This window comes from Parambassis ranga, chromosome 21 (assembly GCF_900634625.1).
Source record: "Parambassis ranga chromosome 21, fParRan2.1, whole genome shotgun sequence".
NCBI lineage: Eukaryota > Metazoa > Chordata > Actinopteri > Ambassidae > Parambassis > Parambassis ranga.
The window spans coordinates 12694141-12746057 of record NC_041041.1 but is presented as its reverse complement, the minus strand read 5'-3'; the positions used below and the strand labels follow the sequence as shown (position 1 = coordinate 12746057).

At 40.0% G+C, this 51917-nt stretch overlaps 2 protein-coding genes across 7 annotated transcripts; both read right to left on the bottom strand.

Annotated features, from left to right (window-relative positions):
• Positions 1 to 522: 522 nt before the first annotated feature.
• Positions 523 to 14695, bottom strand: LOC114426371 (WD repeat, SAM and U-box domain-containing protein 1-like). 3 transcript variants are annotated; one of them, XM_028393739.1, is made up of 11 exons: positions 14156 to 14695; positions 13327 to 13514; positions 12745 to 12831; positions 11479 to 11572; positions 11132 to 11165; positions 10095 to 10135; positions 9639 to 9745; positions 9091 to 9117; positions 6277 to 6453; positions 1661 to 1795; positions 523 to 1580 (listed from the first exon to the last, which is right to left on the bottom strand). In XM_028393739.1, exons 1-11 carry the CDS (start codon positions 14551 to 14553, stop codon positions 1429 to 1431), a joined length of 1440 nt encoding a protein of 479 aa, XP_028249540.1. In that variant the 5' UTR covers positions 14554 to 14695; the 3' UTR covers positions 523 to 1428. The 3 variants fall into 3 exon arrangements, with proteins under 3 accessions (XP_028249540.1, XP_028249541.1, XP_028249542.1); XM_028393740.1 differs by lacking the exon at positions 9091 to 9117 and having other exon boundaries at positions 6277 to 6485; positions 9635 to 9745; XM_028393741.1 differs by lacking the exon at positions 9091 to 9117.
• Positions 14696 to 15507: 812 nt separating this feature from the next.
• On the bottom strand, positions 15508 to 47661 carry LOC114426526 (bromodomain adjacent to zinc finger domain protein 2B-like). 4 transcript variants are annotated; one of them, XM_028393998.1, is made up of 38 exons: positions 47512 to 47661; positions 32899 to 33036; positions 31705 to 31890; positions 31288 to 31419; positions 31020 to 31186; positions 30722 to 30934; positions 29808 to 30449; positions 28583 to 28641; positions 28050 to 28483; positions 27632 to 27922; positions 26942 to 27002; positions 26038 to 26146; positions 25819 to 25920; positions 25492 to 25702; positions 25175 to 25267; positions 25036 to 25097; positions 24692 to 24757; positions 23800 to 23865; positions 23437 to 23481; positions 23298 to 23324; positions 22647 to 22712; positions 22197 to 22337; positions 21575 to 21823; positions 20725 to 20948; positions 20213 to 20287; positions 19875 to 20109; positions 19723 to 19785; positions 19497 to 19641; positions 18833 to 19419; positions 18345 to 18621; positions 18061 to 18216; positions 17785 to 17939; positions 17497 to 17702; positions 17258 to 17393; positions 16844 to 16990; positions 16464 to 16750; positions 15990 to 16133; positions 15508 to 15908 (listed from the first exon to the last, which is right to left on the bottom strand). In XM_028393998.1, exons 2-38 carry the CDS (start codon positions 33032 to 33034, stop codon positions 15761 to 15763), a joined length of 6543 nt encoding a protein of 2180 aa, XP_028249799.1. In that variant the 5' UTR covers positions 33035 to 33036; positions 47512 to 47661; the 3' UTR covers positions 15508 to 15760. The 4 variants fall into 4 exon arrangements, with proteins under 4 accessions (XP_028249799.1, XP_028249801.1, XP_028249800.1 ...); XM_028394000.1 differs by having other exon boundaries at positions 17258 to 17390; XM_028393999.1 differs by having other exon boundaries at positions 28050 to 28480.
• Positions 47662 to 51917: the final 4256 nt, after the last annotated feature.

The window sequence follows — 51917 nt, the reverse complement described above, 5'->3', positions numbered from 1 at the left end:
ACACAGATCATTTTATTTCCTACAAGTACAAAAGCAACATTGTGTTTCTGTTCAGTTTTTCATATTGATCCAATAATTAATGTAATCCACCGATTAACAATATGCCTATGATGTATGAGAGGACAGTTATTGGATATTGAAGGAGTACCACCATGTTGCACTAACCTCCACAATCATGAAGTGCTTTGAGCACCTAGTCAGGACACACATCTGCTCCTCTCTTCCTGGACTCTTTCCAGTTTTTTTTACAGGACAGACTGGTCTACAGACGATGACATCGCCCTGACACTGCACACCACCCTCTCCCACCTGGAGCTGAAGGACACATGTGAGAATGTTGTTTGTTGACAACACTATAGTGCCTATGGAGATCATCCAAGTTCTCAGGATCCAGGGACTGTACTCATCCGTTTGTAACTGGATTCTGAGCTTTCTGAGGGACAGAAGAAACCGCCATCATGAAATCAAAAACAAGAGGCTGAGGCTCGCAGCTTCATAACAAGGTAAACCTTTATTGGCAGGGTTTCTAACGGTACCCGTTGAACCTCCCGTGTTCCGCTGACGTGTGTTCACAGTGAGAAATAAGTCAATGGTGGGTGAACTGAGCAGAGAGCCAAAACAGCCATGGTAGTAGTCTGTGTGGTCAGGATGCATGTCCTCATGAAGCCAGTGTTTTGGTGGCTTTGCAATGGAAAGGTGTCTTATTCTATGTTAAAGGAAATGTGAATGGTATGTTAAAGCACAGCATGCAGTAGTAAGCTGCTGTAGTTGGATCAGGAGGTGTCTCTTAGCACACACACACACATTACAGTCATTCTGTTTATTTACCGGGCTCTGTGCAGGTATGTTGGCCAAATTCAAAGGTTACCGGCACGAGTATCCTGCTTATTCTAGTGAGTCAAAGCTGTGTAAGGACTGAATAAAGGGTTATTCTTGGTCTTAGAAAGTGACACTGTGTAACTAACCTGTTCTTCTGTTTACAATCTGAGAACAGATCTGCTCATTTCAGTGAAAACACAGACATGACTGCTGATCTTATGTTGTCACCTGTCTGCCAGGATTAAATTAAATTAAATTAAGATTGCAGATTCTCCAGTGATTCAGAGCTATCGTTCACGCCAGCGTTCAAAGCATGGCTTCAGCTGTAGATATTAAAGTTTTTTTTAACCAGTTTCCCATTGGATAAAACTACTGAAAATCCTGACTAACCTTGTGTACATGTGTCAATCAAACCTCTATTTTTGCTTTCCTTTGTAAAGCCGAAAGTTGCAGTTACAAAAAATGTAATGAGTGTAAAATCACACTTCGAATATTTTATCAGGTGTAACTGAGGGCCTCCTGAGTAAAACAATAATCATTTCATGACACTTGTTATTAAATGAGCAATTACTATTCAGTGGAGTACATGTTGAAAGGAGCTGCTGCTGCCTACTGGCTTGACTTCAATCGTGTTATTGCCATCTTCAGAAACCTGTTGGGGGTGAGCATTGTCGTCTGCAGAGGCAGGTTGGTCATGGGACTGGTTTTATTCTTTCCTCGAATCCAGCTCTCTATAGACTCTCGCTCATAGGAGTATCCATCTGTAAAGGTGACACAGGGATGAAGAACTTCTGGCAAAAAAGCCGTTTGCGACATCGGTGATGTTTATGTGTGAACTAACCTGCAGCAATGACTGGATCCTTCATCAGCTCTCTGGTGATTGGACACAGGAACTCATCTGGGGTTTCTGAATCACTCTGCGCTGCCTTCAGGGCCTCAATTTTCCTCAGGAGACGACCGCGGAGGCCCACAGACTCTGGGAAACCAAGACGCTGCTCTGTATTCCGGTCACTCTGTGCACTGCAGGTTGTTTTAACGGTGGATTTAGGGACACAAAGATTTGTCCCAACATTTAAATTCTCGATTTTATCACTAAAATAACATCCAGACTTTGTCCTCTTTGAGATAAAATGACTGCAAGAATCAATTAATCGGTGCTGTTATGAGACCCGTGTGTGAGACGACGGCTTCACAACTGAGTCAAGGTGAGACCTAAACCGATACAGCTGAAAAGAGGACCGTCACTCTGCACGTAGCTGCATGTCTCAGCACACTGACAGCACCCGTTCAATGTGTCATCAGCTGCAAATTTTACCTGCAGCTGAAATGGAGGGACGACCTACTACAGCCAAACTGCACTGACATTTTCCTGGTCTGTTCTCAAGTCCTAAAACAATTCCCACAACTGACATGTACACAGAAGTCTGTGTCCCAACCCAGTCATCCCGCTCACAAAAATGACAGACAGACAACCTGGCCATCTACAGGATGTAAAAGTCTTACCATAACCAGCTGACCTTCTTCAATTGCTTCATGGACCAGGTGTGACACTCACATGACTCTACAGCTCCTCAACACAGCGAGCTGTGCTTCTCTGTTCTGAAAACATCCACCACAGACAGCATAAAGGACATCTGCGCTACAGGAGCTCATCTGTAGGATCAGCTGCTGGTTTACTTGTTGGACTCCACTGTTTTAGAGATGTTGTCACCCATTTTTTCTGTATTTAGTCAAAACATATATAGCCCATCAAACCAGCAGTGTGAATGAAATCAAACTCTCAGCATCACATGAACGTGTTCACATGTTCTCAGAGGCTTCCTGCTATACATCAGGACATGCTGGAGCCACGTTCTGAGGGCAGAGAACAATCAGCCTCCAGCAAACTGAAGAGATCCTCACAATCAGCTACTGTCTGCAGGGAACCAGATACCGCACTTACTGCTGCAAATGAAATATTGTGAGTGGGTCTTAATTTTGCACTCATTCATAGAGCAGGAAGTAGAGGCGGAGGGAGGAAAGCACTTGAGTGTGCATCACAAAGACTGGCATGAAGCTGAAAATGCTGCATTAAGGTAAAAACCTGTCAGAAGAAGCACAGCGTTCAAGATGAAACTCTCCGATTCAACCAATAAACGACTGATGGGAAGGCTGCTCTAAATAGGGTAACGTATGTTTAAAGATTTCCATAATCTTTTTCATAAGGACACAACCATCGGTGCCATACTGTCCACTTTACATTTAGATTGATAATTTGATGCAAGGCCACAATAATTTCTGTCTCTGCAGAAATACGCTGAATTATATATCGAAGAGGAACTTTTTTCCTTCTTCTTCTCTTACTCACAGATTCATGAATATTTCATCAAGCAAAGTGAAATCTAATTTGCTCTGTGTGTGAGTGTGTGTGTGTCCTGTCTACACACATTTACACAAACGGAATGCATGGAAAAAGGATAGTTGTTGGTTGCACAGTGCAGAAAGGACAGGAAATGTGGCAATCTGCCGTTTCCTCTGTGGTAATGATGAGAGCTGTCCTTCCATACTAAACACATAGAGAAGACATAAGACATGCTGTGCATTGCTGAGTAGCAAGCAGGAGAACGTTGTTTTCTCCTTTCTCCTGCTGTCCAATTATACTAAACACCAACAACATCCAAAAGGGCGTTCCTCTGTGATTAACAGTTGGATTGTGATGCATCTAGTATTCTGGCATTCATGTGAGCCATCAACTGTTTGGATAGACTGTACTGAAGACACTGCGCTCCACAGACAGAAAACAGCAGTCTGTATGCAGAATGAAACAATCTGAAAAATGTGTCATCTTAACAGAGAATAAGTAGCTCTAAAGACACAAGTCTGTAGTCAACATTTTCATATGATAACCACATTGAAGTCACAGCTAAATTGTTATCAGCCGTTGACTAACTCATTAAAAACACATTTCAATAATTTACATTATGTTTGGTATGATTTTAAAGGACATTCTTTCATTCAAGCTCTTTTGTATATACTTTTAACAACTACAGAGGACACTGGAGCCTCAAGTGGGCAGAATTATACTGCAGAATTATAGAGAAATGGAAGGTTGAATTTGCACTAAAATTCAAATTTTTGAGAAATGTTGCATTTTCTAAAAATTCACTGGCAAATCCATAACAGCTGCAGCAGATATTTCACTGAATTATTGTTAAAGCAGGTCTCCTCTGTCACCACAGTCAGTTTCTTGAAAAAATACTGCAGAGTTATGGAGAAATGGAAGGTTGAATTGGCACTAAAATTCGGATTTTTGAGAAATTTTGTATTTTTTTAAAAATTCATTATGAAAAGTCCATAAAAGCTGCAGCAGCTATTTAACTGTATTATTGTTAAAGAAGGTCCCCTCTATCACCACAGTGAATTTCATGTAAAAATACTGCAGAGTTATGGAGAAATGGAAGGTTGAATTGGCACTAAAATTCGATTTTTTTGAGAAATTTTGCATTTTTTAAAAAATTCACTTTGAAAAGTCCATAAAAGCTGCAGCAGCTATTTAACTGTATTATTGTTAAAGAAGGTCTTCTCTATCACCACAGTGAATTTCATGTAAAAATACTGCAGAGTTATGGAGAAATGGAAGGTTGAATTGGCACTAAAATTCGGATTTTTGAGAAATTTTGCATTTTTTTAAAAATTCATTATGAAAAGTCCATAACAGCTGCAGCAGCTATTTAACTGTATTATTATTAAAGAATGTCTACTCTATCACCACAGTGAATTTCATGTAAAAATACTGCAGAGTTATGGAGAAATGGAAGGTTGAATTGGCACTAAAATTCAAATTTTTGAGAAATGTTGCATTTTTAAAAATTCACTTTGAAAAATCCAAAAAAGCTGCAGCAGCTATTTAACTGTATAATGGTTAAAGAAGGTCTCCTCTATCACCACAGTGAATTTCATGTAAAAATACTGCAGAGTTATGGAGAAATGGAAGGTTGAATTGGCACTAAAATTCAAATTTTTGAGAAATGTTGCATTTTTAAAAATTCACTTTGAAAAATCCAAAACAGCTGCAGCAGCTATTTAACTGTATAATGGTTAAAGACGGTCTACTCTATCACCACAGTGAGATTCATGAAAAAATACAGCAGAGTTATGGAGAAATGGAAGGTTGAATTTGCACTAAAAGTCAATTTTTTGAGAAATTTTGCATTTTTTTAAAAATTCATTATGTAAAGTCCATAAAAGCTGCAGCAGCTATTTAACTGTATAATGGTTAAAGACGGTCTACTCTATCACCACAGTGAGATTCATGAAAAAATACAGCAGAGTTATGGAGAAATGGAAGGTTGAATTTGCACTAAAAGTCAATTTTTTGAGAAATTTTGCATTTTTTAAAAAATTCATTATGTAAAGTCCATAAAAGCTGCAGCAGCTATTTAACTGTATAATGGTTAAAGAATGTCTACTCTATCACCACAGTGAGATTCATGAAAAAACACTGCAGAGTTATGGAGAAATGGAAGGTTGAACTGGCACTAAAAATCGATTTTTTGAGAAATTTTGCATTTTTTTAAAAATTCACTGACAAATACATAAAAGCTGATGTGATGATACTAACCATAACACTACAAATGATTGAAAAAAATGTACTTAACCAATACCAAGATATGCACAAGTGTCAAAAATGCATTTTTTTCCATTGGGGGAGGGTGACTTTAATAGCTCATAAGAATAATTTAGCTGTGACTTCAATGGGGTTATCATACCAAAATGTTGACTACAAACATGTAGCTTTTCAAAAAGTATAAGCAACCTTTGCCACCTCTAGTGGTACCAACATCTCTTCTGGCCCATGGACTAAGGGAACAAAATGTTCGCTTAGCATAAAAACAGTGGGTGAAACAGAGACAGTGTAACAAAGTCCACCCCTGAAAATGCTAAGGATCATTTTAACATTAAGTTTACTGAATCACTTTTCTTTCCACATACCCATTGGAATCTGCAGAAACACTCCCTGGGGTTAAAGCAATCCAGGTTTAGAACCACTGCAAGAAACTGATGCTGATATTTGGACATTTTTTGCTTTTGCACTGTGCTGCAGCTGCTTGCTGACTACGGTTTTCAGACTTTCCACACTGCGACCTTGGACGACCCTGTGTGGACTAATCTTATTGTCAGAGGGATTATCATTGTTGGTAAGGTAAAGGTCGTCCTGCGGGGTACTGTCCGCACAGCATGATTTGTGATTGTATAAGCAGACAGAAATGCTGTAGCAGGTTGCATCAGATCATATTTGGGAGGAAAAAACAGATCAGAGCATCGATGAAAGCAGCTTATATCACGCTTTCCAATCCTTTCTTGTCATGTTTTAGGATCAGAGAGTAAATCCCCACAAAAACACTGAATCCCAATGCGTCTGTATGTGTGTGTGTGTTGTACAGTAATGTACGTGACTGCTTTATATTCCATCCTCACCAATTCCCAGCTCGGTGGCTGTTTCCTTCTTCAGCTGGATAAGCTCTGCTCCATCGATGTTGTTGGCTTTAAAGACACTGATGAGTTCCTCTAGTCCTTCCTCACACAGCCAAGTCTGCACGTCCTCCTCTGACCAATCAGCAAGCAGCAGCCTGGAGTGACCCGGCAGCTTCCTTCCTGTAAAAACACACACAACAGGAAGGGAGGAAGTGTTTCGCCATTATGCCTCCATCTCCTGCAATACAACAGATCCGCTGTAATCAAACAGAAAAGACACAATCGCTCTGTAATAATATATATATATATATATATATATACAATAACATGGAAGTGCAGACTACTCTTATGTGCGACCAGACACATGGAAAAACATGACTTAAACCAAGTCTTGATTCTACAGCAATCCCAGCACACAAACCTGACCTTGTTTGGAAGAGTGTGATCTATCCAAAGGAAAGAAAATTAAACCCTGGGTCATGTTATTTCAGACCGTGCCGGCATGAAGCTCATCAGCCTCTTCACAACACTGTGTGAGCAAGTGGCCATCATTTATCACACAAGGAGGACACAAACTGGCCTGCTTTGCATTGGCCTTGTTAATGATACCTCACAGCAGCCTCATAGCTCCCCATCGCCCATCATTAGCCTTGTGAAATATCACTCTCAAGACAGGGAGGAGCGGCTCATCAGCACCACCTGTTGGTTTCCACACCCCTCACCTTTCACGTGTTGAGTGGTCACAGTAGGACCGAACAATGACATCAAGTGTCCAATGTAAGCCATGACAGTAACCCAGCATGCAGAGAAGCAGACTACTGACAGGACCCGCCATTCTTCTGTAAGCTAATGGCTACCTTTGCAAAAACTTAGTCCAACTAACAAAAACAAATCATTTTGCAGTGTACTTTCATTAATGGAATGGAAGATACACCAGTACACTTAACATCCATCACTTAACACATTTTTTTCAATAATAATATTTCATTTTGAAGATGTGAACACATTAAAGTGCATAACTGTGCACAAATTACGATTGCAATGTATTCAAAAGTGTATAACTTTCTAAAAAAGTAAAGTAATAAACTTGGAGCTGCACATCCAGGTCAAAGGTTCCATGATCAATATCTCCAAAAAAAAGGCAAATGGCAAAGCAGTGGTACGAGGTAAGAGACCAGTGTTTACATATTCAGTGTGCTGAATTAAAGGGTTCACGTCCACTCTGCACAAGTGCAAGCAGACAGAGTAAAACCATCACCACCTCCTCCTCCTCTTCCTCATCCTCCTCCCACTCCTCCTCTCAGCAGCTCTGGCTGATAGCGTCTGGAGTCTCCCAGTCTGGGAGGCTGAGTCATGGAAACACTGTGCCAAAAGCATGAAAACCTCAGCGCTGCTCTGCAGTCTGGGACAGCTCACACTGCACTGTTTGATTACTCGGACAGATGCACGTATGAAGCGCTTTTCATCATCTCCCCATTCTTTACAGCTTAAAGGATAATGCTGCTGGTAGTCCATTTTTCTTATTGTCGACAAATCCCATGAAAAGGCCAAAACCAACAATGAATTGATTCCACTAATAAGTTTTGCCTGTGTAGTCTGATCCTGACGACATGTTTCTCTGTGCAGCAGAGTCCAACAACCATAAAAACATCTAGCACTGGATGACACGCTGCTTCATTTCCATAAACACTGGCACTGAGTTTACGCTCAGTCAGTCCCATATAAACCAGCCTGCTGCTGCACTTTTTGACTAATTCACAGCTAAAAATAGTTACATGAAGGCAGAGCCAATAATAACTCAGCTTGTTAGGTCATCTGGAAACCTACTATCATCCACATACACTGACAAATAAAGGAACAGTTTCTTCCAAAATTAAACACTCACATTTTGTCCAGTAGTGTTTTGATGTGAGACACAAAAATCCTGACCTGGTCACTAAGAAAATCCAGACTTTGCTGCTGTGAGGGTTTGCATGTAGGATCTATTTTGTAGCACAGGCAGCAACATTCACCCATGATGACAGGCAGTTTGGGTGTAAATGTGTCAGTAATCTGACTCTACACTTTCTCTACAGCATCAGACCACACAGGACAACCTTTGCTTTCTATGTGTCTCACATTGTCTTTTGCACCCATGGCCCTGCTCTTTGGACCACTTTTAAGTACTAACCGCTTAGACAAGGACCCAAACTGTAAAAACAGGTCTTCCTGCTGTAAAGTCACCCAGGTGGTCAGATGAATAACCTGACCTCGTCATGGCGTGGACCACAAACATCACACTGAGCGCCATCAAATTATATTTCAGTCGTTAAATTGCCAATGCAGAATATCGCAATGTCTGTTTCCGTTGCCTAGCAACCTTGACAGCTGCAGTTGATTTAATTAAAATGCCTCCAACCTTGCAGTGACTGCAGGGATGAACCCACCTGTTGCATCCTCACAGGCTGCAGGCTGGTGAATGGAGACTCAGCTGATAGTGTTCACATCACCTGTCTGTGATTTAATGTTGTGGCTGATCGGGGGACACCATTGTTTTTTTATAGACCATTTTGAGGGAAAGGGTAAGAACGATCTGAGAGATTGATCATTAAATAATTAAATACTGAATGATCCTCTTCAGCCACCCAGCTGCAGCCTGGATCATACAACACAATAAACAACTGTGCAAAGAAAACCATCATCCTAACCAAAAAAAGATCACAAATGGCTTAAACACCTGTGCTGGACATTGACACATCAGCCACCACCTGAAGGGTTTCAAATAAAACCACATTGTTTTGAGGTCAGCTGTAAAAAAGGAATGATGCATTCATTTACCTTGGCACGGTGTCTCCTTTGATTCTGCTGCAGAGAAACATAAAAGAGAATAAGTTTAATGTGTGAAAAGAGAAAACTAGATTAAAGAGAAAGAGAGATGTAGAGGCAGATCTTCATGGAGATGGAATTTGCTTTGTCAACATCAACCTGAATAGCAGCGTACAGGGGAGCTGCGCTGATGAGGCTTCACGGCCTCCAGATGTCTGACGGTTTCACCTTTTCATTTACAATTCCAAAGATTTTCTTTCATGTTGGGTTTTTTTAGGAGCATTAGCCTCCATAACAACAGCTCTCAGAGGCTCAGTGGTAGTTTGAACTGCAGCACTAATAAACATCAATCACAATTCCTCCACTAGACACTGCAGCCAGACGGCAATATACATGTAATAGGAGCTCTTCTGCCTGGACACCTCCCAAAACACTCTTTTGGGAGAGGCTTTGGCGATGCAAAAGGCGTCTGGGTTTTGTAGAGCTGCTAACAGACTGTTTTTAAAAAAGAATTGGAGTGATTGTGCATTTGTTTAAACAATTCTCTGCTGAGCATTTACCAGCGCTGCAGTCTCCATCACCTATTCTCCACACGTTTACCGATCTGTCCATGGAGCCGGTTGCAATCCAGGGGAAGGCGGGAGACAGAGCGACAGCAGTCACATACCTGCGGGGAGGAGGAGGAGGAATACGAAGTGTGTGCATGACAGAGTGAAACTGGCACAGGAAAAGAAGGGCCCTAAAAGTCAGCTACCGACCCTTAAATACAAAAAAAAGTCTCAGATCAGGCAGCATCTTAAATCCTTTCATGCACTTCAAAGAGCCCTGCTGGTTCCTACCTGTGGTGCCACATCAATGTCTGTGTAGAAAGCAGGGCTGGAGAATATGCTATTGCATCAGTGCACCTAGTGCTTCTGGGAAAAAACTAATCAAGCAGAAATCACACGTTTTCATCTAAACCACCTGATGGCAGCTGCAGAGATTGCAGCACAGCGGCGGGAGGTCGGGTCATTTACCTGTCGTGTTGTTTCAGAGTGTGCAGCAGCGTGCCCAGCTTCTGTGAATGAAGCACAGGCAGGCAGGAATGTTTGACGTCTGTGTCTCATACACACTGAATTATTACCTAGGAATCATCTCTGCCACAGCAGCACATTCTGTTGGCTCTGTGTTATTTTTATTATTTTAATGAACTTTACACAGAGAATGAGAAGTTCACGGCCTGGGCGATAGGAGGAGCCAAAGCTCATTTATTTTTCAACAGTTCAACAGAATATGAATAGGGCAGGTGTTGGAGGAGGTTAAATCCAAGTTCCTGTAAGGCTCCTGTGGACTGAAGTGTCATCCTGGTGGAAGAGCTCTCCTCTTGTCAGCTTCTACTTTTCTGATCAAAGTGTTATTCATCCAAGGAAAACACTCAGGACATGCCACAAAATGTCAGATTGAGACTGAGACACAACATGTGAAGGGACTTCTCATCAGGACCCTTTGGAGCTTGTTGTGAATACGTGCAGGAACACATTGTCATGGGTCTGTCAGTGTTCCCTCTGCGGGAACAGGAGTCATCTTCCAGGCTCTCTTGGCCATGTTTGAATTCTTCACCACGCTGTAAGCAGCATCCTCCACACATTTTATAACTGAGGTAAGAACACAGCTACTTATTTCCAACTCTTTGCTGAATCACTGATGATCTGCACTGCTTACGCATGTAATGAGAGCTGTATAAATAACAAACTTATCAGGCACCTCTTGTGTGCCTCCTTAAAATCTGACAACACTGAGAAACGGTTTAACATAAATGTCTGAGGTCTAGATGGCTGACAACGTTTCACAGCTTAATGCAGATAAGACTGAGGGCCTTATCACAGCTCCCCAGACAGCTCAATCTCTGGCTTTCCTTTCTTCAACTCTGCAGTCTCATTTTGATGTTCCGGTGTACACAGACACCTCAATCAGGAAATCAAATCACTGCCTTGTATGTTACTCTTTGGTAGGTTTTATCACAACAGCAGGTATTAGCCTACAAGTTTATTTTTAGATGCTGTGCTTTACTTACCGCATCGTATACTGCAGCTGTTTTATCCAACGAGCTGTGGAGTAATGAGAGCAAATAAAGTCACTTCATTTGCAGAATACATATGCATACGTTAACATTATAGAAAGATACAGGATAAACAGCTCAGTTTAACCTTAAATATGTCTGAATCTAAGCCAGGAGGAGCAGAAGGACTCAACAGAAGCTATGAAATAACAACATGCTCCTCCTGTGGCTGAGAGAACAGCAGGGTCCATGCTCAGCAGTGGCATCTGCTGCTTACCCAGAAAATAAATGAGAAAATAATCTCACAGCAAAATAATACAAAAAAGAATTCCTGATGATGAAGTAGGATGTGCGTCTCTTACCCAGAGACGACCATGTCTCCATCAGAGGAGAATGCACAGGACAGAACAGGAGCTGACTGACTGGTGAGAGTGTGAAGCAGCTTCATGACAATAGCTGAGGGACAACACACAAACACACAAGATCAGGAGAGTGAAACTGTGTGTGTGTAACTTTGATCAGTCGTGTTTATATAATCAGAATAGGCATTTAATTAAGCCTCCCTCTTCGCCATTAAAACATATTTATGTAGAGAAAGTTGAAATCTGACAAATGTTAAAGCATCAGTGAAAAAAACCTCTCCTGGTGGTGAGAGTAATTGCACAAACACTGTCCACATGCCTGCAGGTGAACAGGAGGAAAGTGCACCAGGTCCACTTTCATTGTGCAGCAGACTTCAATGGTTGAATTTGGGTGTTTGAGAAAGTGAACGCACATCATCCGTTTAAATCTAACTCTCACACCTGAGAGATCAAACTTCAGTAAACAAGTGTGATAATATGAGCTGCCAGTTAAACACAGAATCAGAACATCGTCTTTGATACTAAGCTCTGAAAATATACATGTAAAAAAATATAACATGCAAAACAAGCAGCAATTCCAACTTGAAAACTGGCACAGCTACGCTTGATTCTCTCTCTTAATTTAAAAAAAAAAAAAAAACACTGGAAGATGGATTCAGTCACGCCATCTTGCCCAGTCCAGGTTATTGATCATTTCACAAAGGTGAACCTGTTGCAAGCTCCTTCACATCTGATGGAGATGAAAGGAGGACAGATGTTGTTCTGTGTCCTTCTACAAGCTGCTGATAAAATAAATAAATGTTGAAAAATCTCCACAGACTCAGGTCACCATGTGGGACACATCACATCCTCCCTAGAAACGTCTGTTACCACGGCAACACATCACAAGAACTAACAACATTCTCACACACATACACAGCAGGAATATACAGCGTGGCCTGCTCCACAGCCTATGGACACAGAATACTCCGGTTGTGCTGCTGGTGGTACAAATGTCACAGTGGATGCATGCACCTGATTTTCTTCCAAACACACATGCTCACACACGCACCATACACACAGATGGTCCCCTGCTGCTGCCGTATTTCAGCAGAAATGTCTTAAAGTGATGCATTATTAATGAGGCAGTCTGCAGGTGATTTCTTCCACACACTAATACAATTTTTCTATTCTATAAAGACTTCAAGGTTGAAGCAGTCAGCAGACTCTCTCTCCCTCCCTCTCTGATGCAGCATTCAGTGAAAGTGAGTGGAGGGTTTGGCCTACCTGCTCCTTCATGCTGGGAAACAATCCATATTTTCAGCAGGCTGTCTTGTCCACAGGAGGCCAGTCGAAACTCTACACAGCAGCCGTCTGCAGAACAAAGAAAGTCACTTCCTCTTCTAAGTGCTCACGCTCTGCTGAGTGCCACAGCAAACGAAGACAGATATCATCTGATGTTTGTCAAGTCTAACAAGCATCTTTGATTTGAAAATAGGCACGCTATTATTACTTTTTCATGTGTTCTGGGATAAATTTATGGTAATAAAGAGAATTTAAAAAAATCTAAAGCGGTAGTTCAAACCAAAAAGTTGTAAAAGGACAGAATAACCCAGATTGTTTCGTTTTAAACAAGATTCTTTAAGTTGTCAGAAGTATTGTCCTGTTTAAGCCTTCCATCCATCCATTGTCTGAACACACATTCTCCAGTACAGGGCTGCAGAGGGCTGGGCCCCTGTCATTAGAATACTCATCAAATGTGTCAAACCTCAGCAGACTAAACCCAAACTATCTGCTAGAGCCACATAAATCACAAGTGATCGAAGAATGTAACAGAAACTGTGATTTGAATGGTTCTTTAAAGCTTACCAACTATAAACTGCGGTGCAAAGCTGCAGCAGGTGACTCCCAGGTCGTGGGCGTCCTTCTCAGCATGCAGGAGCCTGACGTCCACGTCCCAGAGTTTGAGGTCTCCATGGGTGCAGCCACTCACAAACATCTGGCTGCACGGAGAGAAGCAGCACGCCGCCACGCTGGCCTCGCTCACTGCACTGCATCTGTGACAGGAGAGTGTTTGCACAACATGAGTTTAAACTTGCAAGGCAATGAGATTCATTCAAAACACCTGTGAGAGTCTGAAGAGCGCAGCAGGCCTCAGGGTCTTTGTGACGTATGAGACACATGAAACAGAGGACTGAAGAACTCATTATGTAAAATGAGTGTTTTTTTTCCTATTAGCTTATTTAATGTGAATCATTGATTGGGTTGCTCGGGGGTTTATCTGTGCACTTTGATCTTCATTAGTCTCATTTGTCATCGACAGAACAGCCAGCAGACTTAAAGCATCCTGAAATGACTCTAATCTGTCTTTATAAAATCAGTGCAGTGGATCTGTGTCCACTGAAGCAGCCTGTGAACCCCCAGAGACAGTCACTAAGGAAAGTGCTGAATGTAGGAGCCCAGAACAAACCCGCCAATCAAAATCCACAAACACAGGAATCAGACGAGAAACAGCTGTGTGATGACTCCACCTGCTGATGGAGGCTGTGACGAGTTGCAGCAAACTAAATTAACTTTATAATTAAATACGTTTTTAGTCATTTGGTCACATGAAATGAATGCTAATGAAAACTACAGATTATTTTTGATTAGAAATACTAACTGTACAGTAGTGCTGACGGCTGCGGTCACTGTGTACCTGCGCAGTGTCTTGGAGGTGAAGTCCCACAGGGCCACGGTGCCGTCGCTGGCCCCTGCCAGCAGCAGGGAGGAGTCTGGCGCCAGTGCGCAGACTCTGAGCGGACTGCGCCCCGGGTGCTGCAGCGAGGCCGTCAGTTCTCCTGTCTCGGGGCTCCACACCATGACGGAACCGTCCGTGGAGCAGGTGAACAGGAAGCTGCCGCAGGAGCTGAAACAGCAGCAGTGAACCCCGTAACCGTGACCCGTCAGAGGGGAGAAGGGGAGCTCCGAGAAGTCCGCCGTGTCATAAACACGGAGGGTTTTATCACCTGAGCAGGTCGCCAGGAGGTGCGGAGAGAAGGCGCAGCAGCTGACCTCGTCTGTGTGATGCCGAAGAGTGCAAATTAGAGACACCATTTTGTGTGACAGGTGTTTTTTTTGTTGGTGAACTTCGCTCACAAGGTGGCGCGCAGTGACCAAGTATTTCTGTGGGAGCAGCGAGGACCTGGAGGGAGAGCTGAAAGAACAAACCCACACAGCTGCTGCCGGTGTGCTGAAGGTTCCTGCACTTTCTCCTCCAGCTCACATATAAACTGTTTTATCTTTGACAGCTGTCATGTGACGTCTAGTTGTGCTGTTACGCAATGTTCAAAGTCGAATGCTGTCATGTCAAAGCTCATTTCATTAGAATTATATATATTTGTTTTTATATATAATTTTTTTATTTATTTTATTTTGATGCATGATGCGTCTGCCCTCTACAGGTTAAACTCTTGTACTGCAACTGAATGTTCCCTAATTAACCACATTAATTAGCAGATGTCCATACCTGTACCATCCTGTCTTTTTTTCTCCCATCCAAACCTTTCTGAAACATGTTGCTGGCATTAAATTCACAACAATGCCTCAAGTTAAATCTGTGCAGAGAAGCATAAACAGCTGGATGCTGTTATTTTGGAAAACAGATTTATTTTATCCATTCACACACCCACTGTTTAAAAATAATATAACTACAAAAGTGGCTACTTGTTTCACAATATTCATAATAATTTCAGTTACTTCAAGTCTTTAGGTGTGCAGAGACGGTGGACTGTGACAGTGTCTGAATCGCAGCTGGACTTTGTCTCACGTCAGACTGATGACCTTCTGAGCGAGGGAAACACTCGGTATACGCAGCACATTAGTTCAGCTTGTGTAAAGGTTTCCTTCAGTACAATCTGCAGGACACTGCAAGTACACACTATGCATGTAATAAATAAGACTGAATGGTGAGTTAACACTAATTGCTTGTTTACATTTTACACAGATACAGATAGACAGCTGTCCTGCTGCATTAACAAAGCTGTAAACATTTTTTTTTCATAGCCCCAAAAAAATCTTTAGTTTTTTCTTACAAAAGACTGAAACATAAATAAATACACAAACACACAAAGCTAATAACAGTACTGATGATATCAATGATGCATACTAATTAGATTTGGACAGTCAGGGTGCTTTAATGAAGAAAACAGTGTTGCACTTGAGTCCATCAAGTGTTGTGTCTCACATCAGTGTTACATACAGTATTAGTGTGAACTGTCAAAAGAAGATGTCCAACCTCAAAGATCAAATCTGAAAGAGACAGTCACTGCAGCAGCTCAGTCCATCGTCTGTCGAAGAACCTCCTCATGTTGTGACCGGCTCGTCCGATTTCTGAGTTGTCCTCATTAAATTTTTCACAGTTGTCAAAAACTAGATTCATGTCAATGATGAACATCTCCAAATTTAAGTACCTGTAATCATTAAAAAATATTTTAGCTCCACTTGATAAGCAACAAAAACACACATCAGCAAACTGTGTTGGTAACACATACTGGTTGTTGCTGAGCTTTTCCTTGATGGTAGAGAAGTCCATGGGCCTCTTGATGACTTTTCTGTATCCAGGCACAGCTTTGAGGTTGACCGGTGTGAGGAAGGGCCAAGCATCCCGGTGGGCCTCCAACTCTGCCAGCAGCACCCTAAAACAAACAAAAAACGATCAGTGATCAGTGCGACAAACCTGCTTCCACTTTACTCTGTGCATCAACTACATGAAGTGTGCAGACAAGCAACATCAACAATTTGCTTGGCTTAGCTCACAGTGGCTACAAATGACCATCAGTAAGTTCAAAGTCTATGGTTCTATATCTTTGTCAGTTTGTACACCGATTGGCTGATTAAAAACAAATTCTAAACCATCAGAGGGTTTTGGATTTCAGTGGATTAAAATGCTGATTTGATTGTCAGAGATTTGTGGCTCCACAAAGATAACTGTTCTGGATTACAGGGAAAGATGATCTTCCACATACCAGCACATCTCCAGTCCATTTCTGTCTTCCTTGGGCGTTCTGGGCTTTTTTGCACAGGAGACAGCGCTGTCATTCTTGGTCTGAGAGCTGGGCGGGCTGTTGTCTGCTTTCCTCTTTTTGAACTCCTTGGTAGCTTTCTTTGGCATGCTGTTACTGCTGGCATCCTCCTCATTGATGAGCTCTCCTACAGCAGATGGCTTACTATTTTGTTTTACCTCGCTGCACCTCTTGCCTCCACCAGCTGTTCGGCTCTGTGGCTTCCTACTCTGAGGGGACAGACCGCTTTCCTGAATGACAAAACCCACACAAAATTGCATTGGACAATAAGAACACAGCACCATAAGTCTATATACTGCATATGCAATGGTTTATTGATTTACCTTTGTTACACAAGCAGGACAAAACCAGTCTCCGTCAGGTACTGTGGTGATTTTCGGTTTATGGCAGTAAGTGTGGCACCCTTTGTCACAGCCATCACATAGTAAGAGAAGCTCCTCGTTATCACCCTTTTCACATAGCTGGCAGTGCTGAAACAAAAAGCAACAGAAAATCAGTATTCTGCTCTGTCTGTACTTGCAGATCTACTATTCTACCCTTGATTATTTTTAAGAGATGTTTATGAGGTTTAAATTAATTCAACAAACCTAATATTAATACATGTATTTTCAAACTAAATGACAAGTCCTAATGAATGGGGACATCTGTACTGTAAGCTATAAAAATGTCATTATTATATATGGGTAATATAATGCTGTAAATAAGGCTATGATCAAGAGAAATGACCAGATACTAACCACTTTCATGATGGCTCGCTCCCAGGAAATGGATTCCTGCAGCTGCTGAATGAGGAGTGACAGCTGAGCTGAGCTGCAGACCTGACCCAGGGCTTTATGCCACAGTCTCATCCCGGGTGCCGCCTCCTCCTCACTGCTTTAAGGACACGGAAAGTGAGATTAGCTGTCCATGTCAGTACATTTTCCACAGACACATGTAAAGTGACAAAATGTTGTATTTTAAAGTTCCTTTTGGGTACCTTCGCTCAATGTTCCTCTCCAGCTCAGCCAGCCTGGTGACTGCTATATCAAGAGGATTGTTGGACCGTCGGACCACTGAGCCTGGAAGCTCCTCCTGGCTGGTTTCTCTCTGACATTTGTTGACCTGAGCCGAGGAGGAGAACGGTTTGTGCTCATGGTAGACCAGATTGGTACTGTTTGACTGCGGCTTAGGATGCATCCAACCCTAGACACCCAAGACATCACAACATGAGGACACACAAGAAAAAATTACATAGCTCGATGTTGGAAGAGTAGGATGTCTGTACCTTGACCTGCAGGCCGGCAGAGATAATTTTCCTTTCCAGAGCTTCCACTTGCCGCAGCAGAGAAATGTCCACCTCCATGGCCTGCTCCTCTACATGCCAGCTCTCCACTGTCTCCTTGCTGACCTCCTGCTTCTCCATCTCTGCAACATCAGTCACTGCCACCACAGATAAATGAAATCCAAACAAAAATTAAATGTATTCATATATTCAGATATGCCTCTTTTTTATTATTGCATGTCTGATGACCTAAAGAGAACAGAGGAGATGTGAACCCACCTTTTTTGCTGCTGTCACAAAGCTGGATCATGTGCTCCATATGTCTCTGGATCTGTTTCTGTAACACCCGCTCTCTGATGCCTCTGCCATTGAGGGTCTTGACCAGACTGTGCAGGCTCTCTGTGTCTGACACCATCCACCAGCCATGCAGCATCTCTGCCACAACATGCATGCATGGATTTCATAAATGCTGTCACATACATTCAGCACTAGCAGAAAGTTTTTTGACAATCGTCACAGAAGTGTGGGTATATTTCTGCATACTGGCAACTTGCCACTCTTACCCTCAGGGATAGGCTGAGGGCATGGATAATCCTGGGTCTTGGCTACTTCCACAGCAGGGAATGATGCACAAGTGGGCTTGTCACTTGGGGGCTCTGGGGTCTCGCTCTTGTTGACAGAGAGAAGGAGGCCCTTGTTTCCATTACCCTCTGCATGCTGGGAGGCTTGTTCCAGCATGGGGGGTAGAGAGGTGCCAGAGGAGGGCAAGCTGGGACTCGTCCCCAAGCTGAACACGTCACACAGTGTCTGTCTGCTTTGGTGAATGCCAGACTTTCCTTGCTGAGAGGAAAAATATGTAAATAATGATCATATGACAATATTATTCCACTACTGCATAATGTATAATTAATTATTATTGTAATAGCTGCCAGGAATTGTTGAGTTTCTCAAATATTTGTAAAAAAAATGGATATGTAATAGGTAATGACCATTGCAGAACATCTCAGTGCTTGTAAACATATTGGAGATAACACTATTGCTATCCACCAACCTGAAGGACAAGTGACTGCACTGTGCAGATCCCAGCAGTAGCTGCAGCCAGAGAATTAGGGGAGAGCAAGGACGGGGATTTGGTCCTGATGGGAGACAAAGCTGGAGGGCTGGAGCCTGAGGTCACAGAGGAGACTTCGCATGGAGAGCGAGGAAAAAGGCTGAACCACTGGTTCCTTTTTTCATTCAGTATCTTAGACATCTGCTCGTAATGAAGGATGGACGGAAGGCTGCAGGTCATCCAGTGACTGCTAAGCAGAGATAGTTCTGAAGTATCTGTTTTATCCACCAGTCCCTGCTGAGCAGCCTGTGAGGTAGGATATGAGGGGTAAGATCTGGTGGTAGGTATTTCAGTAGAAGGGCAAGGGGAGCCCTGAGCCGCTTTGGCTAGTTCGAGGAGTTTGCTAAGCTTAGATAAGGAGCCAGGTTTTTGGAGGAAGAGATTGTCCCTTTGGCACTCAGGTATGGTAGAATCACCTGCTGTGCTTTGAGCAGGGCTAGAGACTATTGGTTTCTTGGTTTCATCCTGATGCTCCTCTTTCACCTTGATCACTTGTCTGTTCTTCTCCTTCTCAGCCTCTTCATAGCCTGAATTCATGAAAATAGCTGTCAGCTGTGGCACACTGGACAAAAAATATATAATGAACAGAACATTTAGTTTGTACCTTCACTACTCTCCATGCCTTCAACAAAGATGCCACCACATTTAGGAAGGACCCAGTAACGTCTCCTGTAGCGGTCCTGGCCGATCATCACTGAACGCAGTGAGTGAGATGAGTCAAACAGCTTCTGTCTGATTTGACTCTGGTGCTAAAGAGACAGAAAATATGTGTACTATATATCCATTCATGAACAAATCATGGGCAAAAAATAGTCTCAGTGTGGATTTACCTTATATGTTTTCTCAATCTGTTTCTCCAGTTCATCAATGCTGGCTGAGTCGATGCTGTTGTCCTAATAGAAGAGAAAAGTTGACATCTGTTGACATACTATAACACCGATTTAGCCAGTGGTTGCGGTAAAGAACTCGTGCTGCCACTGACCTCCTCTTCACATATCTCTGCTTTCTTCCCTTTCTTTCCCTCTGATTCTTCCTCCTCCTCATCATCGTCGTCTCCCTGGTCTTCACTGTCATCATCCTCCTCCTCTTCTTCCTCGCTGTCCCCTTCTTTCCTCTTAGATTTGTTTTTGACGGCAGGGACGACAAAGGTGTGGCCGTCTTCTCCTCCCACACTACTGTCTCTCTTTCCCGTCTTTTTGGCATGGATGTTCCTCAGTCTTTGAAACCAAAATTGTCAAGCTTTTAAGCATGCATTTATGCACTTTTTAATCATCATTCACCAACATAAAATGTCTTCAGTTATACACTGTGTATACTCACTTGCGGAGCTTTCCCTCGACAGCCCACTTATCCTTCCTCAGGGTGGTCATGTAATCTATGTTTCTCTCGATCTCACTGGTAAAACATCATACAATATCATAACTATTACCCTTTATACAATACTAAAGCAGCAAGTTATTATAATGAGTTGCAGTGTGAACTGTATTTCAAAGTGATACGCTAATGAAAAATTGATGACTTGTTTGATGCAACCCTGGGAAACCATCAATCAGGCCAAGATGTCACATCCCTTACTTCTGTCATTCCTATTAAAGCTGAAGCCTCCATCAACAAAAAAAGCTGCTGTTTTGGCTTTCAGTGCACTAAAAATGTCTTTCACAAACCAATAGCATAAAATTATAAAATTTGACAGGAAATGATCAAAGCCATGAAATGTTTTCAATTTCTTCACTGCTACAAAATGTCAGTTTCTGAAGAGTGTACTAACTTTAACTGTTAAATAAAGTGGACAAAATGTTAATTTGAGTTTTAGAAGGAGTCACATTACTCACATGATCACAGGCTTACTGCAGCAGAGTTCATTAACCAGGAATGCTAGCATTAAGGCCTTCTGTGATGGACTGTGAGCCTGGAACGCTTTGGTTCTGAGACTGATGGCCAGAGCAGCCACTTCTGTCTGTTCACTGTGAGCCTCCATGTAGATCTGTAGGATTTCTGAGACATTGTCTCGGTTGATCTGCACGTTGGTCAAGTGGTCCCCCAAGATGGTTTTGCTCTAGAGTAAACAGTGTCACAGAAGCAGTTAATTTCCCACTTATGTAGTTGAACTTTGAGCAAACAGACACAATAGGTTTGGGGAAGAGACCTTGCTTTTAAAGCCATTATCTCATCCTGATGCTAAGCTGTTAAGTATCCCCCAAGGTGTGTCACATCCCAGATGTACGGATTACTATAATACATGTGCAGCGTTTAGTTGTTTATTTGATGTCCTATTGTGTATATCTTAGACAGCCTCATAATCTTATGAGAGAAATTACGTAAAACAACATACAACTATGATTATGACCCAGAACACAGTGAGGAATGGCTTTGGGGGATAAATTAAAATTATGGTTGGAAATGTGCAACATCTCTCATTTGGATTCCCAGAGCTGGAGCTTTTTGGAGTTTTAACACAGCACACCAAAGAACAAACAGCTGGGATCATGTTAAGGGGAAAGCCAACATTTCCTTATTTATATATGAATATGGTCCCTGCTCTTAGGTCTCTCTTAATTATCTTAGATGGCATATAAGTAAATACATTTTATGGGCACACATTATCTGCTGTGTCTATAAGTATGTGTGTATAATTAGTGGTACAGCAAGCATTTACAATCCAACATCTGAACAAACACTCACCCTGTGACCTGCTGGTATACCAGGATCACACACAGCTGCAGAGAGCATGCTCACCAACAGGTCCTGCACTTTGCCCATACTGCTCCCTGCACTGAGCAACCCCTCTTGAAGGTCACTAATGGTAAGAATGTTTGAATCCAAGCACAGGACTTTACCAAAGCTGTGCAGAAACTGCAGCACCACCAGGCAATCAGAGAAGGTGTTTCCCGGTAAGACGAGACCAGGAATACGGGACAACTGTGGGAGTGGCTGCAGAGAATACATGATTTTAAAACATTTATAAAACAGCAATACAATGTTATACTCCCAATTTCCCAAAGATGTTAATTAATTTTTTTTATTAATTAAGTAAATCTCTTTATGTTTTTTTTGTGCAGGGATTACTTTAATAAACTCTTTAATAAAAGAAAGATTTTGAATCCAAGCCCTAAATTATTTCATTAGTAATACTTGGTTGGTGTAATGACACTAGAAGCCACTTGGTGGCAGTGTTGTGACCTACACCTGTTTCCTTAAATTCCAGATGCTATTTAGTACCCTCACTAAAACACAGGACAGGACATGGACAGTGACATACATGAGCTCTCATTTCTACCAACAGCCGCACAGTGAGTGTCAATACCTTATGATCTGCTAAACACATGTCCTCATTTGGCTTCTTTAGCTCCTTTGCCTTTTTCAGTTCTTGTCGTCTGAGCTCTAATTTCCTCTCCTTGTTTAGGCGCTTCTCATCCTTCTTTTCCTTCTTTAGACGCTCTTTTTCCTACAAAAAAAGAGCAAGCTACATTTAAATAATGCATTATCAAAGCTGCTGCAAACATAATAAGCCCTGCAGAATCTCCCCATCTCCACTGAGTAATTGCTTGTACTTATTTTCATATTAGTTTTGATTTTACAACTTCTTAACCCTATGTTTATATGTATTTGGCAGTAGGTTTTGACATACATGTAGCATGTAAACTCCAACTCCAACCACATTCATTTCAATTTATTCAAACATGTTTCCATGACATGACTGAGGAGAGAAATCATAGAGGCAGAATAAGAGAGGATAAAGATGACCGGTACCCACCTCTGCCTTCTTACGGGCCTCCACAGCCTTCATGAGTATGATGTGCTGCCTGCGTCTTTCTCTCTCCTGGCAGGGCACAGACACACACAGGCATAGGTTTTTGTAAATTCTAGTTGTACTCCATTATTTTTGGACAGATTATTTTTGGACACTGTGGTTTGAATGTAAGGACATATATAATGGTTAAATAAGCAAACAATCAAGAAAAACATATGGCAGGGTGGTGATGCAGACACAAAATCACACGCAAATCAAGTTAAACAGCCAATATCAGCTATAAAAAGCAGGTATGTGTTACAGCAACAAGCAAAGCACTGAATGCATCTTCAGTCAACTGATAAAAACATGAAACACTATGCGACTATGATGATATACTGTATATGTTTACACAAACATTTATTAAAGGATTTTGAACAGGTAAATGTAAGAACAAACAGGACACCAGGTGTCCTTTATACTGTTAGATGCCTTTTGAAATAATATTTATGCAGAGTCAAAGCTTTTCTGATCAGATAATGGATGCAGTGCACTGTTCTGGAAAAGCCATGCAAAGGGATGTTGTATGCTTACAGCCAATGCTACATTTTGGTGATGGCGACCATTTATCACAACACGTTCACGATGTGTACAGAAAAACAGACATACTCATACCATATCTAGTCTATGCCTCTCCAACTCCTGGTAGGAAGAGTTGGTAAATATTAAGAAATGGAAAATCACATTTAAACCATTAATTGCATTATTTCTGAAAGGAGAAACTGTAAAAATGATAAACTGATAAAACACCTACCTGGTGCTTCAGCATGACCGCCTGCAGTCTTCGGATCTCCTTCTCCTTTACAGACAAAATTTGTAACCCAAATCAAATCCACACAAACACATATTGCTTAAACTTTGCTATACCTCCAACTCTCTAAGCTGGGCTGGTTGATCTGATGTGAAAATAAAATTAATAATAAAACACTAAAAAACAATAAAAACACTTTATTTAAAGACAGGATTCAAGGAGATGATCCAACCTCAAGGTAAATGTCTGACAATAAGGACAAAAGACATTACACTACAAGCTCTGGGACATAGTATAGCTGTTAAACAGAATAACTGACTGAAGCAACAGTGACCAAAACAATCTAACAAATCAAACATTAATCACCTTGTTTCGTTTCTCAGCTTCCAGTATTTTGGCATTGGCCACTTCTTGTTTTCTCTTTCTTTTTGCCTGTGCATGCAAAACAGAACTTAAAGTCACAACAACAGACAAAAAACAAATATCTGCATCACAGCACAGCTTAGAGAATTAGCATTTAATTGGGGCAGACATCTTAGCCCCGATACAATATATATTTTTAGCTGCAATGACAGCTATACAGTTACTGAAAACAGGGAACAAGGGGGATCATTTTAAACGTATAAAGTACAAATAAATATTAATAACATCCACTGTACTTCATAAATCTTGCATGCATTTGCAAGCATGTCATTTTCTGATTGATTATACAAAGTGCTGGTGCTTAACTGATAATATTATATCTAACTTACTGAAATCTTAAGCAATGATCTAATTAATTCCTCCCATTAACACTGAAAGGTACAATAGCTGCAGCTAATATGAAACACTAGCAAGCAGCCAGAGTAAATTAAGAGAATTTCTATCAGTAATTATAGCCCCAATAAAATCCTGTTAAGAGCCACTTGCCAAGCGTGTCAACTGGAATTTGATTTATAAAGGCTAAAATACTTCACAGCTTATATTAGTGTGGGAATGCAAAATAGGTATTTCACCTAACTGTGGTAAACTCTGAGCCACCTCTTGCTTAATGAAATACTGTATTTTGTATTAAAGCTCCAGCATGGTCTGGGGAGATTTTCATATTCAATGGCACTTTTGCAAAAAACCAATTAAGCATTAGTCACATGCACTGACTAAAAAGTGGGGCCACATAATGTAGGAATAGCCTTTGGTTGTTTTTTTTTTTTTTTTAAATCCTATCAACAGCAGAAAGGAAGTGTTTTAGAATGTTTCTGCAATAACTTTCAGGACGAACCTCAAGAATTTGCTGTGCACGGAGTTCTTTCTCCATACGAATTTGCTGAATGCGCTTGATCTTCTCCTAGTAAAAGGATGAGGGCAAGATCAAATGAATTAACTGTTAAGTCATGCATGTTATAGAGTGGTGGCGGGGAGCAGGATGTGGGTCTATGCAGATGAGGAAGCATTTTGAAGAACAGCAACTTTCTTGTACAGTTTCAAACCAATTCAAATGTACTTAAAACATTTTTCACCTTGGAGTGCACACACACACAGTCAGTATGAATACAGCAGCTGCAGATAGTTACAAAAGCACGGCATGGAAAATGAAACAATGCATTTTAAGGGAAATATCCTCACTTGTTGTTTAACAATCTTCATCTGCTCCCTCTTTTTCCGCCTCTCCTCAGCAGCCATTATTGCTATAAAACACAAAGATTAGGCTTACACACAGATAAGCATCCAGTGTAAAAGACGGGAGTAGAAAGCAGCAGTTTACCTCGTTGCTTCTTTGCCTCTTTGGCTGCTTGTGCCATGGCCTGTTTCTCCAGTTTTCTCATCATTTTGATCTGGGCTGCCTGCCGTGCTATTTCTGCAGTATGATGAAATATAAAATGTGAAATATGAAATCACAGACTAAAAACTAAAAACTGACAGATACTCCTCAGATTAGCCCTCTACATTGGCTCTAGAGATAAAGCAAAAGAGCAGTAGAGCACTAACAGTAGAAGCAAAAGAGAAAGTCTCTCAAAACAATTGTGTATGAAATGTAATTTTTAAGTCTGTCCATTTAAGAAGTTGAAGTGAGTCTCGAACCTTGAGCCTCCAGTTTACGTAGAAGCTTGGCATCATTGATATCTTGGAAGCTATTTTCACCAACATTTGGGGGATGAGACTTCCATTGTATGGCCCCAAAGCCATTAGCTGTTGGCTGGTACTCAGACTTAGTTCGACGGCTACGCCTTCCATCCATTGCTATGATAGTAGGAGCAATGTCATCCTCAGTCAGTAGGAACCACTGTAGACCCTGGATAACATAAAGTAGGTGGAAGAGGGATTAGTACAAATAAAAGAAACTAAACCAGGCTTAACTTTGGTCTCTATTTCAATGGTTGATAGGAGATCATGTCCAAATTAATTTACCTCTGGTCCTTCTCTGGCTTCATAGAAGTCACCAACTTTTATTTTTGTACTAAAGCTGAAATTATCCCGAGATATTTCAGTTATCCCATTCCTGACTAAATACTGCAGACAAAAGAATAATGCATATTAATTAAAGCATAGGAAAGAGTCTATTTTAAATAACTGGCAATCATCAAATTACTTACTTTTAAAGAATAAAGGTACACATTATTGATTTACCTTCACTACATCAGGATACTGACGCAGCTTCTTTCCACATGGGGCAAAGTAAGCCACCTCCCCCTGAAGACGACCTGCTACAGTCCTCACACGGGTCTCTCTGTGCCACCTAAATGTAAAGACAATATTTTAAACATCTCTTTATTGTATGTGTTTGTGGCCTTCGCCATCCACTGTAATCATGTCCCATGAGCACCACTAGCACAGCTACGGCTTATAGAAAAGTCGGCTGAAACACAGTGGCCTCTGCTTCCTGTGGAACTGGTGATGAAAAACATCCCTAAAAGATGAAAGGCTGTGCTTAGCCGAGGCTGCAAAATTTGTGGCCAGGGATTTGCTAATGTTGCATGTCTGTGTTGAGGCTGGATGCAATTAACCCCTTGTGTGGAACGGCTGGGCCTCATTTAATTTCCTGCCCACAATGACCTACAACTCACAGTCCCCTAAAATGATGTTGCTCGTAGTCTACTCCAACACTGATGTTAATGTAGCTGTTGTTACAGTGTTAATCCTGGAAAAACTGGACAAATAACTAGACATAAGGTGTTTGTGGCACATTTATGTTTCTTCTTGGGATGGCTGTGCAAGGACCAACAGGCTACATGAAAGTGAAACGAACCTGAAGTATCACAAACAATAGTCTGTTGCTTGTGACAAAATCTGCATATATAATTATATTTGCCATTAAAACTTGCCTTTGGCTGCTCCACAATGAAAAGCTAGCTGCAGATGATGCTTTTGAAAAGGTCACAGCCATCAGTGAGCTGACATTTTACTTCAACATAAACTGCCTAAACACCAGTGATACAGCAAATATGAAAGTAAGAGCAAAATGTGACAAGCTCACACTGTTAAGCTTTTATCAAGTTTCTTTATGTTATAAAGTGCAGGCAGAATATCTCACCCAAACTCAAGAGGCAATCGCAGAACTCGTTCATCCGTTACCCTCCTCCTCTTCCCTGACCCTAAAAAACAGAAGAAATGACTCAGCGCTTTTCTCACCTCCAGTGGATCCTGAGGAAATTCACAAATCTGCTGTGTTTACAGGAGTGTCTGCTGAATAAAAAGGTGGTGTCCATATTCCTACAAAGCTAAAAACTTATCCAAATGGAGACCTGTTTGGTACCTGTAGGTTTCTATAAACAGTATACATATGGGCAATAATTACAACATATTAGACGAAAGATCAGACAAATACCTATAAAAGCAATTTTGCTATATCTGAAAATAAATAAATAATTAAATCAAATAGAACAAGCCTCAGTCTTATTTAGATGTTTAAAAATGTTTCTTCAAGGTTATCAATATTTTTTTTTTATCTTTACAGTCATCTTGTGGTCATTTAGCCCCCCCTTCTCATTTCCTCAAATAATAGTGCTAAACTACACGTCAGCCAGTACATATTATCTGTCAGCATAACTCAATCATTCTGCTATTATCAAAACAATGATGATATTATAATAATATCTGAAAAACTTGTTTTAGCTAAGAAATATTGACAAGTGTATTTTACAGAAATGCCATGCTTTCCTGAAACCAGACCACAGATCAAAGTTTCCTCTTACATTGTTATTTGCAGCTTGACATTTGTTACCTGGCATTGTAGCCAAAGTGAAGGATGAGGACAGAGTGTTGTTTTTACTCAATGTCCCAGTGCTGGTGGTGGAAGTGAGTAAACCCCTGGGCAGACTTGGAGGCTTGGTAATCTGCAGGTCAAGCGGGGAGCAGTTGGCTGGGAGGTTTGAGGAGCACTTGTACATAGACACTGATGCTTCAGCAGGTTTTAGAAGAGTCCTTTCTGCATTGCTATCTGCTCCTGTCTTGATGTACTCCGTGATACCATCATCTGAACCATTGGATTCGCTCTCTAGATTGCTCTCTGAATCTACAGGGGATTCCAGAGATAGCTGTATTAATCCATGTACATCATAGCCATACCAAGAAGAAACATCAGCCTACAGATAAAGTTTTAACAATGACAACTTTATTAACTTAAGAAAAGTTAAACTAACCTGAAAAGCTGCTCCCAGAGTCTTCATCCTCAATATCATCATCATCATCATCACCATCATCATCTTCGTCATCTTCATCATAGTCATCTCCTAAAGAGTCATCCGAGTCCTTGCTGCTGTGGATGTCAGATTCACTGCCTCTGGCCAAGACAGGACAGGATGAGTTGGTTTTAGTGAAGCTCTCTCTTCCATGCACAGTCTTGGCAGTCTTTCTTGCTCTGGGAGCAGAACAATTAAGTGGGTAAGCAGAGCTGCCCAACATCTCCTTGGCAGTGCTCAGGTTGATAGGCATGGGGGTAGGAGGGCTGGTAGATGCCAAAAGTGGCTTGCTGTTGAGGGTGCTGCTCTGGCTGCGAGGTTTAGTGATGAGTGCCAAAGGAGCATCCTGACCCGCTCTGTTAGGGTGAAGGCTCAGGAACGGGCTGCAGTCACTGCTGATTGGGAGACTGTAATTACTTATTGTGTAATTAGATGGTGTCAGCAATAATAACCAGGAAGCTTGTAAAATTTTTGAATTTTTTTTTTTTAACCACCTTTGGCTCTTAGGTCGCAGGTTGAAAGGCTCCTGCACAGAATCCTTGGACTGGAGGGCCTTCATAAATAAAAATGAAAAACAGAAAAAGTACATGTAGTTTACATGTTATTACTGTGGGCTGTAATTGAATGAATTTAAGGTGTAATAAGTGTCAGGGACAATGAAGAACAGACTCAAGCCTGTCAACAACCATGAAGAAAAGGGGGCTGCTGTGGAAAATATTTTCAAATTGTTTGGCTTACTGCCATCACAAGACATTAGCTGTCATCCTGTATTTGTTGTCATTGTCAAACTCTGGCATTCAAAAGGCACTATTTAATGTACTACCATCATGTGAATTAAAACCCTCTTGTTACAGATTGCCACATTTTTCCTCCTCTCTTAGAAAAGTGACAATAACAGTCCTGTGAAAGAGGCCGGTTTCTCTCTCTTGATAACAAACATCCCAAAGCATAACAGAGCTAATTGCTTGTCAGTTTTGTGAAGTATTCCCTGAGGAGCTCTAGTCATGTGATGGTCAGATGCCCATGAAGTAGACTATAATAGAAGCCCTGAGTATGAGGGTTTGTTTTCTATTAAAAATAACAGAATGGTTTATTCAATTTATGACAGAAACAATAATAGACAATGAATAATACAATTAATTAATAAAAATTAACAATAAAATAATTGAAGAGCTGAAGAATTGTTTTAGGCTTTAAGTGTTTTTGCAGAAGAAAAGCATATAGAGAAGTTGACCATTGACATGTATAGTATAAAATCATAAATACGGTTATCCTGTTTGACAATTTCTGTATAGATTTTTGAGTTATGGACACAATGACTAATGTAACCATCAAATTACTTAATTAGTTCTACATTTCAAGTTTCAGGCAAAGTAGAAAAAAAACTGTTTTGGTTTGTGACAATTTTCATTCACAAGAATTTGAGCAGTGGGTGAGTTCAAGTGAATGTTTGTGCCAATTCTGAGGAAATTTTAAAGGTTTCTTAATGAATGTTTATAATGAGTAAAGGGCAAAGATGTTTTGTAGGGTTACTCTGACCATGATTCTAGTAGTTTACTGTTGTAAACTTGTAAGAGGGAATATCTCTACAAGAACAGAACAGCTGTGACAAACAGACAATGCTAAAACAATAGGTCTCCAGCCATGACTCTGGTATGGAGCCATACTTATACAAGAAAATCCATTATAAAGCAAAAATGTGAATAAAAACTAACTCACCTGTTTCAATTTAAAAGTGTCCATGTGTAATGAGCTTTCATGTGGAGGGTTTACACTGGTCTCTGGTGCATGCTTTTCAGAAAGCATCTGTAATCTGGGTTTACGCAAGGGATTTTTTGAGGCTGACAGCAGTGGTGGTTTGGGTAAAGAAGAGTGTGAAAGAGGTTTGAGAGAATGTGGAGATGAGGGTTTAGGTAAAGAACATACAGGGATTGATTTCTTTGGGGAGCACAGAGCAAGAGGTTTAGGAGAGGAGGAGACAGAGCTATGTTTTAGTGAGGATGAAGGAGTAAAGCGCTTTGCCATTGTTAAATTGGGTAGGTGTTTTGAAGAGTTAGAAAAGGACATGAGGTTGGGTGAGGACCTGGAGGGCAGGGGGCAGGATTCCCTGTGAGACTGTGTTAAGGGGCTGTTGCTGACTGACAGTCCTGTGGCCTGTATGACACTAATGTGCTGCTGGCCCTGATCCTCTGCTTTCCTGGGGCTGTGCAGAAACAGTGCTATGGACTGAGGCAGGCCAGCAGGATGAGAACAGGACTGGAGGTGATAAGAGGAAGTCAAAGGAACAGCATCTTTAGTTGCGTTTCCAGTGGCAGTGCAAGGTCTCTTCTTTTTACTCTTGGAAGTGTTCTGTGTCAGCCGCTGAGTGGGAGGATGAGGAAAACAGGGAGAAGACAGAATGTCATGTCAGCTCCTACTGAGAAAGCCTCACAGTGGCAGCTCTGTCAGCTAGCACATACATCCAGTTTGCCACCCACCACTGAGGCTACTTTGACAAACCAACTAACAGAGAGCAGTTTTAAACTTTTTTGTCTCGCACAACACACAAGTCATTGTTATTCTAATCTGATCTTAACTGATTATTCTGCTGAATATATAAACATATAAACTGGCCTTTTGATAGACACACTTACTTTGGCTTTCCTTTTAGCTGGACTCTCACATTCAGAATCAGAGTCCTCACTGTCACTGTTCTGATCATTCTCATCTTCTTCATTGTCTTCCTCTTCCTCCTCCATGTCATCAGGGTCACTGCTGCTTTCTTCTACATCACTGGAGCTCTCTGACAAGGATCCCGATTGGCTGCCACACATGCCAGACATTTCTGGAGGTCTTTTGTTGAGTTTCTTAAAATATACAAAAATCACAGTTCTTGATTAGGTACAATAGGAGAGAAGCATAAACATAAAAACTGCTTGAACCAATATTTACCCTTTCTTTTGTTTTCTTAATAGTCTTTTGATGTAACTGTCCTAGCTCATGGCTGCTCATCTGACAGTTGGTTTTCTCTTTATTTCCCTTTGCAGGAAATGAACTGTTGTTCACAGTAGGAGAGGTAGCACTCCTGCTATTCAATGTTCCATTAACACCTACAGAAACTGGCATTGTACATTTCATTAGATGGATACTTACAAGAACAAACAATATGAGTCAAACACATTAAACGGACAATAAGGAATGAGTTACAGCAACATTTTACCTGGGGTACGTGACTGCAAATCAACAGAATCATGGCTTTTTAAAGAAGAGACAAACAAAGGATGCAAGCCTAAAAGAGGACAAAAGAAGGCTGCCGATCCTCTAGTGTGAGCCTCAGATGGCCGCCACCAATCTGACAGAGATAATAAGACACTGAAGAGTTAGCAGTCGCTCTGCTAACAAACTAGAAGCATGATCTAACTCAACGAGTGTAACACAAATTTCAATATGAGATTTTGAGTTTATATTTATTGATTTAAATTTCTGTCATTTTTTATTGGACCTACAATATTGTCATCTAATATGCACAGAATTTACATGAAATGCAATGTGTAAAATTTACCATAATCGTTACTTTAAAATAAAGGACAAACCTAATTTTACACTCTAAAAATAAATGCACTTGAAACTTTCTTACCTGGGAATGCTCCAAACTGTGAGTGAGTACCCAGGGCAGACAAACCCAGACTTCCTAGGCCTCCAAACTCAGAGCAACCGGACCCTGATTTGTGGAGGCCGAAGGCAGGATGACTGCCTAAGTTAAAATCATTGGAGCTGCCAGATATTTCTGAACGTTCATTCCTGAACATCTGCAGTGAAGGACCTGGAGAACAAAGGACACAGTTTTTCACCTTTTAGCTTTTTAACTCTTGCTCCTGCATTTGAGGGTATTGTATGACAATAAGCTTATATAGTGGCAGCAGCTACTAAGCTTATGAAATCGAAAAGTTTGATAGTAATTCTGTTCAGTGTGTTGCCATCACCAGGCATGAGATAAGAAATCTTTGAAAGAACTCAATTTACTTGATACTTATAACAGCAATATGACGACAGGGGTGCCAGCATCCTTACAGTCCAAAATAAATTATCTGTGAAATTTCTGTGCACATTTGAACATGAATAATTTATGAGTCTCTGTGTTCCTGATTGTGATAGCATGACAAAAAAAACAAAAAACAAACAAAAAAAAACACACTTCTTTTAGGGACATCTTATCATGAAGAGGGAAAAAAAATAATTACAAACCACGGTATGTAAATTTGCACCTTGTTTTGTGGTCAGGGGTAATCTGACAGCTTATGCATCATCGCCGCTCAATGCATAATGGCTTCGGCCACAATTAGTATTCAGAGAAAACAAGAGATGTTGGTGGCTTCATGCACAGTGTGAGCCTGACAGACATGTCAAATCACACACGATAAACCACAACTAAAGGTTGTCAAAAGAAATCCACAAGGGCATACACAGCTTTTTAATTGTTGGCATTCATTAATTCAACAGCCTTTTCATTTCTATCAAAATTGTGTGTAACATGTTGAGACTGGTGGAAGGCATCTTAAGCCCCTTTTGATTTTCTGTTTTCGTAGAATTTATAGCTCCTCTAAAGATTCACAAGGTAATGTGGAGCAGCTACTTCCACACAAACATTACTGTTTGTAAAGCTGGGTTTATTAATGGGTTTATTAATAACTATTGAAATGCAGGCTATTTTAATGTGACCTAAATGTGTGCTAAATAATTTAACATACTGAAATTAAAATAATTAACAGTTAAGCACAATTGATCTTGCATCTTGACTTTGCACACATGTAAGTCGTTCCTTCTTACTTACCTTCAGGACTAGTGGTTGGACTGTGCTTGGTGGGGACTGTCTGCGATGGAGCAGGGGAGGAGCTGGTTGAAGAGGAGGCCATGTGAAGGGATGACAGGGCTGGTGATGAGGATGTCAGCTGCTCTCCAGACTCCATATCTGTCAGACACAATTCAGTCAACACTTAAAGATTCAAGGAAAAGAGAAAAGGAAAGACAGCCACATCCCTCTGAGACTCCTTCAATATGTCTGAATCACAGAATCATTTTATATATAACAATATATAACAACATGTTATAACAATACTGGTTTTCCATCAGACTTTTAAAATAATCAAAAAGGTGCTTCAATTTCAGGACCTTAATGACGATTATGTTCTTCCAGCGCTTACTTTGGTCGTAAGGAGAACAATGACTAAACGATTGTCGGCTGAGTGGAATTCTTTCCAATATCTGCTGGAGGAGACTTCACTGTTGTAATGTTTTCCTATCTTACTGTGGAGTCGGGAGGCAGCTTCTCCAGTCGGAGTTCATTCTTCTGATACGAGCAAACATTAAGTCTGTGTGTGTGTGTGGGGGGGGGGGGGGTTCTGTATAGTGTTTCAAATTCATGCTCCATGTGCCCCTTTTTCACTTTGAGCACCTCCCGTCCAAACGTCTCTGCATGTCCCTGGCAACAACCAACATTCCACGCTTCACACCTAATGCATGACGCGTATGTATGCACGGCACTATATTCTACAGCTGTAGCCGGCGTTGTGGCCTCGACGCGCTTTCTTTCGGCTTTCTTCGTACTCCGGCTTATGGTGACAGATGTTGAACCTCTGTTAGGAACGTGCTGCTCCGCATCATTTAACTGATTACCACTGCCTTCCGCCAGTATTGTGCTTGCCGGTGATGGCGAGAGTACGTCGAACACAAAAATGCGTCATCATGACGAGGCACTAATCGCTGGTATCGATAAGTGGCAAATATTAATCGGTGACAGTGTTTCTGACGATTAATTGCACACGGTATGATTTTGCACAAGCCTAAATCATTGGCAGTCTAAAACAATAATTAGAAGAGTATTGCTGTTTTTTGCCACAAGCAAAAACAAAGCTGAAACAACAGCAAGCCAGACTCTTAGACACAAGACATGTATCATAAAGCACTGCACTGATGACAACACATTTATATTAACAGGTCCTCATGGATCACTTAATGAGAGAGCCAGCCTGAACAGAAGATGTAATCCTTTAGGCTCCTAGGAATACATTTACCTTCTTCAAAATTTACATACAAAGCAAATTATGTAGATGAATATGTGAGAGGTGTAATAGTTCCCTCCATTTTCTCTGATGACTCTCAGACCACCATAATCCTACTTGCACTACGCCTTTATCAGTACAGTGTTTACTGGATTTTCCATGAAAACCTCTCTAACACATGCTACCAGATTGTGATATACAGCCTGCCTTTGTTATGGTATTTTACATTACACCACTAATTTCCTGATCTCCCTGGTGATTCTCTTCTGCTCAAGAAAACAGGCGCATCTGATTAATTCGAGTAGACAATGCCATCCTCTGAATATCAACTATGATCTTTCAGTACAAACTGCAGTGATGAGACATAAATGACACAAAAGCTGCCATGCCTGACTGGGAAAGAACCCTGTTCCCCACAGTAGTGTGAGATGGAGTTTGTGCAAAACAAAGATGCTTTTGTATTTAAAATGCATCATGGATTATGATGTTTTAGTTTTCATTTTGCCCCTGTCACGTCATGCTTTGTCTTTCATAGTAAAATGTACAGTATGGAAATAAAAAAAATAGAAATACATATGTAAGTAAAAAACATCTGCATCTCGTTGACATTCTATACGTGGTTGTGTGGCTGTCTCATAGCGCTGACAGTATGCTCTATCCCAAGCCCAACAAAAACACCAGTGCTGTCCATCATCCAACTTAGAACAATTTATTCCTTCTGCTACAATGTAAAATACCAGAGCCATTCTATTATGACCTCAACAATGAATTTATGGCTGGGAGGAAATAAGTGAATGTAAAAGCATAGTGTCTGAATCCTTCCAGGCAGTCGGGAGCAGTAACACAAATATTAAAACATAAATAAATAACTAAATAAAGCGATTCACTCCCCACCATGACACTTTCTTTGAGGTCACCAAACAGGCCAGCTCAAATGAAGTCAATTACACAAGAAGCTTTTCTTTTCATTTCTGTACACACACATAAACACCATGTGGAGCACAAGCATGCTTTTATGGTCAAATGATGACAGAAAATAGAGTGGGGGTCACTGTAGTGCTGTATCTAACAAGTGCAGTGGTACATCTACAGTTCAGCAGAACTTCCCAGGACCTATTAGTTTCAATCAGTTTTTCCCTCTGCCAATGTCTTCTATAGACAAGTTATGGTACCCGGCTTTGACTCCTACTCCATCTGAAAGTGATGAAGTGTTGTGTCTGATGGATACCAGACACTAAAGGAAACTTCAGATTGCCCTGCATCTGGAAAAAACTAGAGTATTACAAAACATTACTCATACAATAAGACAGAGGGGTAAATTTGAGGCCTACAATGGTGATACAGAAGGAGGGATTTATGTACTTTCTAGCAACATTTTTGAGTTCAATGGAAGCATTGTTGCACTTTTTGCATCAATCGCAGTTATTTAATAATAAAATGATGCTAAAAAGAAGGATAATAACATTTAACAAAAACAAACATAAAAACAAACAAATTAACAAAAATAACACATCACAATAACTCAGTCTGTTTAATATTCTAATGCAAGTGACACTGTTCACCTCAGTGACTACCCACCTCTAAGTAATTTATCATTTTCTGAAATCTTTTCACATGGGAATGCACCATTCTTTAAATTGATGGCACTCAAGTACATTAAGTACGCTGTCATGAGAGAGGGGCTGTGCAGAGTGATTAAAACAAAAACATGCCATTTGCCACACAATCAATACTCTGCATTAAGAGCTGGTTTATTATTCATCTCAGGTTTACTCTTTTCACTAGGGCCCCCTTTTTATGACCATGCTGGGAGACAAAAGAAGCCATGTGCTTTCCAGACGTCGTGTTCATGAGTATGGGGCAAGGCAGGCTGTCATCAAAGGGGAAAAGCTTAAAATATACTGCTACACAGGTTATAAATAAGGTTGTGTATAGAGTAACTGATTGACATCCCTGACTTTTAGTACTCAGTGGCAAATGTCAGAACAGTGTTGGTTACGTTGGACAGATTCTGGGATTCTTTAAGATAACACAGCAGCAGCTACCCCACTGTCACATTAAATGTGATCCATAGCTGACCCAGTGTTACTAAACACCATCCTCCAACATATAATCCCTAAGTGTCCTGTCTCAGCCATAGCCTTTTGTGCATCAGTGTAATCATATCTTGCAACGACACATGTGCGATGTGTGTTGGGCAAAGACAGCCACCGGTGCTCAAGCTGCCAGGACAATAATACACTTTTGCTCCTAAAAATACGACCAAAACACAAAGCACAGACATGTTCTTATCACCATTTACACAAGAATATTTAAAACTTTGATTTATATGGCTGTATTCAAATCTGTAAAGGATGCTACCATGATTTCACCAGAACTTGGCAGTTAATGTAAACCATGCAGAAATGGCAAACTGATGAATGATGTAAGGTCTTAGTATGACAAATGTTTCAAGAAATACATTTGTCCTTCAGAGCAGCGTTAGCACAGTCTGCATGTTGATCATTTTGATGATCTGGGGGCAGGGCATGGAGCCTGGAAACAGGAGTCCCACATGTTCTGCACAGTCTGACATCCATCATGAACATGCTCCCAGAGCTCCTGCTTACTGCAACAGCAAGCAATGGTAATAAACTGTGTAGCTACGCCTGCAGCTTCTAATTAGACACATACAGAAATGAAGGAAGAAAGGGGGTCACAAGAGAGAAAGAAAAAAATAATTTTATGCATCTCCAAATCACATGCCATTAATCTGTTGTTGTTGGCTCAGAACAAGCAGCTGGAACCGCGAGAATGGCATTCCCTGGATGATTTCTTTATTGTTAATAGGGTGCCAGAGCAGTAAATTTTCTAATAGTAAGCTACACTTCACACAAATGAACCCAACTGTAAATGTGTGAGTAACAGTATACCTGTCCATGGCCTAATTATCTTGCCACTTCCACTGTTTTTTTAAAAGGAAGGAGATGGAAAGGCAAGCTCAGACTTGTTAGTGATAATCACATGTAAACCATGATCCTGTCATTAAAAATTCCTACTGTATCCCCCTTATTTACTCCATCCTTTTTCAACATAATTTGCTCAGAGCATCATTAGCAAAGTATTTGTTCATGAAAAATGAGAAGCATTATGTTTATCACTGGGTGAATACTAAGTGTTAATATGTGAAATTCGCATTATGTGCTAAAAGCAGATGTAGGCATCATTTTGTTAAAAAACAGCAACACTTAGATAAAATAAATATGATGCATGCACAATTTGTAAAACAGATTACACATGCATCACATCTAACAAAAAGAAAAATATTTACAATATTTCAAAATCAATTTCCTCATTCACAAAAAAGTTAATTTCTTACTATTTATGTGTAGATAAAACATATCAAGATGGCAATGCCGTAGGACTGGATCAGCAGCTGAGTATCTCAGTTTAATACTGCATTGCAGGATAGGGAAAGTTGAGTATTTGTATACAAAAACAAAACAAAACAAAAAATACCAGCTTGAATATAAATCAGGTCCAATAACCTGACAAGAAACAAAGGTACAAATGAAACATGAGAGTACAATCCTGTTGCAAAGATTATCACCCTGCATTTGCCAAATAAATCACAGCAAATTATTTTAGATTGTAGTTAGCACAGCGCATCCACATGCCATTATAATTATTGCTCTGAGGTGTGTATGGGTGTATGATAACAAATACACATTTACATACCAGTAGTAAGTTGGATGACACCTAATCAATCATGTAGCTATCAGTCATTTAGGTGGAGGATGGGGTGCAGTCAGGATGTGCCTTTGGCCATCATGCTAAAGATATTTCAAACCTTGGGCAGAACCTTGACAAAAAGTCCAAGGTTCAGTCAGTCTTTAAGTCTTGGCACTGAAATGTCATATATAATATTTCATGGAAGACATGGGCCCTAACTAAGCCATCAACCCACTGTTACCCACTGTCAATGTCCAAAAAAACAAAGAAACGGAAGGCAGCCAGGACCATTATCACTTCTCTCTCTTATTCTCTAAAGAGCACAACATAAATCATACGGCAACCGTAATGGGAGGTGTGACTGCAGTGTGCCAAATGAGGCAATACAATACAATAGTTCCTGAGTGTCCCTTTCAAGACCTAGTGACACTGTGCACATATGCCCACTGTTTTATCAAAGAAGACAATGGTGGTGAAACACCTCAAAATCCTGAATATCATCAATGAAGGTCACAAATAGAAGAAGAATAAATGATATTCACATTTTAATGTGAGAATCTGACACTGCAAGTGCAGGTTGGGTTGTCTTCTTTTTTTGTATTCCTGCATATTTTAGGTTAAACATTATTGTGATGTACAAATAATGTACACATACATACATATATTCACATAAGTCTCTCCCTATAACTCTCTGCCATTTCTGAATGTTGCTGTCAAAATAAAACACTACTGTGTGTGCAGAGGCTGCACAAGACACACAGACAGTCCCTGTTGACATTCTGCATTCTGGAAGCCATTAAATCAAAGGTTATCAGACACTGAAGTGTGAAGGAAAATGTCCAACACTTTGCCATCCTGAGGTCTTTGTTCTTAGCAGCAGGATATAACTGTTTTACATTGCAATTTTAGAAAAGTAAAGGTTATAAATATTAAATAGGTCATTTCATCATTTTAAATACGTATATGCTAATTATTGTTGGATGAAATACAGGCCAATAGCTTTCAGATGAAGAAGACAAAGAAACAAAGGGTTTATTATAATAGTACTCAAAACACCTCAAATTCAGTGGAGAGTTAATACTAAGTGCAAGGTACATGCAGCTGTGGCTTCAATAGATGTAGGAGAGTCACTTGGGATACTCAAGACTATTTTTATTTTGATGAATGTGCAGGGAAAATAACTAATTTCCTGTCTGCCTCAAAGCCATCTTCAAAAAAGAGCATCTTCCCTGCTGCTAAATGAATACTTCCATCACCTGCTTCCACTACCTCAGTCTGTCTCTCATAATACTAACAGTGACTATGGAGTTAAACACTTCTGTAATGACCATGCTGATACAAGGCTGTTTCATAGATATATGTATATATAATGCGCTATACATACAATACAGGGGATATAATAATGCTACATAAATACATATAGAAATATTGTTTTCATTACTTCTGTCATCCTAAACATGCATATTGCTATCTTCAACAAGCCAAATGAAGAGCTGCATCTGTCCTACACTATTGTCATACCCAAGTAGCTGTGTGAGGTGTGTGAAAGTGTGAAACTGAACACACAAATTCACATTTATTCCAATCAAACCCAAGAAAAACTTGACAAGCACTGCAGACTAGAGAGCCATTTGCAGCCTGGCCTGGAAAAGAGAGGTTAAAGTGAATAGCATAAGCTCAATATCATCCCCTTTACATCAGAGCAGTACATGCAACAACATGCACATGACATCCTAAGATGGTATTTAGTAGATTTATCCAAATGAGAAACAGTCTTAGCGTAGGGAGACAACTCTTCTTTGTAAAGTATGCCACTTAAAACCAAATATTTCCACCTACATATTCAGGTTAGATGAATACAATATTCATTTTACTGCAGGAGGACAGTCAATGCATAACAATGAGATCTGCTAATGACATCAACCATCAAGCTGAAATATATACATATTAAACCGGTGTCTCGGTGTCATTTGCTGTTTGTGTCATTATGTTTTCATTTTCCTCATTTTCCCCAGGTTCATCTAATATCTTATTCTGATTTGTTTACAGTCAAGAACAAAAAGCATGTGACAGTTTTATTCTGTGCATCTGTGTTATCTGTGTAATGAAAAACCATTATGAAATTAATGTAATTTGCATAAACATTGCACCTTGCAAATTATTTATTTTGATACTTTGAGTCAAATGTTAATAAAACCAACGTGCTAGCAAATTGATGCCATGCAATACATATATACATCAAAAATCTCTCCATTTCTCTTTTAGAGAGATCTTGGGCTAAAATTATGAGAAATGGAAAATCAATTGAATTTAAAATTTTCTTATATTGGTTAAATGTATATTCTGGCTTATTTTGTCTTTATCTGTTGCTGCATTACAAACAATTAACATGCAGACACTTGCTAAAAACACTGAAATTTAATATCCTTTTCCACACGCTTGGAAAACAATGAAAGAGAGTTAACTGATCATGCGCTAAGGTGATCTCTGTGAGTGGCAGAAGGTCGCCACCCGCCAGCAGAGTTGATGGGGAAAATGGTGTTGATGTTCCCTAGCTGCCATTTTTCTTCCTTGACAAAGACCCCATCTGCCACCAAGCCATTTGCAGCCTTCAAGTGAGAATATCAATGATTTCCTACCATTCTACAACTCAGCATTCACCTTGACATAACCTCTAAATCTGTCTGAGCCCTGACACCACACATCTTCTCAGTGCAGGCCTGGGTGGGTCTCTTTAAGCGGTATCTGTGATATTTGAGTACTTTCACATTTATCAATGGAGTGTTTCAGATTTTCAGTTTTAACAAAATATTGTCAGTTGCCAAATCCAGCCCACCAATAATTACAAAAATAGAAAAGGCCCTTACTTTGCAATCTTTTTTCCCCAAAAAAATACAAAGCAGCATACTTAATTGTGACGCACAGTATTAGTGTGTATTGATTGGAAATCCCTGTCCGATAAATTCACATGACAATCCAAGATCAGCAGGTAACAAAGAGGCCCAAGAAAAGCCAGATTTCCTCAGTGCCATCTGCACAACTCAGAGATGCCCTTACAGCCTTACAGTCCTTTCAGCTTTTTAAAATCCACTGCTGTCCCAGTAATAAAACATCCGATTTGAAGATGTTACTTTTATATTAGTCTAAATTCAACCTACAAGAAAATTATAGTAAAGAGTTTGTGAGAAGAAACGAAACTTAACTGGACAAAGGGTAAAGACGCACCAGTTACCGTTAGCCTAATGGAATCTTCTGAAGCATGTGGATAATGACCATGACTGTATGGATCTTTTTTTCAGGATTTCCGGGTAGAGATCTGTTGAAAGAACCAATTTCTAAAAGTTTTGGAATTACCTTCTTTAAGCCTTGTCCTAAATCTCACAGGATACTTTTGGCATATCATGTGGTCTATGTGTTCTATGGGACACATTCAATGAATAACTAAATAGACAGTATTATATGAAACCATTCATGTAAGATAGTAAAACAACCACTTCTCAAGCTAGTAACTATTTATAAAACTTGAAACTATGAAACGTTCTGCAATCCACAACAACTTTAACAAAAACAGAAGTAAAGTTGAGCATTCAACTGTAGACGTGAGTGGGATACAAGTGGTAAGGCTCATTTTGTCAATGCCATTTCGGCTCAGCTTGTCTGCAGTGCTGCTTATGACCCATGTCTTTTCAGGGTCAGTCACATAAAGTGTCTGAGTTGTTTCCTCTGGATGAGGAGGTGGCCGTGTACATGTCATGATGTTATGAATTTCACAACACAAAAGATAACAGTTTTACTTACCTTGGTAGAAAATTATGCAAATAAATCAAGATGATGGAAGGAATAAGACTAAAAACATTTCCTCCTAGAATTAACAATTAGCCCAAAAATCAAGTTTCAGGCTTTTTAAAGTACTGTTTTAGTGTACTGCCCATGCAACCAAACAAAGAATACACAGCACACTTTCTGGGGGGAATCTGAAACCAGTCATGCCAGTATCAAATCAACAATTAAACATTAAATAGCAGCTGTATGAAGCTACATAATTTGCACAGTAACCCAAATTACATTATAAAACAAAGCCACACAGCCCCACCAATTACCCCTCTGTGGTTCACGAAAATTTATCTTAAAATACCCCATAGTCAAAAAAGTCCCCCTCCCCCCAGAGATTAAATATGCTCTGAAGCCTTAACACTAATTCTAAGAAAGATGGGAATTAATTAGATACACACAAAATGAGAGCAAAGGGTAATGCAGCACAAACTAATTTCATAAAAGGAGGACTTTGTTAAAACTCAACCTAATTGGAAATTTAAATCCTTTACCTAAATAACACTTCGAAATGAGGTGCTTCGTGTAGTGCAGTGTTTCTGTTCGTGTTACTTTTTACAGTTTAACAAAGCAATTTTTTGCCTATGCAAGATCAAAAGAAGTGCTTCAAAGAGCACAATGGCAGACATGGACAATGAGCAGCTGATGTAACCAAACCTACAGGAAAACTAAAGTAAAATGCAAAATCACTGCTCCCGACCAGGGGTCTCATTTCAAATTGTGAATTTAAGTCCTTTTTTTTACATGAACCAACAGGCGACAACAACAACAGGCAAGGGTCTGGATTTACTGGTTTGTCTAAGTTCCTACCATCATTTATGGCCACAGGAAGTGGGTCTTGACCGTAAGAATGAGATCATATATACTATAAAATAAAGTTTCCTCTGCAGGGTGGCCAGACTACCCCTTAGAGACAGGGGTAGGAGCCTGGTCATCTGGGATTGGCTCGGAGTAAGTATGGATGGATGAATCGATAAAACAGCATCCAATAAATGCAGGAGATGCTGTCAGCGGTGTTGAGTAATATATTTCAATATTGTGCCAATCACCACCATCAGTTTGTGTGTGTAAGTCACTGCAGTGGACACACAGGTTCTGTCAGGCATGCAGAGCACACCCGAGACACCACTGTGAAGTGACTATTACACACTTCTGGTACCTCAGACAGCTCAGACACTACCTGCAATTATGGACTGTGTAAATTGTACAAACACTATACTTCACTTTATCCTATAATGTGAATTAGGAGGGCGATATTTTATGCTGATCTAAGTGAAAAATTCCTGATGTGGCTAAAATGCCTTTCTTTTTTCTTTCTTTCGGACCTACAAGCACCTTGATAACTCTGTTAGGTCTAATCCTTTTCTTGCTCTTCCTCTCTGATCTCTCTCTGGTCCCTTACATATCATAAACATTCACTCATCAGCCTGCTCATTTCTGAGCTGAAATCAGGTGTATTTTAGATCTGCTTATCAATATGCACTGTTTGTGGCTATTTATGGTGAAATGTAGGTGTGTAGAGGGCGGAAGCATCCACGTTTCCAGGTAGACTGTGATTTATGAAAGGAATATGGCCTGAATGTGTACAGTTTTACAGAGCTTTTTGTGTATACTTTTATTACAGATGTGCAACATTTTATAAAAGAGGCTTTATCGATTTAGGGATTCAGCATTGTTCCTATCTGACCACTCCATGAAAATTGAATAAAAATGGTAATTTGGGCCTCAAGGGAAATGAGTTATCCATTTTTAAAAAGAGTAGAAAATCTAACTTCTGCACCAGACAACACAAGGTGATGGGACGGTACAAAAGCACCTGAAAGATATTGGATTATGGTATCCTGTATAATAAGAGTGAATAAAAGTGACTGCAGCAGGTAGCTATATTGGTTACATTCGTTTTGATTTTACAGCAATTCATATTCAACAGAAAAGTGGATCCAATCATAACACTTGAAAACAAAGATTTAAAGTCAAACCAAAACTTATCCCAACAGTCATCTACTGACAAATCAATTAGAAATGGCATGACTAGTGACCACATGTATGATACTAAACACCATCTGTGTCACGTCATAAAGCTGTTGTACACATTTACTGTATATCCTACACAAAAGCTGCTTACAAAGTCATGGAAATAACAACAGGTAGGGTGACCTCTGGACCACTAGTGGGTGTCTACTTGGCCTTTGTCTTACATGATTTGAGTTTGGCCTGTGCTTAACTTCTTACTATGGGGTACTTGCATAGTTTGCATAGCTTGATCATTTGTTTACCAAAGTAACTTCCCAAAGTAAGCTTTCATTTCATTTAAAACTTCACATCCACTGAGGATATTTAGTGACAACATGACATTCATACATTCGAGTTAACGCTATTTTTTTTCCACTAACTTTTTGACGTAATTATTAACTTGATTAGTTAGTTGTGGGTGACAAATAAACAAATCTCCTAGAGCAGAAATAAGTGTTTTTCATTCACTGAAATTGGCCACTAAAGCAAAATTTGTGAACCAGCTAAGCATTTCTGAGCATGCAAAACAAGATGTATGTATGTCAAGCCAGAACATTTTCCTCCGTGGACAACAGCCTTAAAGCAGGGACTCAATACATGACCTAATGCTAGGCACCTGTATCAAAAATAACACTTTATGTTGCCATCCCAGCTGAATAGACTGGGATAGTTTATCAGGACCTCAATTTTCTGGCTTCAATTTTGAGGCTTCAAAACGGTAGTCCACAAACCCAGATTTGACATCAGGGTCCACTGACACAGTCTGTGCATTATATAACAGGAGTTATGTCTGTACATTCAAGAGGTTTTTATGCATGACACTGAGCAAAGCCCATTTGTTTTGGACAGAATTTAGGCAGGTTTAGACTGCAACATCATACCTTGCATAGCTGAAGCAGGAAGTGTTTGTGGCAGCAGTGACCAGATTTTAAATGCATGAGGATCAATAAAAAAGGGCTGCTGACACAAGGTCTTTGTGTGGTGGGCGAGGAGTGTTTTTTTTTTTCCTAAAGGTCTGTACTGTATCTGTATTACCGCACCTACCTGACATAGAATTATTAATAAAGATTCAATTAATGCATTCCCAGCAGACCTAAAATGTTTACATTAGAGAATACAAATAAAAACTAAACAGCCAAACAAGCAAGCCAGGCCACTAGCACTTCAAGCATCAGCTGCATTAACACAGCAGGAAGACTTCAATCTCTGAAGCATCAGTGGTTCAAATAAAGCACTGCGACAAGCATCTCCAGGCAGAGAGAAAATAGACCAGGAAGATGAGTGAAAAAGAGTAATCTCCCTGACATATTCCTAATAATCCACCTCCCTTGTGCCGCTCCCCCCAAGCTCACCCAATCATAAAGTGTCAACACTGACCTACAAAAAGGGACTCCCGTCAAGCCTTACATGTTTAAAAACATCAATCACAGCACACAAAGAGGCTACATTGAATTATACAGCATTAACCTTCAGGGCTTGCATATAAAGACCATAGATTTATTTATGCTTGTGTGTTAAGAGCTTCTTCACCGTTCCGTACAGAAAGTCAGCTGCCAAATTGATGAACCTGCAGCTCAGCCCTCAGCAGGAGACCAGCATCTTTGATTAATGAGTGCAAACTTGTGGAAAGGGTAAGAATAGGAGAGACAGGGTGAAAATGGGTGAAACACAATTATTAGCAGACCTTTTTTCACTTTCAAAAGGCCACAGAAAGAACCAAAAGACCATAATGAACGGGGTTGTCGTGTGTTCTGTAAGAAAATACTGGTAGGGGAGTGTTAGTAGCCATGATGCTTACTTGTAATGCTGAGCTCTGTGAAGAATGAAACATACATTTTTTTGTATTTGGCTTTTAGTCAACCTTATAGACAAAATTCTAAAAATCCTGAAATACTGGGGGGGGGTTCTAAGTTTTACAATGAATGATTATGCTGTTTGCTAGTGCATAAAGTACTATAATTTAAACTAAATTACCGACCAGGAGCTGTTTGCCTTTGAAGCCCTGAAGAACAAAAATCCTAAAACATTCAAACCTCAGGTTTGCTGACTCTTTTGCTTTCTTAAAGGATTCACATATTAGAAGCTCAGAACACTGTTTTGTGCGCAGAGCTTCTCAAGGACATGTGCACTGAATAAATATGAGGCAAATTTAGTGACCTTCTACCTGTGTTTTGATTCATTGGCAGTTACTGGATGCATGCATAACACATCAAGGCTTGTGATCTGATTTATCTCGCTGCCTTGGCTACTGAAGCCATTTAAATGATGAACTTTACCAGTGCAAATGTTTTGTTGCCATTTTGCTAAGACGGTGCGTGCTAAGGTCACATGCTAGTTCATTACTATCAATTGAATGTGATTAGAGCTCTGCAGAGGATGACTGCTAAACTAAACGACACCATGACAAATTTACACCATAAAAATAAGCTCTAAACAGAGTTATGAATGCACACCATGAATCAAAAACAGCAGACAAAGCTGTAAAAGTCTGAAAGGTTGGATCCTATTAATAATATCAAAGCAGGAAATGTGTAAAATTAATATTTCAGAGCTTCTGGTTTAAACTGCTAGCTGACTGTTCCATTGTCATGGCTTGACTGAAGAAAGCATTGCTAATGTTATTTGTAGGCATAACACTTGTGCTTCTACTGCAGTGACATGATACAAAGTGTACTGTAAAACTGGTGTCTAAAGTTTGTGCATGAATTGACAGACAAGCAGAGGATTTTTTAAATTATTTGTAAGTAAAGTGATCCCAGAAAAAATCTACATATAAAGCACATGGAAACCAGGGCAATGTCAAAGTGCCCTGATTCCTGTAGTTTGTGATAATTGTGGTAACCAGACTACAACAGGTGATATTCAGATTTATATTTGTAGGCCTAACCCGAATGAGTGATATAAATAAAGATAAACTCATAACCAAAAATGTAAAAAAAATACAAATAAATCAAACTCCACACACACAAACAATTGACGTCCAGCTTTAAAATCCTTGCAAACATTAAAGCATTCTTTGGACCTTTTCTCCAACAAAGTTTCATTCCGGTTTAAACAGGCAGTGCTGTTTTAAATAGCCCAAGATGGCGAATGCCTTGTTGTTAATATGAAAGCATAAAAAATGGAGGGTATTGTCATAATCTCAAAGGGTAAATTTCAGCTCAGACCGCAGCTGCAGAGGCTTTAGCTGCGCTTTTCTTTTAAAGGAAAAAAGAGAAGACAGGCAGACGGTGAGGCGACAGCAGCGGATAGCACGGCTTTAGTACGGATAACAACTGAAGAAGCAAACAAATATTAATACTGAGACAGCACACCTGTACTACATCCAGCTGTTGGACAATGTCATGACATGCGATCACGCTTAAAAGCCACGACAAGCGCTGCACAGACAGCCAGGCAATACTTTCATTAAAAAACAAGAAATGAGGATGATACACTCCAAACAAGCGTGCTAAAAACAATAAATAACCTGAGAAGACAGAGAACTTATCAAAGTGGACCAGCTTAGACATAATGACAGGACTGAACCGGTGTCACGATAACTAGTTCCTTAAGTCCTCGCCACAGGACTCTCCTTGTGTCCCAAGTTCTCATTTAAAATATCAACAGCTTAATTCTGAAACAAAGTTTATCTTCACACACTTTTCACAACGACTTTTATCGCCGTGTTGAGCTGAGAGAATACACTTGACGCAAGTGTAGCGAAGGGATGCTACTACTGCTGTAGTTAGCCAAGAAGAAGAGAGGGTTAGCTTAGCCGTTAGCTGGGAATCAGTGAGATAACACATTACCGGACGGAGGTTAGAAGCGAGCAAAGGTGGAAAACTCACCGAAAATGTCCGTGTTTCTCCGTGGAAGGTGAAATGGAGGTTGTGTTCCCAGTTTTCCCCCGTTTCCCCCGCTGTTTTGTGGGATGTTGAAAGAGATGGACGTTCAGTAATAAGTGAGTCCGGAGTGGGAATGTGTGTCTGAACGTGTTGGTCTCCACTGGCAGATTGAAGAGAAGCTGCTCCGCTTCACTCCAGACAACTCAAGTCAACTGACGTCACCTCTGGGATTCTATACAAAGTTTTAATGTGAAATAATTCAAATCCATTACAGCAACAACCGCTCACTGCCTCATTAACAGGTGCACAGCATCGTGTGTGTTTACATTATGATCCTGGTGTTTAATTCTAATCACAACCCTGGTTATTCATGTGCTTGTACACGTGCTCATAACATCATTGTCTCATATTCCTAAATAAAGATATGCAACAACAACAGACCCCAGCCAGGCTTCTCATCCAGCTAAACCGTCTGTTCAGGATGTAAAGTCATATTTAAGTTAAAATAAAAAGTCTGCATCCAGCTGTTTTCTAATTTGCCACAAGCTGTAGCCCTGATGTAAAAAAAGTAGCAATTGTTTAATTGAAAGCAAAGAAAAGATTTTAGAGGTTTAAAGACACATGTTGTGATAAACAGTCAAAAGAGGCTGGATAGAATTGACTTATACAATAAATCATGACTTCTTTGAAGACACGACACAGTGAGGATAACTGTTCAGTGCCAACTTTCCAAAACAATATAAACAGATAATCCAAAACATGAACAATAACAAGATAAAATCATTAGACACAGCAAATACCATTCATGAAAACCAAGCTAAACAATAAAGGACACAGTCTGGAGTCTTAAAAAAAGATTTAAAAGTTGATACTGAGGAGTTCCCCGGCTGGACATCAGGCAGCCACCAGGCTCACAGGGAGTCAGCAAATCACCGTGTCTCGTGTGGCAACAGACAGAAAAACCTACATGTGTAATCATAGTAAGAACAAAGACATTGTAGCAATAAATAAAACAGTAAATGGTATGTTAAAAATTAAAAACATTGCTGCCTGACAGTGCCTGAGAAACACAGAGGGTGAAATGAAGTTCTAATTCAAAGCATCGTTTAGAAAGTGTTGAACCTGGGGCCTCTGTGCCTACATCTCCAAAGGAGCAAGTTAAAGTAGTTTTTTTAAATTTTAACTAGGGTATTGTATCAGTGAAAAAATTAAATTCAAATCCATTTGAATTGTCCAAATGTAGCTGTGTTTTTACTGTAATGGAATATAAAATAATAAAACTGATATGGCTCTCAGTCAGACAGCCGTCTGACCTTCAGCAGGGCAACAGGAAGTGATGCGATTTACCATTACAGCATAAACAAACATTTAAAACCGTCCAACTGAAGCAATGTACTGTACAATATGTTGCTGGTGTACATACATACACATATAGAGTAAGTGTTTTGTAATAAATGTCACCTTTCCCGTGAGGTTAGGATCATTGTAAGATTTACAATATAAAAGCTGTTAGTTACAGTCAGTTGCACCATGTTGTGTTTTTTTCACTTGAAGGCATCTGCACCTTTTGCCAAAGCACCCTGTGCAGCATAAGAGGTTCAGTTAATTGGATACAGTAATTAAGGCAAAAAGGCATGTTTGAATTAAAAATGTAAAGGGGGGGGGCATACAACCTTTATCAGTCATGTAATTTAAAATGTTTTCTTGCTCCTGGTGCCTCATTGATTTTTCTCGCTTTTAAATTCAGTGTCATTGCAGATGCTGCAGTCACAGGAGCTGGTGAATGGACTGAGCTAAACACATTTGATACATTTGTTTTTTCCAAGCCACAAGATACCCATTTAGAGAAATGCGTAATGAAAAGAGATCAGAGCAGCATCATATAAAATCAAAATGTCAGCCTGCTGTTGGTCATTTATGACAAAAGTCACAGTGGATGGCTGCAGTCTACGCAGTGTGCTGGGGGAAGGGCACATGATATGTCCTCTTTACAGAGGTTTTTTAAAGAGTCTTGATTAGAAATTATAATGAGATACTTAAGACACATCAAAGATGATCTCTCCAGGGATAGAAAACAAACTAAGATGTGCATTTGTGTTTTTTTTTTTTTATCATTATTTTAGAAAGCTCAGGATACCCTGAAGGCACAGGACTCACCACCACTGGTTGTTTTTCCTGACATATTTAAATAATACAGATTTTAATCATGTCAGCGCACACAATGCTCTGATCCCTTTAACACTAAAGCCTTCCAGCCCTGCACGTGCATTTGATTTAGAAAATGGCACACAGGGCTAAAAACTGAACGCATTCATCTCATGCGGCTGCAGAGTGTGTGTGCACAAATTTGAGTGGATCTCACAAATCAAAACAAATAGGTATGTACCGATAATAAAGAAATTGTGGCTAAAGCAATCATGTTAAGCGTGCCTGCAGGTTGTAAATAAGTGTAGCATGCTCTATTTGACATAAAATATAGAGTACATTTAATGGGCGTTCAGGAAGCAGCCTTCAAAATAGTAGCCTTTGTTTTCCTCTGCTAATTGGAGCATGTTCCAGGATAGTGAATGGGGGTAGAAACATGAGACTTCCAGGAGCAGGACATGAGAAACAGATGCTCTGTATTTCTGTGTAAAGACACCTTTCCCAGGAAAGACAGGAACAAAACAAGAGGATGAGCTCAAACGTAAATAACAGAATCCTGGGAAACAGACACACAGAGTTGACGTAGGAAACAGTTGTCGCTCAGTCACTGCTCTTTTCTGTGTATTCAGGTTTATAAGCAGAACAAGCGCTTCATTTCTGGTTCCATATTTTTTTTTTGACATACAATTTGATAATCCACATGTTTTTGTCACACCAACGTTCGCCACATTTTTTTTCATGCATACTAATGTCCATTTTAATTAGTCATTCTGGGTTAGTGTTGACCTTCTCTTGCCCCACAAACAGTGGTGCGGCAGATGTGTGAATTAAATTCATTTACTTTTATTTATGTGCAAATAGGCCATTGCAGCTTTTGTGATGAAAATAAAAAACATTCAGTAAATCCAATTCAAACAGCAAAGTTGTAACAGGGTGTATTACTTACACTGCAATCTATTTGCAAAAAAAGCTAATGGTTTCAACTCCAAAGGTTAATCAGACATTTAATCCAAATTAATTGTTGTAATTATCAAAATTGCTGTTGCAGGAAAACAAAGGTAGGAAAACACACAGAGAGCACTGTTTCCCCTCAGTTAAAGTCTGTTACATGCAGGAGCTAAACACTAATGTATGTTCCAACTGATAACAGACTAAAAACATCTAAACTGAAGCCATTTGACACCAGGCAGACTGTTAAAAACTGAACATATCCAGTGAACAATTCAGACAGCTGTAAAGAATTACGTTTGATTATAGACTGAATATTCATAGGAGCCATTGGAAAAGAAGCCCTTATAATGTCTTCTACAACCCAAACATCCTGTCCTTAAAACATGCTGGAGCAATGCATACAAATTAGCACTGTGTTTTTTTCAGTCATAATTTTAGACAAAACACTATAGTTCACATATTTACACAACAAACAGCCTACTGTTGTTGCCTCCTTTATGCTGTTAGTCAATGCAGGACTGAAGCAGGTTATGTTGTAGATACTTGAATCCAGAAACTGGGTTTTATGTCATGTTTAAGACAGATTATTTACAAACATGATTATTTTATGGGTGTTTAAATAACCTAAAAGTCACACGCTGCAATACAAAGGCGGTCTCCTGCATGTCAGTCCCATTCTGCCATCTCTAGACTTATTTTCCTTACAAAAGTCTACCTGTATGATCATTTTAGATGAAAAATGTTTCCAGAACTCTTAGATTTGTGTCAGAAAATCCTTTTTTTGTTTTATTTATGCACAACTAAACTGGACAAAAACGTTTGTCACTGTCCCACCTGGTGGCCAAATCTAGCAATTACCTAGAAGATATGGAAGGACATTGTTATGATGTTCTGTGCTACATCAGTAAAAGTCCTTTGAGCATGCATTACAAAGCATCTAAAGAAAGTGTACAGAACTATAAAGAAACTGCAGCCAAGATCTGCAGACACTTTGTTTTAGAATTCTTGGAAGCCTAAAATTAGATTTGCATGAAAACAAAGAGAAAAAAAAGAGAAAAAAAACAGTATCCTGCTGACTTCTTTCATTTCAGTTTCATCTTAGCCCACACTGCGATGTCATGAGACACTTTTAGTGGGAATGACATTTTTCAGATGACAGTGATTTAGATCCTTTCAGAACTAATTAGGCTCTACCCCCAGATTTGATGTCCTGATTCATCATTCTCTCCTTAATTATGCATTGACATATAAATTTAGCAGCAATGTTTTATATAGATCTCACAGAATGGAAAGAAGTCACTTCTCTTTCTTCA

Bases quoted from the DNA above. Each gene is read 5' to 3' on its own strand.
- LOC114426371 (XM_028393740.1), bottom strand. From the start codon at position 14,553: ATGGTGTCTCTAATTTGCACTCTTCGGCATCACACAGACGAGGTCAGC. The intron at 9,746-10,094 runs GTAAATGACCCG...TCCTCCCCGCAG, and splicing joins ACTCTGAAACAACACGACAG to GTATGTGACTGCTGTCGCTC. The intron at 6,486-9,634 runs ATGCTCAGCAGA...ATGGCGAAACAC, and splicing joins GGAGACTGCAGCGCTGGTAA to TTCCTCCCTTCCTGTTGTGT.
- LOC114426526 (XM_028393998.1), bottom strand. From the start codon at position 33,034: ATGGAGTCTGGAGAGCAGCTGACATCCTCATCACCAGCCCTGTCATCC. The intron at 31,420-31,704 runs GTAAGAAAGTTT...TATCTCTGTCAG, and splicing joins ACAGTTTGGAGCATTCCCAG to ATTGGTGGCGGCCATCTGAG. The intron at 30,450-30,721 runs GTAAGTGTGTCT...CCTCCCACTCAG, and splicing joins CAGCTAAAAGGAAAGCCAAA to CGGCTGACACAGAACACTTC.